The following is a 72,089-nucleotide window of genomic DNA, read 5'->3' as shown; positions in this document are numbered from 1 at the left end:
AAGTATTTCCGAATAATAGACATTTTTGTAGATTTACTAAATGGTTTATTCTTTTGAAAAAGAAGAGTCAACAGTCATACAGCCATCATCAATGTCTGCAGACTAAACTCTCAGTCCCTTCTTCTACCCTCTCTAATACCCCTTTTCCACCAAGGCAGTGCTAGAGCTAGATCGGAGCCAGAGCCGAGTTTCAAATCGGTTCTTTGTGTTTCCACACCCAAAGCACCAGCTCCGAGCCAGGAAAAGTGGTTCTTAAGTTGCTGGGCTAGAACAGGGCTAGAAGTAAGAACCGATTACGTCAGGCGCTGGGGGGCGGGGTCAACAAGACCAACACAGACTTGAGATCCGCCATTGTTGAAATAGCAGCTAATGGAGCTAACAGCTGCTGCTCGTTTGTAATCTCCGTCTATACAAATTACGGCGAACTGCATGAATGCGTTGAATTCGCTGTGTTTTGATGCCGATGTAGGATCGTAAAGCCATGTGAATCAATAGTAACGCAACGTTTGCATTGTTGAAGGCTTGTTGGCAGCGGTGCTGTGCAGAGACCGATCGCCGTATGATAACGAGTCCAGCGAGAGCATATGACTCCTTATGCTTTTGATTCACTCATGCGGTTTTTATATCCTACGTGGATCGGTCTGTGCAGCGCCGATGCATCTCGAACAAGCCTGGGCTGAAAACCATCGTAAGCTTAAGTTGATCGTAGAGACCATTGGTGGCAATTGTTCTACGATCAACTTAAGCTTACAATGGTTTTGGGAAACGCAGCCCTGGTGTGTTTTGTTTTTTCCCGCTGCCCAGGGTTGCCAGGTTTTCACAACAAAACCCGCCCAATTGCTACTCAAAACAAGCCCAATCGCGTTTCAGGGGGGCTTCCCTGGTAAAAATCACATTTGGGGGTAAAATATGTGTTTATTTGGCATGGTTGCCTACTAAAATTTGCATTCCCGGGGCTAAATATCACATCATTGGGGTCGCTTCAACCCACGGACATGAAAAACAGCCCGCGGCAACAGGACTTGGCAACACTGCCGCTGCCTCGCTAGCGTTGCTGAGAAAGATGAGACGTATACAGTGACGTAAGACATGGCTCTGTTGTGGCTCTGAGCATGTGGAAAGGAAACGGTTCTTAGAAGGCTCGTCAGTCGAACCAATTATGAACTGGGACTAGCTCTGGCTCTGAACTAGCTCTAGCACGGCTTTGGTGGAAAAGGGGTATAAGATCAATGTCAGCATTCGGATTCTTCTGTAGTTTTCCACACATGGTCAAAGTTTGAAACACATGCACAATTAACCCCATTGTCGTACTTCTGGACCCTCTAACTTTAGGAGCATGATAACCACTATGGTCAATGGACCCATACAAATATATGTCTTACCCCACATCCACCCCCAAATAGGGACACAACAATAGTCAATTCCTCCAAATAATGGTGGGAAAGCTGTTGAAAGCATAAAGACAGAAACATGCACATATGAAGTAGCCGACAAATACTCTCAGTCTACCAATGAAATGAGCTTTAAGTGTGAATTTGCAGGGTTTGTGAAGACATCATCACAATAAATGAGGTAAAAACAGGAACTATTGAGATGAAATTAAGAGTCTTTTCAGCAGCTCTGTTAATATTGATGAGCCTCAGACTATCAACACTCATTCAACAAGACATTCAGGATCATCAGCAGATCATCTCACTTTATTCTGACTGCTCTAAACTGCTCTACTGAGAGACAATGCAGTTATTTATGGCTAAAACATCAGTAATACAAAAACAAACACCATTGACACTAATCTCTAATCATCAACCACTACTGCTAAATAACTGTGAATCGAGATATGTTTTGCTTTTATGAGAACATTGATTGTTATAAAGAAAGATGGCAGCATCATTATTGTATTTCTACACACAAGATTGGTAGATTGGTAAAATGTAGTTTTAGTAAACTTGAAACTAAAGTTCAGGTAAATGTTTAATTGTCCATCTGATTAGTAAAATAAATGTATGACTCTGCAAATCAATTAAATATAATTAACAACAACTGCAAACAACTAATAAATTGTGATGTTGTTCATTTGAACTAGGGCTGAACGATTAATCGAAATCGAACCGCAATCTTTATTTGGATTATGTGCGATTATGAAAGCGCAAAGGCTGCGATTTTAATGATATAAATATATGCCCAGTGTGTCAGTGAAGAGCGGCTCTGTGATCAGGAGTAAACGCTGCTCCGTCTGAAAGTACTGCGAGTTTGAGTCGCTTATAATGTGCGTTTGAAAAAACAACACGTGTTAAACATCTTCACAAAGTAGTAAATCCCAAATGTCCAACAAAATACAACGTTTAATAACACGTTAACTCACGAGTGTTTGTGAGCTGATGTGGCTTCTCTTCACAGAATGAGACAGATGATGGATTATTTTATAGTATTCTATACAGTAATAAAGTCTATGTCAATCAGCACTGCATACTTTATTATTATGATAATACCTGAGAAGGCTTGAAGAACTCAAATACACCATATCTTGATGCAGTCGTGTTTATTGTCAACATATTTAATCAAAGCGTTTCTATAGTCTTTTTATTCAGCTTCACATTAGGGATTTCCTGCACATTATTACTTCAGTATGAATGAAACTTTTGGGCAAAAAATAAGAAAATAATACTTATTTATAATACATTTATATGATGATCCATATGTTTGTTTTTCTTCAATGTATAGGAGATTTTATCCCCACAGTGGATGCATAAGAGGCTCATATTTTGAAATTGATTTCAAAGATAAAAAGCACAGATTGTTATAATAATAGATCTATAGCCACAGATCTATAAAGCAGTACTTAACTATTATTAATAAAGCATGTTAAAGAAATAGACTACAAACCCGAATATATGAATACAAATGTAGGCGACATATGTGCAAACCGAATTATTAAAGGGGTCATATAACGGTACATGCACCTTTACAAGTTGATTGTATTGAAATGTGTGTTGGCAGTGCCTGTACACAACCATCCTATAATGATAAAAATCCATCCAGTGTTTTTTTTTAATCTCCTTATATATTTTCCCCTGTCTCAAATCGAGCCGTGTGATCGTGTGACGTTACACGGTGTACGCCCCTCCTGCGATTGTTGATTGACAGCAGCGTTTCAACACAGACCCGCCCTGAGCGAGCTGTCATCAGTCCGCCCTTGTTTACATGCTGGAGCAGAATGGCGTCTAAGCGATTGTGGTGTTCTGTTCTTGGGTGTAATAACGAACACAGCAGTCATTTTGATGTTCCTACATCCGACCCGCTGAAGACGCAGTGGCTGAGTTTTGTTTTTGAAGGGAATATTCCCCCCGATCAACCTCGATGGTGTCATGTTTGCGCGAATCATTTCTCAGCAGACTGCTTTATAAACGAGGGTCAGTATAAAGCAGGTTTTGCCAAGAAGCTGCTCCTGAAAAAAGGATCGGTACCAACTATTCGTGTTCCTGCAGGCCCTCCAGAAGAAGTGAGTGTAACGTTTTATTATCCTTCATATTAATCTATGCAAATTACTTGCACGCTTCACGATGAATGCGGCTAAAGTTTACAGGGTAAGTTACATCACGGCATGCTTTCTATGTATAATGACGTTCTCAGTATACTTCATAATCCCACGTTTATAATGAACAACGCGTTATGGTTATTTTGTTATTACAAACTGTGTACGCTGGTGATAAAGTTAACGTGGTAAAACTACACTAAGCTTACTTTGTAGATTGTTTATAACGGTGTCTGTTAATGATTAAGAAGAAATTTTAAAAAATATATTCGTGTTAGTTATTACTGCATGAAGATGAATGGTAACACAATACCTGCAAAATAATGTTACATCCTGCAAATGCATATGATTCAAGACTATAAATACTCTAATAGATGTTTTTAAATATTACACCAGTATAAGTTATAATGTTGTGTTATCTGATCACTTATTTGCTTTTGTATATGCAAGCACATCTGAAGAATTGGCCATGGTGCAACATGTGGCCAGCCAAAAGAAACTGTGCACTGTTGGCACCCAGCTCTCAATAAAAACTTTACGTCCGTACTACAAAAGCACAGGTTTGCTGATCCAGATCCTATATAGTGTAAAGTCATATATTCAGTTTTTGTGGTATTGTCAGCAGGGTTCTAAATTAACTTTTTTGATCACCAGCCATTGTGGCTGTTAACTTTCTAAAGTTACCAGCCAATCAGAATTTCCACTAGCCATTTTTTTTCCGGTGAAAATTTGAGAAATTATGAGTGCCACCGAATGGATTTGATAATTTTATTAACATTGTTGGCATGAAAACACATATAAAGTAAAAAAGAAGCCATTTGTTGAATGGCTTCTTTTATGAATTTATGAAGGCCAGTATCACTGATGTCTCTATGAAATAACACTAAAATGTATTAAGCTTAAAAAAATACAACAACTTTTAATTTCAAGTGATTTTAACAACAATCCTCACATAAACCCATAAAACATTTCATATGAAGGCTACCAGTGCCCTTCCAACCTAGGAAATATAGCCTAGAGAAATTGAAAAGTTAGTTTCCACTGCATAAATTATAAATGATATATAGTAATCCGTGTTTAAGCTATAAAAGTTATTTAGTCAAGAGCAGTGCGTATTTACTGAGTAATTGCTTTGGTTCTTTACATTGTCATCATAAGTGGTTACTGTCACTTTAAGAACTTTCGCTGTCGCACATGAAGCGGGTCTCTCACTTGTCTCATTTTCTCACACCTCTTTAAGTTATTTTAAGACGTTATTTAACTCTTTTAAGGGTGCTCTTGAGGATACTCAACAAAACTGGCATTTTGGCATAATTGTGTGTTATTGTTTGTTCGAGCGCGAAAGAGAACTCGAATCTGGCGCAAACTTTCTGTGCGTTGTGTGTGTGTGTCACTGGCAGATCTTCAATGGTTTAAAAGCATTTGCATGAATAAAAGCGTGATTTATATAATGTAACGCTAGCCAGAGGATGACAGAAAAAACTAATGCTGCATTAATTATTTACCAGCTGAGTCTCCCGTTCTACCAGTGATGCTTGATTCAACTTCTCGCGTCCTGCGCAGAGATCAACAGCGCAACTGGGTTGTGGCAGTAAGGGCTGGCACAAATGGGTTGAAATGTCTAGCATTACGGCACAGTGTAGCTACATGGGAAATGGAGTGCTGCCAGCGGGATAAATGACTGAGAACAGAGCCTTATGTTGGATCATGCGTAATGCCTCATGCATCAACGGCCAAACTGGCTAGTAAGTTTTTATTAACACGCGCCAAAATTAAATTTAACCCGCATTTGGCAGGTTGGCGGGTGTTAATTTAGAACCCTGATTGTCAGTAATAATATTTATTGATTTTTTTTTCTTTTTCTTTTTACTACTCAACGTTATTAAAATGTTAACTATTATATAACAGGCACACAGACAACTATGTTATACCCAGATATTGGTGTTGGCCCATCAATACCACTGCTATCATCAACACCAATAAAGAGGCCAAATAAGAGATCTCGTTTGAAGCTAGAGGAGGAAGAGGAGGACCCTTCTGGAGCCAGCTCAAGTATGAATGTGGAAGAGCCTATGGATTCCACATATGATCCAGCTGACTCTGTCACAACCTTGACTGAGCCAACAGATGTGACGTAAGTGACAATACAATTTTTTTGTTAATGTTGCAATCAGTTTGATTGTATTCATTTTTTAATTATGTTATGTGTAATTTGGAAATTATTTAAGTAACTTTATTATTCTGATAGCTTGGAGTCTTCAACGCCGGTTCACAAGACAGCAACTTACATTGTTTATGAAAACTGCCTGCTGCAGCTCTTTGAGCAGTGCCCTGTGTGTCAACGTGTTGCCAATGTACGGAGAACAGTATTTGGCACGTTCCTCTCTGTGGAACAACGCTGCCCACACTGTGACTTCTTAAGAAAATGGAATAGTCAGCCAATTATACAAAGCACTCCTGCAGGGAACCTCCAGCTTTCTGTTGCAGTGTATGCCAATGGTGCCTCTTTCTTCAAAGTTAAACGGGTATGTTGGTGATGATTTTACTGTCTAGCCTATAATTTACTATTGCAAGTAATATCACAAAGATCAACCCTGAACATTAAGAAATGAACATACTGTTCCTGAAGTCATGCTAAATGAAGGAATCCTCTTTTCTGACCTTAGATATTCCAGGCAATGAAACTGAAAATGATCCACTATACCACCTTTGAAATCATGCCCGGAGGTACATACAGCCTGCAATTGTACATAGCTGGAAGACTGCACAGGATGGCATGTTGCAGCAGCTCAGACAGCAGCAGAACATTGTCCTAGGCGGAGACATGAGGGCAGATTCACCAGGTACTAAATGCTGAACTACTGTCTCAGTCAACATATTACTCCAAAAGCAAAATATACAAATTAATAATAAATACCAAATGTAATACAAATTAAACATTAATTTTCTACGTTAAGGTCATTCAGCCAAGTTTGGAAGTTACTCAGTGATGGACCTAAGGACCAGCACTATTATTGATCTGCAACTAGTTCAGGTGAGTCTAACATTACAGACTTATGCAAGATGTAATGCATATGCAATGTAACAAAGGAAATGTACATAAAAAAAGGCACATGGATTTTTTACTGTGTAGCTATTCGCTAACATAACGCATTGACGACAGTTGTCATTTATGCCCTTTATTTTGTAATCAGAGTAATGAAGTTGGAGGGAGCAACAACATGGAGAAAGAGGGTCTGAGGAGGAGCCTTGATCTCTTGAGGGCACACGGTGTGACTTTTGACAGCATTGTTACAGACCGGCACCCTCAGATACAAAAATACCTGCGGGAGGCCAACATCACACAGTATTACGATGTATGGCACATTGAAAAAGGTATTAGCTCCTGTCTGAGTATGTTGTTTATGTGCCTAATGACTGTCATAGTCTCACAGACTGGTTATTTTTTTAAACAGATCAGAAAAATTGCATTACAAAACATTATGATACAAAACCATACCTTTGACCAGAACTGTTATATAAGCACACTGTATCTTTCTGTATGGCTGAATTAAAGTTTGTTTGTTTGTTTATATTATTAGGAGTATCAAAAAAACTGCTGAAGATTGCTAAGAACAAAGACGGTGAAAAACTGCAGAAGTGGTATCACAGTATAAAAAACCACATATATTGGACAGCGGCTTCTTCTTCATCAGGGCCAGAGCGAGTGGGAAAGTGGACGTCAATTCTTAATCATATCCAAGACATGCACACACATGATGATCCCGTTTTCCCACGGTGTTTGCATCCGCAATGCACTACAACGGACAAGAGCAAGTGGTTGAGAGCAGGTATTTTTACCCTAGTAGCAGTGGAAATATAATTAATGTGTCTATGTGCATAATTTTTTTTATTAAATTGTGTACGTTTTTTTTTAAATGTTTTTTTTTTTATTTACTTTTTTTTAAATATAAAGTATAATAAGTTTCACTTTCCCACCAGGAACAACTGCCTTCTCTAAATTAGAGAAGATCCTCAGAAACAAGAGGATTCTGAAGGATGTTGAAAAACTGAGCCCTCACCATCAGACCTCATCACTGGAGGCATTCCACAGCGTAATTCTTCACTTTGCGCCAAAGAATGTTGTCTTTTCTTTCCTAGGAATGTTATGCAGGTAACTAAATATAATTAGGTAAGGAGTGTACACACATTTTAAAACACGCAAGTGTGACCTAACTAATGTTTAACCATTATTTCTTCTCTATAGACTCTACCTGGCAGCCCTACATTTTAATGAGAATGCTGGGCGTCCCCAAGCCACGACAGCAGCTGGAGAGCCACAATTTAAGGTGGTTTTCCCAAAATATAAGAAAGGACAATGCTCTGCAAAGCCAGTGAAAGTAGAACCAACCTTCCGTGAGTGTAACAACTTTTATTTAAATGCAAAATAGTCATTGTATGTACAGAAAAAATTTCAGAAGCTGAGCATAAATTTATTTATTTATTTTTTTTTACAAATAAGACACCTTATAGACAATTTTATTTACAAAACCATGTAGCCACAACACTGGGCAACACAACTTCAGAGTAAACTGAAAACAACAACAAATAATTTTTTCTGTTTGTACAGAGTACGTGGACAAACTGTTGGAACTTATCTTTGAGAACGTTGTTGTGGACCCAACCCCTTATATGGACGATATTCTTATGATCTCCATACCTGGGGATCTCACGTCTCAGTTTGCCAAACCAGACAAACAGGAAGTGATAGACCGCTACGTGTCTATATTTAATCAAGGGCTGGTCTGAACCCTACATATTGTCCCTGAGCATTAGGGAACTCTGCCCTTATTCGTCGCACCACACAGGAGGGCAGCACAACCAGAAAATTCAACCAATTTTTTTTTAAATCAAAATTATTGTTATTTTATGTTATAATTTTCATTTATTTATTGCTTCTTTTTTTTTGACAATTTTTTTAAATGACTTATTACATTCCTCTGTTGAATTCAGTAAAACAGTATTTCTGTCAATAAATGTTAGTCAAAACAGTTTTGTGTCTATTCATTATTTGGCATTACATGCAGAATGGTATGTTATGTGGTTATTAAAAAATACACTACAGTTGATCAGTTACCCATAGTGAACTTTATGCTTTGCACTGCAGTCGCTTATGTTACAATAGAAAATGTTGACTGAAATGAATCAAAACTTACCCTTCCACTCCCCTTAAACCTAAAGGCCCATTATCTGCTCGGTAGATGTTTAATGCATTCTGAAGTGAGAACACATTTAAACAAACAGGTTTCAGGCCTGGATGATCAACCATACATTGAGGTGGATTTTCCAGCTGCTGTAATCTTCTTAAAACCTACAAATTATGATTATGGTAACTGCCCTGAGATTTTTAAAAGATGATTGCATAATAGCAATACAATTTAGGTACTGTACCTGTGGTATCTCCCTGCAGCATATATTTTCAGCCTCTGTAGGCATTTGCCCACAATTTCCACAAAGACACCTGTAACAGGAATATCAACGTAGTTACATTACTATAGATGTACTTGAATGTTTTCTTAAAAACAACAAAACATTTTCGTACTGCACTGGACATAAATATACATTACAACAAATTCTTAGGTGGCCTTCAACTACTGCTAGAAACATTCCTGTGGTGACCTAATGTCAGTGCTTCATCCCTGACAGTTGTACCTAACACTGCATAGATAACGTAACGCATCACTGACAAGCCTAAATTTACTGAAAAAAAGTTTTTCATGACCATTAAGTTAACTGTAACATCAATATGTCAATGAACTAACGTATACATCAGTAAACACATAGCATTGGTATCTCACTATGCTACCCTGCCGGTACATACAAAGAGATCAAAGGGACATTACATTAACCTACCATTCAGAAACGTCCTGTTCGTGCCTTAATTGTCGAACTTCGTTGGGTTCGTCATCTTGTTCCGGGTCCGACTCCGGTTCAAATTGATATGGTTGTACAGATGTGTCCTCAGAGACTCCCGTTGCCATTCTTTCTCCCACTTATAGCCTAAACTGTTGTCAAGGAAACACTTAACGTGTGTTGTGTCAAAACGCCCCACAGAGCAGAGGGGCGGGGTGAGCAAAGCTCATTAGCATTTAAAGTCACAGGCACTGAAATGGCTTGCTGAAAACAGAGCTGTTTTTGACCAGGTAAAATGAGTGTTTCCTTACAATACTAATGAGAATTTTAATTAAAATATATTACAAACTTTTCATTTAGACACTAAAGAATCATATTAACTTGTACAAAAATGGCATTCTATGACCCCTTTAATGTAAACATTCAGACGGAATGCCGCGGGAGCGCGCCTTAATATCTCTTAGCAATATAGTAATCACTAATGAAGAGAAGATACTTACACACAATCCACAAAGTCTGTCCCTTCTGACTACTTTAACTGTTAATAACTAAACACAAGAACATCTCTGCATCCTCACTCTCTGATCTCTGGTTCTCCGCGGGAAGTTTTGGAGCAGTCCAAATCACCAGCAGAAGTGGGGGAGTTTGGAAGAGTCCATTTGTGAGGGTGGCCTTCTTTACATTACTGATGTATTAACCATAAATACCTGCATTGTCTCTCAGTAGAGCAGTTTAATAGTCTTTTGTCATATATCCTGACTGGAATAATGTGTTTGTAAGAGCAAACAGTCAGAATAAAGTGAGATGATCTGCTGATGATCCTGAATGTCTTGTTGAATGAGTGTTGATAGTCTGAGGCTCATCAATATTAACAGAGCTGCTGAAAAGACTCTTTATTTCATCTCAATAGTTCCTGTTTTCACCTCATTTATTATGATGATGTCTTCACATCTCCTGTAAATTCACACTTAAAGCTAATTTCGTTGGAAGACTGAGGGTATTTGTTTTGTATATATTAGGTTATTTGTGCATGTGCTTCAAACTTTGACCATGTGTGGAAAACTACAGCAGAATCCGAATGCTGACATTGATCTTAGAGAGGGAAGAAGAAGGGACTGAGAGTTTAGTCTGCAGACATTGACGGTGGCTGTGTGACTGTTGACTCTTATTAGGGGCCAAGCACCGAAGGTGCGAAGGCACCTATTGAAACCGTTCCCGTTCTTATTATTATTATTCATCTTCTTCTTCTTCTTCTTCTTCTTCTTCTTCTTCCGCCACGAAGTCTATGGCAGCCCATAGAACCGTATGGTAAAAAGTTGTGAAATTTGGCACACTAATAGAGGACAGTCTGAAATGTCACCGTAGCAAATTTGGAGTCTCAAACTCAATCCCTCTAGCGCCACCATCAGTCCAAAATTTGACTCATGTTTATGCTAATAACTTTTGAACCATAAGGGCTAGAAACAAAATTCTTTTTTCCTCTGATTCCTTGGCTCAAGACGATTCGATTGCACCCTATGACGTCATTTTCCGTCATAAAAATTTTCCCGCCATTTTGATTTTTCCGAAAAACCTACTTTTACGAACTCGTCCTAGACGGTTCATCTGATTTGCACGAAAATTGAACCAGATCATCTTCAGACCATGCTGACAAAAAATCTTGCAAATCAAGTTGATTCGTCAAATCATTTGCGATAAACGCGCAAACAAATTTTACGTAAAGGTTGCAAAAACACTCTTAAGGCAATATCTCCGCAACGCTTTATCGTATTCAAACCAAACTTGGTACATGTCATCACAAGCATGACTTGAGGCAACATGCAGCGTTTCGGCGCAGCGCCACCTACTGGTCCGGAGATACGAAAAATTGCTATTTTTGCTTATAACTTCTGAACTGTTTGTCCAAAAATCATAAAAGTGGTCTCGTTACATTCAGGACGGCATGCCGAGTCGTCTGATATTCAATTTGACCATATCGGCCATTTTGGCTGTCGGCCATTTTGAATTTTGTCAAAAAATGCTATATTTTACAAATGCATTAGTGTATTGTTACTAAACTCGGTATGTGACTTCCATGCTATGCCCTGAAGGTACTCAAAAAGTTTTAGGGCAGTGCCACCTTGTGGTCAAAAGATATAAAAAACTTGACAAAAATGCTAATAACTTTTGATTAAATTAGCCTAGTTTATTGAAACTGGTCATAATAGAGTCATTGGCTCATGCCGATTCAATTGCAACCTATGATGTCATTTTCGGTCATGATAATTTCCCCGCCATTTTTAATTTTCCAAAAAACCTACTTTTGCGAACTCGTCCTAGACGGTTTGTCCGATTTGCACAGAAATTGAACCATATCATCTTCAGACCATGCTGACAAAAAATCTTGCAAATCAAGTTGATTTGTCAAATCGTTTTCGAAAAACGCGCACACAAATTTTGCGTTGCGGTTGCAAAAACACTCATAAGCCTATATCTCCACAACGCTTTATCGTATTCAAACCAATCTTGGTATATGTCATCACAAGCATGACCTGAGGCAAAATGCAGCGTTTCGGCGCAGCGCCACCTACTGGTCCGGAGATACAAAAAATGGCTATTTTTGCTTATAACTTCTGAACTGTTTGTCCAAAAATCATGTCTTCCGCACCATGCTTTGAAGGTACTCAAAAAGTTTTGTGGCAGTGCCACCTTGTGGTCAGAGGTTATAACAAAATTTACAAACATGCTAATAACTTTTGATTAAATTAGCCTAGTTTAATGAAACTGGTCATAATACAGTCATTGGCTCATGCCGAGAACAGAGATACTAATTTTGCCATATTTGGTCAAACATCCTGTCCTCAATGTTCTTATTTGATCAAAACCTACTTTTTCAAACTCATCCTAGACCGTTTGTCCAATTTCCACCAAAATCGAATCGTATCATCTTCAGACTGTGTCAACAAAAAGTTAGGGATTCTGCATCAATAGATGAAACCGTTTTTGTAAACCGCAGCGACGAAGTTGAGCCATTATGCCAAAATTACTATTGAGGCTGTATCTCTGCAATGCTTTGACATATTGGCATCAATCTTTGCATGTGTCATTGTTCCCTTATTCTGACCACACCACATCAATTTCGTATCTGTGCCACCTATTGGTCAAAAGTGATAAACCATTAACTTATATTATCAGTGACTCAATATATGATATTTCAGCCATTTTGCCTAATCTTCTTAAACTGTATAATTGTTAATTGTTGCAGTTGGTCTGACACTCTCAGACTACAACGCATTTTCAGCCTTTTGCTTCAAATCATCTTAAAACGTGATTAATTGCTCATTGCTCCAGTTGATCTGACACTGCCAGCCATTTTGGCATGTCTTGTCTTCTTCTTTGCGCTTGGCCCCGGTATTGCTGCTTGCAGCTATATTTTTTCTTACAGTGCTGGAGGAACTACCAACTTTACCAATCATACAGAGTCTTAATGTTCCACCTTATTTTTCTGAAGTGTATGCTGCAATCAAGGAATTGAAAAACAGCAAGTCTCCTGGGCCTGATCGTATTCCTGCTGAGCTCCTGAAGGAAGGAGGGTACCTCTGCACAAGGGCAATCCATCAGTTCATCACCCTAGTGTGGCAGCAAGAAATCATTCCCCAACAATGGAAGGATGCTAATATTGTCACAATATATAAAAACAAGGGTGACAGGTCCATCTGTGAAAATAGTAGGGGGATCTCTCTTCTTTCAGTTGCAGGTAAAGCTCTGGCAAAGGTCATGCTCCATCGACTTGTCAATACTATCTCTGAAAATCTCCTGCCAGAATCCCAAAGCTGGTTCAGAGCAGGTCGAAGTACAGTAGACATGATATTTACCTCATGCCAACTGCAGGAGAAATGTCGCGAACAACATAAGAACTTGTTCATTGCTTTTGTGGATCTTTCCAAGGCTTTCGATACTGTACACCGTGACCTCTTATGGGAAGTGCTTATGCATTTTGGATGCTCTGTAAAGTTTATCACAATGCTACAACAGTTCCATGATGGGATGACCGCCAAAGTGACATTGGGTGGACTAGAATCTGCACACTTTGCAGTAGGCACTGGAGTAAGGCAGGGCTGTGTTCATGCGCCAGTCTTGTTTGACATCATCTTACTGTGTGTCACAAAGCTTCTGTATAAAGAAATGGAAGAAGAAAGTGAGGTTTCAGTGGCTTATAGACTGGATGGTAACCTCTTTAACATCAGGAGGTTCCAGGCAGTCACTAAGCTTCAGTTTGCTCGTGTGCTGGATGATTGTGCCCTAGTATCACACACTCCAGAAGATTTGCAGTCTACTCTTAACGCTGTTGTTAGAGCATATAGCAGGATGGGCTTAGCTGTGAATATCAAGAAAACAGAAGTCCTTTGTCAACGGTCATCTAATCCTCCACAAAAACCGCCAGTGTTCATTATTCATGATTCCCCACTTAGTGCCACACTTTAAATATCTTGGCAGTTATTTATCTAGTGACTGTAGCATGGACCAAGATATTCAACCCCTCAAGATAGCAGTCATCAAAGCACCCACAAATCATAGAAGAAGTTATCATCGGACAACGATGGACTACCCCTCAAGATAGCGCTTTACTATGTTCTACTGTACACCCTGAGGTCTGTCCTCACCCACCACTGATGACACCAGCCACAGTGATACAGCACCTGTGCTTCACTAGCCATAAGTGAGAGGAGCGAGAGATAGAGCCAGTTTAGTGGACAAGGATTATTAGAAGGCCAGGATTGATGAAGGCCAATGGAGGGGATCTGGCCAGGACAAACGGTCCTGCTCTTTATGAGGAGTGTCATGGGATTTTTATGACCACAGAGAGTCAGGACCTAGGTTAGCTTCTCATTTGAAGGATGGTGCCTGTTGTGTGCCATATGCATCAGACGTTCAGCCAACGGTCCATGGGCTGAGACTAGGGAAAACTGGGCTGCCGCTGGAAGAGGTGTTAGTGAAGCCAGCAGGGGGCGCCGCTCACCCTGTGGTCTGTGTGAGTCCTGATCCACCTTCACCAACACCTCTTCCAGCAGCAGTCATTTTCTTTCCCTGACTAACTGTGCTTAGCACATAAAGATCAACTACTTACCGTGATTTCAGACTGTGCATGAATCCTCATGTGTTTCTTCAGGTGACTTTCAATAGCGAAAGTCATCACATTTTTTATTTACATCAAATGTTAATCTATGTCTGTTACACTTAATAAACATTACATAAAAGAGACCATATACAGTTCTATTTTTTTATTTTTACACTATGTAATGTTTTATTCACTAAAATCAAGTATGGCACCAACAACCATGCCATTGGCCAGATTCCCCGCATGACAGCGATCACGTGCGTTTCGTGTTTATTCTAAAACCTTCAGCTCCACTAATGCGCACAAATCTGTTTTTTATAACAGTAAAACCTCCTTTCATGTAGTCAAAATGTTATATTGTCATGTTTATCAAATTAAACCTGATTAAAAACATAGACCCCACTTCATTGATAGTGTAGCTAGGCTTATATGTTGAACTTTATTCTTGTACGAACACACGCTGTATTAAGCAGTGCATAAACTATTACATGACAATAATGTTTCTGAAACATCTGTGTATTGACAAATATTGCATTTATTTCACTTCAGCTGATAAAGTATGCAAACATAGCGCGAGTGTCACTGTGGGAAGCAGAAAGTGTCTGACTTCACGTCTGCGTTTGCAGCTCCTCCTCGCCTGCACTCGGCTACTCTCGCCGATTGGTTACATCCGGACGCAGCCGATATCGAACACACCTAGTGTCTTACAAAGCATTACCTGTTCAAATAAACACACCTGATCCAGCTAAACAGTTTCTTACAAGGCATTACCTGTTCAAATAAACACACCTGACCCAGCCAAACAGTGTCTTACAAGGCATTACCTGTTCAAATAAACACACCTGACCCAACTAAACAGTGACTTACAAGGCATTACCTGTTCAAATAAACACACCTGACCCAGCTAAACAGTGTCTTACAAGGCATTACCTGTTCAAATAAACACACCTGACCCAGCTAAACAGTGACTTACAAGGTATTACCTGTTCAAATAAACACACCTGACCCAGCTAAACAGTGACTTACAAGGTATTACCTGTTCAAATAAACACACCTGACCCAGCTAAACAGTGACTTACAAGGCATTACCTGTTCAAATAAACACACCTGACCCAGCTAAACAGTGTCTTACAAGGCATCACCTGTTCAGGTGAGTTTAATTGGGTTTGGAGCTAAACCCTTTAAGACAGTGGCCCTCCAGGACCGAGTTTGGTGACCCCTGCCTTAGAGGAATACACATGGAAGAGATGCAATTCTGTAAATCAGGTGAAGTCACGGACGGTTTGACCCCTGTAACCTTAAGGTCAACTAGGAACAGATATGAGTGACATGTTGAGGGACTCAAAATACCCAAATACCATCAGAATGTGCCTGAAAAAAGTTGAAAAAACACTTCACAGCAAACATATGACTAAAAGTATATTTGAGTCACTTATTGAATATAGAAATTATATAAAAATGATTATCACTGATTATATGTTGAAGAGGTTTCTTACCCAACCCTTCGGTATATTATTTGTGAACAAAACAATCACATCCAATCATAACCGATCATATCCACTCATAAATGATCATCTCCAATCATAACTGATCATATCCAATCATAAGCGATGGAGGCATTGCCTCCTCTCACGGGACTTCACACATTAGGGAATCTGCTTTAAGTCAATGCAGAGGGAGGAGGCGCGTCTCCTTCTGTAACTTCACCTACGGGTGTCGCTGCTGGACAGTCTTACTTTATAAAAACCAGCGACTTTTACTCTTGTATTAGTCAATTGTATTAATATTTGCTTTGTTTCATTTTTGTAATATGAATTATTTTGTCATCCAGTTTTTTTGTTTTGAGGAGGCACTGCCTCCCTTGCCTCCTAGCAGGAAACACCCCATATCACACATGTGGCTTCTCTCTGCTGTGGATCCTCTCGTGTTTTTTCAGATTTCCTGACTGACTGAATCTCTTGTCACAGTGTGAACACTTGTAAGGTTTTTCTCCAGTGTGAATCCTCTGGTGCAGTTTTAAACTGTTCGCTGCAGTAAAAGTCTTCTCACACTCAAAGCACATGTACTCTCTCACACCAGTGTGTATTTTCTCATGTATATGTAAATATTGCAGCAGTGAAAAACTCTTTCCACACACAGAACATGAATGTGGCTTCTCCTTTGTATGAACTGTCAGGTGTGTCTTCAGGTTTGATGACCCATAAAACGTTTTTCCACACTGATCACACTTGAAAGGTTTTTCTCCCGTGTGGATCCTCATGTGAACATTAAGGCTTGATGATTGTGTAAATCTCTTCCCACACTGATCACATGAGAACGGCTTCTCTCCAGAGTGGATTTTCATGTGTCCTTTAAGATCTGCTGATCGTAAGAAACTCTTCCCACACTGATCACATGAGAACAGCTTCTCTTCAGAGTGGATTTTCATGTGTCCTTTAAGGTGTGCTAACTGTGTGAATCTCTTCCCACACTGATCACATGAGTATGTCCTCTCTCCGGTGTGGATCCTCATGTGAAACTCAAAAATTGTTTTTTTTGAGAATCTCTTTTCGCACTGATCACACTTTAATGGCTTCTCTCTGATGTGATTCGTCATGTGTTTTTTAAGGTTTGATTTGTATGAGAAACTCTTCCCACACTGATCACATGCATATGGCTTCTCTCCCGTGTGGATCCTCATGTGTGCTTTAAAGCTTGATGATTGTATGAAAGTCTTTCCACACTGATCACATGTGAACGTCTCTCCCGTGTGGATCCTCATGTGAAGGTGAAGACTGTTTTTGTGTGAGAATCTCTTTTCACACTGATCACATGCATACGGCTTCTCTCCAGTGTGGATCCTCATATGAAGTTCAAGACTTGGTTTCTGTAGAAAACTCTTCCCACACTGATCACATGTGAACAGCTCTCCAGTGTGGATCCTCATGTGCTGCTGAAGTCTTTTTTTTGTGCGTAACTCTTCCCACATTGATCACATGCGTACGGCTTCTCTCCAGTGTGAACTCTCATGTGAAGCTCAAGACCACATTTACTTGAAAATCTCTTCCCACACTGATCACATGCGTACGGCTTCTCTCCGGTGTGAATTCTCATGTGCCGCTCTAGATGGCCTTTCCTTGAGAAACTCTTTCCACACTGATCACATTCAAACGGCTTCTCTCCAGTGTGAACTCTTAAATGGACATCAAGATATTTGGTTGAGAAACTCTTTCCACACTGATTGCAGGTTGTAGATTTCTTAGCTTTTGTTTTCTTTATAAATGTCTTTGAGCGACTCAAAGGTTTTTTTCCAGGTTTGGCATGATGTTCCTCCTCCACTTCACTCAGTTCTTCCCTCTCCTCGCTGTCTTCCATCATGTCTGAATTGAGATAAATAATTAAATTGAACTTTTATTAAAGGACATACAGTGAAAGACAATATCATTAACCCCATATGAAAAGTTTCATTATGTTTAATATAGTGCTGTTTAACAGAGCAAAGATTTCTTTCAACACAGCATTTTTAAACAATACTTTTTTTAGGAAATCTGGAGTTTTTGAAATACAAATTGAAACAAAATCATACAGAAGAATAAAAAACTACAGGGTATAATTATTAGCCCTCTGATGCTAATAGGCAATAGTGTTTCCCTTTTGCTTGATAACAGCCTTTAGTCATTTGTTCATCTCCTGAGTCGCAGCCCATTCCTCCTTAGCAATTCTCTCAAGCTCCTCCAGATTTGTTGGTCTCCTGACATGGACTTCAGTTTGCCCCACAGATTTTCTATTGGATTCAAGTCTGGGCTTTGTGGAGGCCAGTTAAGGACTCACTTTGCTTGTTTGGAGGTAGTTCTACAACCCCAAATCAGAAAAAGTTGGGACAGTATGGAAAACGCAAATAAATAAATAAAGGAAGTGATTTCTAAATTTACTTTGACTTGTATTTCATTGCAGACAATATGAACACAAAATATTTCATGTTTTGTCTGGTCAACTTCATGTCATTTGTAAATATGCACCCTTTCCTGTCATTCAGACCTGCAACACATTTAAAAAAAAGTTGGGACAGTAAAGCATTTACCACTTTGTAATGTTGCTATTCCTTTTCACAACACTTAAAAGACGTTTAGGGACTGAAGACACCAAGTGATGAAGTGTTTCAGGTGTAATTTTGTCCCATTCTTCCTGCAAACAAGTCTTTTTTTTAATTTATTTTTTATAACAAACACAAAACAGAACATAAATTACATGACATAACAGAGATAAATACAGAAGAATACATAGAATAACAAGGCATTGTACTAAGACCAAATATGTGCAGCAGGACTGACAGAAGACAGGGGAACAAGGAGAAAAATACATAAAATAAAATAAAAACACCTTACATCATACCGAACCTCAGAACATCACAAAAGGAGGCATTTATACTGTCCAAATATGGTGTCCAGATACGAATAAAAGTGTCAGTTGTAGAGTGGATAAAACATGTTAGAAGTTCCAGAGGAATAATTTCTCTTATGATTGAATGCCATCCCTTTATAGAGGGGGGTTTATCGCTGATCCATGACATCAGTAGATTCTTTCTGGCAGCAAAAGTTAACAGGCTAAAAAGACGTCTTTTATGCTTATTAGAAATAAGCTTACATGGAAGACCCAGAAGGAGCGACAAAGGGTCAGGATCCAAGGCTAAACCTAAAATGTTGTTCAAATAGGCTGTGACTCTGAACCAGTAGGTCTGAATAAAATGACAATCCCATACACAGTGAGTATAATCACCTATGTTAGATTTACATTTGGGGCAGAGTGGTGAATGAGCTGGATTGTATTTGTGTCTTAACTGAGGCGTAATATGAATTCTCTGGAGGATCCTAAGCTGAATGGCTCTTGCTCTATTACAAGCTGAGAGCCTATTGGCTAAAGACCAAACCCTCTCCCATTCTTCCTCCGAGATATCTACCCCAAGCTCTCTTTCCCAAGTTAATCTGAGGTGCGAGGCATTAACTGTGTCATAAGAGCACAGTGCTTTGTAGAAAAAGGAAATCAACTTTTGTGTAGGAGGACTTAAGAGTATCTTCTCAATTACAGAAAATGAATATTTAGATGTAAGTGTAGTTTTTCTGAATATGTAATCTCTAATCTGCAAAAATCTAAAAAAGTGTTGCCTAGGTAGATTATATTTTGAGGCTATAATATCAAAGGACAATAGTGACCCATCATCAAATAGGTCAGCTATTCTGCGTATACCATAAGCAGGCCACAGGTTGAAACCAATGTCCATAGAACTAGGCAAGAACTCTGGATTGTTCAGGATTGGCAAGAGAGGAGAGGTTGTATCGGTCCTATCCTCCAATCTTTGAACAATACGCCATGCCTTGAGAGTATTACGTACTAAAGGACTTTCACACATATCTCTCCTCAGCTTAGAGTTGCGGATAAATAATACGTTTTGTAGAGGGCATTTGGACTGTGAAGATTCAAGATCAAGCCAAACTGATTTAGGGTCTTCATTAAACCATTCAACAATGAATCGAAGCTGGCAAGCCAGCTGATATATTTTAAAATTTGGGAGATCCAAACCACCCTTCGCGCTAGGGAGCTGAAGTTTTGATAATTTCAGCCTGGGTTTTCTTTTGCTCCAGATAAATGAACTTAACCACCCATTCAGCTCTTTGATAACCTTATTAGACAGTAAAATAGGAATCATCTGCATTGGATACAATAAACGAGGTAGGACATTCATCTTTATCAAGGCAACCCGTCCCAGCCAAGACAGAGGGAGAGTCATCCACCTGGTCAAATCATCATGGATTTTTCCAAGCACCGGAGTAAAATTGGCTTTGTACAATTTCCTAAAAGTAGGGGTTATATTAATGCCTAAATAAATAAAACCATCCTCAGAGTACTTAAAAGGGGAGGAGAAAGGTTGATTTGTGGACGTTTTATTTCCTATAAATAGGGCGACTGATCTAGAGAAATTAATTTTGTACCCGGAGAATTACCCAAATTCCTGAATGAGGTCAACAACTGCTGGCACAGAGCTTTTAGGGTCCGAGAGAAAAAGTAACACATCGTCTGCGTATAAGGAGATTTTGTGCCGCCCACCCCCCAGAGACACCCCCAACACAGCTGCGCTCTCTCTTATCCTCTGAGCAAACGGTTCTATTGCTATTGCAAAAAGCAATGGAGAGAGGGGACATCCTTGCCTAGTACCCCGGTATAAAGAGAAATTATCAGATCTGTGACCATTGGTAATGACCGCGGAGAGGGGGATCCGTGTAAAGTATTTGCACCCACTTAATAAAATATTCCCCAAGGCCAAATTTTTCCAGTGTGTAGAATAGATACGGCCACTCGATGGAATCAAAAGCTTTTTCCGCATCTAGGGACAAAATTAAAGATCTAGTACTGAGATTATGGGAAAGCTCAATAATGTTTAAAAGCCTCCTGACATTATGGGTGGAGCTTCTACCTTTAATAAACCCTGTCTGGTCCTCATGAATAATGGACGGTAGAATCTTTTCCAGTCTTAGCGCTACAATTTTAGATAACAGTTTAAAATCTGAATTAAGCAAGGCAATAGGTCTATAGGATCCACAATTTTCTGAATCCTTGCCCTTTTTTAAAATAAGAGAAATATTTGCCTCACGAAGCGAGGGGGGCAACCTGTTAGTCAAAAATGAATGATTAAGCATAGCTAAGAGAGGGTCTAGAAGCACATGCTCGAATTCTTTGTAGAATTCACATGCAAAGCCATCCGGCCCAGGAGACTTACCGGACTTCAAACTATGGAGTGCGACTATAGCTTCCTCTCTAGAAATGGGTGCATTAAGAAGCTCTCTCTGCCCTTCTGAGACAGCAGGGAGAGTTAGGCAATCAAAGAATGACACCATATACTCATGCTTTTGGGAAGAGTAATTAGACTTATAGAGAGAAGAGTAAAATTGTTTAAAAGTACTGTTAATGATAAGAGAATCGAAATGACGCATTCCCTTGGGGTCTACTATGGAAGTAATAAATTGTGAGTCAGAATTAGACTTCGTCAGGTTAGCTAAATATTTACTAGGTTTATTACCCCATTCATACAGCTTTTGCTTTGAGTATAATATATTTGAATGAGACTGATGAGTTAATAACAAATTTAAAGAAGCCCGCACTGCACTTATTGTTCAAATAGCTGCTAGTGGCAATATTTAACTCAGATTCTAAGTGTTTCTACTTCTCCGACTGTTTTCTTTTTTTAGTTGTAGAGTATGAAATGGCAAGGCCTCTAATATACGCTTTAGCCGTCTCCCAGAGAAGTGAGGGATTATTTGTAGACTCTGAGTTAATAGATAAAAATATCTTAAACTCTGAAATAAAGTATGAGAGGAATTTATCATCTTTGAGTAATAAGTTATTGAACCTCCAACTTCTCACAGGTCTAAAAAAAACCCTCACACAAATATCTAGTACCACTGCAGCATGATCAGAGACAACAATGTCTCCTATGTTGCAATGTGAGATTGCATGCATTATAGTCTTAGGAGCAAAAAAGTAGTCGATCCTAGAATGACACTTATGTGGGTGCGAGAAAAAGGTAAATTTCTTCTGATACGGGTTAAAAGTACGCTAAACATCCAAATATTCTAAATCCTCACACAGTGCAGCAAGAGCTTTAGATTGTTTGGTGAAGAGAGAGTCCCTGGGGGGAAAACGGTCCAGTATAGAATTCAATAAACAATTAAAGTCTCCTCCAATAATACACAGACCAGATGCATGCTCCTTAAACTCAAGGAAAGCTTTTATAATAAATTCTGAGGAGTAGTTAGGGGGGCAATATATATTTAAAAGTGAGATTTCCTCCGTGTTCAAAGTCCCCTTAATAATGATATATCTACCATGCTTGTCCTTAATACTGTTCGTGACCATAAAAGGTATACTTTTACTGATCAAAATGGCTACTCCTCTACTGCTTTTCGTAAAGGATGAAAATTGAATCTGACCCACCCATTTATTATGTGTAAGATTCAAGTGTTCACTATCACTCAAATGGGTTTCTTGTAAAAGAGCTATATCTATATTCTCCTTATGGAGTCGTGTGAGCACTTTACGAATTTTTATTCGCCCGTGTAAACCCCTTACATTCCATGTACAAAGTCTTAAGTTACTAGCCATTTCTTAAAATAAGGAAACAAAATAAAATAATGAATTCGAAAATGTCCACAAACATTACCCTGTCAGGTCCAGTAAACAAATACGAATGTGTCGAGGCATTACAATAATCAATAACACCTATTAAAACAAGCCAAACTGGCAACAAGGAAAGAAAAAGAAAAAAGAAAAGAAAAAATGAACACGACAAAAAAATTGAAAAATAGGAAAAAAGGGGCTGTTTCCCAGAGTAAAGGGGAAAGACCATCTCAAAAACAGGTCAGTCTCGATATGTCTCCAATAGCAACTATACAGAAAAGTAGCGCTCAACCAGAACGTAAATGAAAGTTATTAAGACCGCCCCTGTCACTCAGAAAAGGGAAAATAGAAAATAAAGCACGCAAACTAGCATTCACATCGCTGTGTAAATTGCAGTACCTGAAGCCAAATCAGAACAACCCGCCTGTCAGAGAGCTTGATAAACATCAGTTGCTGGAGTTTGAGTTGCTCTTGTCCAGGTACTGCGAGACTGCAGCCGCCGTCTCAAAGACTTTAACGGTATTTCCAATATTGACTCATAGCTTGGCTGGATATAGCATCGCGTAGCGAGCACCCATATCGCGAAGTCGCTGCTTGACCGCGTTGAATTCTTTACGCTTCCGTACCACTGAAGCCAAAAAATCCTGGTAGAATGATACCCATTGTCCTCATACCGCAATTCACCATCTGCCGATTGTCTCCTGCTGGCATCGAGAACCCTCTGCTTGTCACCATAATTATGGAACCGTACAATCAGCGGCCGTGGCCTATCCCTGGCACCCGGTTTTGGTGCCAGCGTACGGTGTGCCCTTTCAATCTTAATGCGACCACCCTTAGTATGCAAACCGAGAAACTCAGGGATCCATGATTCAAGAAAAGTGACTACATTAGCACCCTCTACTTCTTCGCGAAGGCCCAGGATTCGGATGTTCTTACGCCGGCCTCTATTTTCCAAGTCATCAATATGTTCGGTAAGCATGGCGACTTGTTTTTCAAGAGTGAAAGCGCGAGATTGTGCGTCTTCCGAAAGTGCCTCCGCAGCCATGATTCTCCGTTCTGCCTCGTCCAGTCGACCATTAACACTATCCAGCTGCTGGGTATGATTATGCACCGTTTCTGCCAGCGGGCCGAGTTTCTTATCGATTGCGTCAGAAATGTTCTCAGTCATAATTTGGAGTGCTTTTGCGAGCGCTGGGCTAAGTTCAGCCTCGCCGTCCACATCTGCCTGGCTCTGTTTAGGCTCGTCGGACGATGCATCTGCGGTCAAATCTTTTTTCGCCGTTTTCTTTGCAGGTTTAGACATTTTCGGCAGAGATTGCGACCAGAAAGTCTCTAGCGACATACTACACAAGATTTAAAACCTAAAATCAGAGCTTGCGTGCCTTACTTAGGAAGTATAAATGAAAAACGAATAGGCGTGACAGGAGCGATTCAGAACTGCTGCTACTTCCAAGTCGCCATCTTGCGCCCCTCCCTGCAAACAAGTCTTAAGGTGGGCAACAGTACGGGGTCTTCGTTGTCGCATTTTGCGCTTCAAAATGCGCCACACATTCTCTATTGGAGACAGGTCGGGCCAGTCAAGTACCCGTACCCTCTTCTTCCGCAGCCAGGACTTTGTAACGTGTGCAGAATGTGGTTTTGCATTGTCTTGTTTTCAATGCATGGACGTCCCTGGAAAAGATGTCTTCTTGAAGGCAGCATATTATGCTCCAAAATCTCTATGTACTTTTCAGCATTAATGGTGCCTTCACAGAAGTGCAAGTTACCTTTGCCAAGGGCACTGACACAACCCCAAACCATGACAGACCCTGGCTTTTGGACTTGTTACTGGTAACAGTTTGGATGATCCTTTTCTTCTTTGGTCCGGAGCTGTGTGATGGTCCATCCCAGATGCCTCCGAGCCCAGAGAAGTCGACGGCGCTTCTGGACACTGTTAACATAGGGCTTCCTTTTGGCACAGTACAGTTTTAACTGGCATTTGTGGATGTAACTACGTATTGTGGTACTTGAGAAAGGTTTGCCAAAGTAGTCCTGAGCCCATGTGTTGATATCGCTTATAGATGAATGACGATTCTTGATGCAGTGCCGCCTGAGGGATCGGAGATCACGGTTGTTCAGCTTAGGCTTGCACGCTTGTCCTTTACGCACTGAAATTCCTCCAGATTCCTTGAATCTTTTAATTATGTTATGCACTGTTGAATGTGAAATACCCAAATCTCTTCCTATCTTTCTTTGAGGAACATTGTTTTTAAACATTTCAATAATTTTCTCACGTATTTGTTGGCAAACTGGCGATCCTCTACCCATCTTTGCTCCTAAAGGATTAGACCTTTCTTGGATGCTGCTTTTGTACCAAATCATAATTACAATCACCTGTTGACATCACCTGTTTCAAATCACACCATTATTTAACCATTTTACCTCATTACTAGCCCTAAATTGCTCCTGTCCCAATTTTTTTTAATGTGTTGCAGGTCTGAATGACGGGAAAGGATGCATATTTACAAATGACATGAAGTTGACCAGACAAAACATGAAATATTTTGTGTTCATATTGTCTGCAATGAAATACAAGTCAAAGTAAATTTAGAAATCACTTCTTTTGTTTTTTATTTGCGTTTTCCATACTGTCCCAACTTTTTCTGATTTGGGGTTGTACGTGAAAAGTGAGGTTATTATGCTGGAAGACAAAACGTTGACCCAAACCAAGAATACTTGATCGGAATATTTGAAAGAACGGAGTCATTACGCCGGAGACGGTTTTTTGAGGATGCCGTGTCGATGAGGCAATTATTAGATGGGAATATTCAAAAGATCAGAGACGGCTCTAGTGACCGTCTTCTTGACGATTTTCAATCCCAAACTTGGCTAAATGGTAGTGTCTTGGCAATTGTTCTGGGGTCTTTAGAAAGCTCTCACATTAGTTTTCTTTCCAAAGTTTTTGGAATCTTCCTGCCTCTGCCATGATTTGATAAACGAGGATGTACATCCTTCTCCTCCTTTTTGAGCATTAACAATTCTTTTACTGAAGTTTAAACTAATTTATTTTTGTCTTTGCAATGACGACAGTACATATTATTATACTAGTTGTTTTTGCAAGATACTAATCCTCAAATGTACATGTTGGCCATTCCTCTGGTGATTTCCCGGAAACAAGATCTATCCTAAATGATTTATGTGTAAAAAGAAGACAGATAAAACTGAAATGTTTATGGACAATCTTTTAGTTCACCAGGCACCTCCGGAAAGCAGAGAAGAAAGAGAAAAGAAGCAAGAATTACCCTACAAGTGGAGGACTGATCCGGAAGGGAAAACAGATCATTCCAGTCATCAGACAAATGGATGAGTTCAAACAAGAAATGAATGCATGATGTTAGAAATGTTATGTTGGAAACTCCATTTGAAATGTTCAACTTGCAAGAGAAATATAGTATAATTCAAACTTTAAATCAAGTCTCAGACTCAGAGTGATTTTTCCTAGTGATATCTTTATTTTGTTGTAGTTTAGAGACTTAAAACTACTTAAACCTTTCTGCTAGGCTTTGGTCCTGACAAACTATTATCTAGTTAGCTTTTGTAATGCTCATTTATGTTTTATAAAATAACACAAATGCACAGAGTGCGACATCAATTGACATTATAATTCTAGCATTAACTGTGTCCTACAAAAAAAAAAAGTTACATAAAAAAATAAATAGTTTCACAAAATAAGCATTTAGGCCTATATAAAAGGCATAAATATGTGAATTTTTTTTTACTTAAATAATTAAAATATTAACAAAAAGAAAGATAAAACTGTGCAACTGTGCTGCTGAGTTTGGTTCATTTTTGTGAGGTGCGGCGCTCAAATAAGTTCACGGAAACCAAGGAAACCTATCCCATAATATAATAGGTCTAGCTATCAAATTAGTGCAGAATCAACTTTGCATTGCGAATGCATTAATAATCAAAAGCGGTTGTGTGGAAAAGTGCTGAACTAAATTGTTGTGCCATCTAGTGGTTTAATGGAGAATAGAGTCAAATGGCCAATTATATATAAGAATTCTTTTGCTGGGCTTGACTTGTTTGAATGGTTGTAGGCCTGGTATATGGGTCGTGACAAAAAAAAAGAAGAGGGGTTGCAACAAAAAAAAGTTTGAAAACCACTGTCCTACATGTTCCACTCAACCCTGTGACTTCTGACATGAGTTTCCTCCTTTAAAAAAAGAGCATTTCTTAAAACTGTGACACACAGGAAGTGACATCATCTGGACCCTTTCTACAGCATGAGACCCTTTCTCCATTTTCTCAGTTTTGACACAAACTGTACAGTGTTCGCATAATCAACCCTGTTACCAAAGTTACTGTGAGAAGAATAATCTCTATAACTATGAGTAACTTCTATAAGAGAAACTTTATCATGAATGAATGAAGAATAAACACCAACCTCTTTGTTCTTCAGGATCTTCAGTGTGTTTCATTCTGCAGGTTCTGGATCACTCGTGTTCTCACTGTCCTCTTTAATAAACTCAGTCTTTGCAGATTTCAGCTCTTCCTGATGCGCTGATGCTCGTCTTCACTCGTAGCCTGATGGGAATATTCCAGCATTTATTGATCAACTGATGTAGGAGGAGCTTCACTTGTGATGTCACTGCAGTGGGAGGAGCTTCACTGATGATGTGACTGTTGTGGGAGGAGCTTCACTGAAGGAAAAATATATCAGTTACTGAGTTTGTCAAAACCTAATTGAAACATCTAGGAATGTATGTCCTTTTTGTTTTGCAATTTGTTTTTATATACTTCTGTTATTGTTCTAGCCATGGCAAATTTTCCGAATAAGAGACATTTTTGTAGATTTACTAAATGGTTTATTCTTTTGCAAAAGAAGAGTCAACAGTCACACAGCCATCATCAATGTCTGCAGACTAAACTCTCAGTCCCTTCTTCTTCCCTCTCTAAGATCAATGTCAGCATTCAGATTCTGCTGTAGTTTTCCACACATGGTCAAAGTTTGAAACACATGCACAAATAACCCCATTGTCCTACTTCTGGACACCTGGACCCTCTAACTTTAGGAGCATGATAACCTCTAGGGACAATGGACCCATACAAATATATGTCTTACCCCACCTCCACCCCCAAATAGGGACACAACAATAGTCAATTCCTCTAAATAATGGTGGGAAAGCTGTTGAAAGCATAAAGACAGAAACATGCTCATATGAAGTAGCCAACAAATACTCTCAGTCCTCCAACGAAATGAAACAGGAACTATTGAGATGAAATAAAGAGTCTTTTCAGCAGCTCTGTTAATATTGATGAGCCTCAGACTATCAACACTCATTCAACAAGACATTCAGGATCATCAGCAGATCATCTCACTTTATTCTGACTGTTTGCTCTTACAAACACATTATTCCAGTCAGGATATATGACAAAAGACTGTTAAACTGCTCTACTGAGAGACAATGCTGTTATGTAGGGGACAAGATAATGTGCAAACCGAATTATTAATGTAAACATTCAGACGCTCCTTAATGTCTCTTAGCAATATAGTAATCACTAATGAAGAGAAGATACTTACACACAATCCACAAAGTCTGTCCCTTCTGACTACTTCAACTGTTAATAACTAAACACAAGCACATCTCTGCATCCTCACTCTCTGATCTCTGGTTCTCTGAGGGAAGTTTTGGAGCAGTCCAAATTACCAGCAGAAGTGGGGGAGTTTGGAAGAGTCCATTTGTGAGGGTGGTCTTTTTTACATTACTGATGTATTACCAATAAATAACAGCATTGTCTCTCAGTAGAGCAGTTTAATAGTCTTTTAATGTACATTTATAAGACTAAGACTTTGTATTATATTACTTTTGCATCAAATTACAAAAAAGTTACCGCTGCTGTGAGGGTGTGTAGTAATGACTAAACACCCTCACAGGGTCTAAAATAAAAAGTCTAAAAGTCTAAAATGACTTTAGACTCCGTCTATGGGAGTAATGGTAAAAATTAACATATCTCTCTCTTTTGACTGCCGTTATCAATCTCACTCTATTTTTTCCCTCTTTTTGAAAGTTGTGAAATCACTACTGTGGCTTTTTTCTTTTGCTATGTGAGCAATTGGGCACACAAAAAAATATTTAATGTATTCTCTCTTTCACAGCTATAATATTTAACCCAACTATGACGACTTCCGCTCTGTGAAACCCGGAAATGTGAAAAGGGACTTTCTCTAGAAATAGCATCCATGTCTGACATAATTAATTCTGAACGGAGCCCAGCTGGAGCCTTCTTAGTTTAGCCATCTACTGCCCATGTGGCCCAACTGGATGTGTTTGCAGAGGTGTGTGTTTAGAAATGTGACGAGTAGTCTTAGTTCTGTTCTGTTTTGTAAGTTATTTCAGTTCTGTGTCTTTGTTTTCAGTGACTGTCCCGTGTTCATCAGTTAGCTTGGTTTGTTAATTTCATTGAATATCGTGGTCAGATGTGTCTCATTTTTTTAATGAGTCTGTTCAGTGTATAAAGCTCTGTATTTCAGTTCTTTCTTATCGTGTTGTGCCACTTGTTCTTGTTGCAGTGTTTTGAGGGTTTCAGTTTAATAAATCTGATACTGCTGTAAATTATTCAATCTTTTCACTTTATTGCAGCCAACACATGACAATAATAAAGCATATTCACATCATGTATATGATAAAAATAAATGACATGTAAGAATAAGACCTATACACTGTTGTTTGTGCAGGAACTCATCTTTGAGTGGCTCTGAATCTCACACTGCTGGTCCTGAAGATGAGCTTTCTTGCGTCTCTCGCTGCAGCTGGTCAGGACAGATTTATATGAGAGAGATTGCTTGTCATTTATCATGTTAATCGCATAGTGCTGTGTCTTCCTTTACATGTGAATCATTTCATTTTTTTACACTAAGGGCAGGTGAGCGTTTCTTTATACTTTCTTGTTCATGTCCATCAGGTCTAAAAGAAACATTAAATCATGAGAGATTTCAAATGAGAGACATGTGAAGCTCAAAGTCAAGATCACTAAAAGGACTGTTGAACTCATTAATCCCATCAAATTTGCTCAATTATGATCTACTGTGTAAGAGTATACATGCAAAGCATGGATTTCACAGAGACCTCACCTCCCCGTGACTCCTTGGCCTAATCTCATCAGCGAGTCATGAAACTCTCGTCTACACATTCCAAAGACTCTCTGTAACCCAACACAAAGACTTCTCTGTAACACACACAAGGACTAAAACTACACTCTGAATCAAGGCGGGGCGGGGTGAAATGCTGTTTCGTGCATACTGAGTTTTTTACACTGTTAAATACTTATATTCCCATGCTAAACATGGACAAAGTTTCAAAAGAGAAAGTTGGACATTTTAAGGAGTATTTTTGTGCCAAAAATACTCCTTCCGGTTTCTCAGAAGTTTCGGAAAGTTTTTTTTTCGACACATTTTTCATGACATCAACAAGGGCGGAATGTCGTTGTACGGGCCGTGGGCCGTATGGGCACTTCTCCCGGAAGGGCATGTGCGAGACCAGAGCGAGAGAGCAATGCATGCCCATTAACGCGCTTTTAGTGATTCAAACCCATCATCGTGGTGGACGGCGCGTCTGAGGTGTCTCAGCTGAAGGAAATAATACATTATCTTTCGACTTGAATATATCGGTCAAATTTCCTTAATCGGACCGATAACGATAACATCAAAAATGATCATTTATCGGCCGATAATTATATTTTGCCGATATATTGTGCATCCGTAGTCAATTTTATTAACATTTGCTTTGTTTTCTTTTTTGTTATATAATTTTGTAAACATTTTGTCATCAATTTTTTTTTTACTTTTTTACACCCTGGATCACACGTGAGGCTTCTCTCTGCTGTGGATCCGCTCATGTGTTTTCAGACTTCCTGACTGACTGAATCTCTTGTCACAGTATGAACACTTGTAAGGTTTCTCTCCAGTGTGAATCCTCTAATGTAGTTTTAAACTATCTGGTGTAGTAAAAATATTCTCACACTTAAAGCACATGTACTCTCTCACACCAGTGTGTATTTTCTCATGTACTTTTAAACTATACAGCAGTGAAAAACTCTTCCCACACACAGAACATGAATGTGGCTTCTCCTTTGTATGAATTATCAGGTGTTTCTTCAGGGTTGATGACAAAAGAAATGTTTTTGCACACTGATCACACTTGAACGGCTTCTCTCCCCGTGTGTGTCCTCATGCGAACTTTAAGATTTGCTGATTTTGAGAAACTCTTCCCACACTGATCACATGAGAATGGCTTCTCTCCCCGTGTGGATCTTTGTTTGTTCTTTAAGTTGTGCTGATCCTGAGAAACTCTTCCCACACTGACCACATGAGAACGGCTTCTCTCCAGTGTGAATGCTTATATGGACATCAAGATGTTGTTTGGTTGTAAAACGTCTCGGTCACGTATGGTAACCCTTGTTCCCTCAAGGAGGGAACGGAGATGGACGTCCCAATTCGTCGGTGATGTCCGACGTACGTCGAACGTGACCAACTGAAAGGGAACGTCTCGGTTACGTATGGTAACCCTCGTTCCCTTAAGGAGGAAACGGAGACGTACATCGGACGTCACCGACGAATTGGGACGTACGTCGAACGTGACTGACTGAAAGGGAACTCTTTCCACACTGAGTGCAGGTTGTAGATTTCTTGGCTCTTGTTTTCTTTATAAATGTCTTTTTAGTCTTTGAGCGACTCAAAGGTTTTTCTCCAGGTTTGACATGATGTTCCTCCTCCACTTCAGTCAATTCTTCATTCTCCTCGCGTCTGAAATGACAGAAATAATTAATTTAACTTTTAGTATCAAAATTCTAATTTTTGTGTAAGGACATACAGTGAAAGACAACATTTTTAGCCCCCTATGAAATGTTTCCTTATGTTTCATATAGTGCTGTTTAACGGAGCAAAGATATATTAGCATCCTGCCCAGTGATGAGTCCTCCCGCCCAAATTCTCCAGCGCAGACAGCCATCAAGAACAAGCAAATACGATTCCAGACACCATACCCGGCGAAGCTGAAGGTATTCCTAGACAGCGGAACCAAAGTCTATAACAGCACGACAGAGGCATGCAGAGACCTGAGGAAAGAAGGAATCACACTCGACTCAGCCGAGCAATCCACACCACCAAAGTAAACGGAAGCAGAATCTTCAAACACAAATACGTGAAAAATTTATCACGAATTAATCACGTAAATTAATCTCCCAACACATTCCCGGACAGAAGAGCAACAGCTAGTCTTCATGAATACAGGACTTCTAGATAAGAAACGTCAGAACTAAAACTAAAATGTCAAGTCTGAGTCTCAAAACGGGCTGAACATAGATATGGTAATTTGAGCATTTAAAATATATACTTCTATATTTTACAAATAAATATAAAATATGAGCACTTTTTTTTTTTTGTTGGGTGTTAATTTTCTGATCACTGCCCATAGATCATCATAATGTGTGATTCCCCTACCTCTAATACAAGGACATGCATAGATCGATGACGGGACCAAATCATTTGACATTTTTAGGTATTCACTAAGATCATATTGGGATTGTAAGTTTACTCTCTAGTGAAGAAACATCCTCTATTGAGATGGTAATAAGAATAACCCTTAAAGTGGAAATCCTTGAACAGTTTTATTTCTCTTTTGTGATGAATAGTTTAGCAATTGTTCTGATTCTAGATTTTGTTCAAGCTTGCATGGGTACCTTCTGTCAATATATAAATGCATGTTCAAGGCATACCAGGAATACAAGGTAATTACTCTAATGTCAACGGGTTACACAATGCTGTGAAAAGAAGTAAGGCAATAGCAAAGATAAAGAGGGAAAGAACATATCTTATTTTGGCAAGAAACACATTTTTCAGATTTGGAGCATGAAAATTTGAGAAACAATTGGTAACAAGGCATGATGGCTCCATGTTCTCATTCTGTTTACGCCAAATTCTGACTCTACCATCTGAATGTCTCAACAGAAATCCAGACTCATCAGACCAGGCAACATTTTTCCAGTCTTCAACTGTCCAATTTTGGTGAGCTTGTGCAAATTGTAGCCTCTTTTTCCTATTTGTAGTGGAGATGAGTGGTACCCGGTGGGGTCTTCTGCTGTTGTAGCCCATCCGCCTCAAGGTTGTGCGTGTTGTGGCTTCACAAATGCTTTGCTGCATACCTCGGTTGTAACGAGTGGTTATTTCAGTCAAAGTTGCTCTTCTATCAGCTTGAATCAGTCGGCCCATTCTCCTCTGACCTCTAGCATCAACAAGGCATTTTGGCCCACAGGACTGCCGCATACTGGATGTTTTCCCCTTTTCACACCATTCTTTGTAAACCCTAGAAATGGTTGTGCGTGAAAATCCCAGTAACTGAGCAGATTGTGAAATACTCAGACCGGCCCGTCTGGCACCAACAACCATGCCACGCTCAAAATTGCTTAAATCCCCTTTCTTTCCCATTCTGACATTCAGTTTGGAGTTCAGGAGATTGTCTTGACCAGGACCACACCCCTAAATGCATTGAAGCAACTGCCATGTGATTGGTTGATTAGATAATTGCATTAATGAGAAATTGAACAGGTGTTCCTAATAATCCTTTAGGTGAGTGTATATTGTAAATACTGATTATTTAGGAAAGTAGGGTAGGGAGTCTAACGCCATTTTTGTTTATTGTAAACTGCTTTTGATCTCTGTTTTTGTTTAGGGAGTTAGGTTCGTAGATTGTATTTTCCTCTTCTTTTCTTTTTGGCTTAGGGTTTAAGAAAGAGGTTTTAAAACAAGGAAGTTTTGTTTGTTATTTTGGCCCAGTCAACTCCTGAATCTAAGGTCCCAAATTAAATCAATAAATTATTTTTGTTCATATTACAATGCTTTTCAGAATTTTCATGTTGTTTTACACAGCTGTAATTTTTAAAGAAATATTATTTTAAGGTGAGCTTAAAGGGTGCTCTTCTATGAAAACCACACAGCTTCAGTGTGACATCAATAAGATTTCAAAGATAATTAAAAAAATAGCTATTCATATTAAAATATGTATGAACTTAATACATGAGCTAGATTATTTATTTAGCAAAATTGTCCTTTTAAATTAAATTAAATAATATTTATCAATTAAAAAAGGTTGCTGTTCCAATTAAAACTCAGTGTGCTCCCTTTAAGCTCATCCTCATTGAACTTCTATATAAATACTTCATAAACAGACTTTAAAGGGGTCAGGAACTGTGTTTATTATAGTTTTATGTTTCCTGGGGTGCACTTATGTTAGAATGCTTTTTACATTTTAAAATTCCTTCATAATTCATAAATAAAATGCATTTTTTCTATACCCTGATTTTAGCCGCTCCGTTTTAAGGGGCCATGCTCAAGCGATTGTAAAGGGAGCTTTCTTCGATCACTTTCTTTATAGAATTTAATCACGGTTAAATAACAGATTATTTTCATCCTACTAAGAGAAACAACGCAAGTTGCTGTTTAGTCACTGGTCTGATTGACTTACTGACACACAGACAAAGAACATCTAACTACATGAATCATTACATTTCAGATCAGGCATTACTATTAACACATTTAAATACAAGTTGCATTACTGTCGAGTCCAGGCCCTGCACACTAAAATGTCTCAATGTAGATTTTGGTGAGCTTAATAGGTACGTTTACCCTACATATTACTCGCCTCCCCATTCAGTTTATTCCAGGATAGATTATTTCTCATTTAAATCAGATGTGTTAAAGATTGTAATACTGGAAAACATTGTAAAACATAATGACTAATATATGGGATGCCTTTAAGGCATTTATACTGATTCTCCTGATTTTCTTGCGAAAAAAAGAAATTGCAGGAATTACAAGAAAAAATTAAAGAGTTAGAAGAACAGCACAGGCAGAAAGGTAACTCGCAAATGAGGAATCAAATAAAAACAGTGGGAGAAGAAATCGAACAAATATATGAAGACGATGTAGAAAAACAGGTCAAATTCACAAGACTGTGACGAGGCGGGAGACTCAGTGGGATCCATCAGCAGCTTTATTAAGAAGTAACCGTAATAATACAGGCAAGGGTCAGACACCAGCAACGACAGTATCAAGGGCAAGGCAGATCGTGAACAGGAACAGGCAATGGGTCAGGACAGGCAGCAGACAAGGCAGAGTAATCCAAGAAACAGGCAAGAGTTCAGGGCAGGCAGAAAACACTCACAATAGTCGAAAACAGTCCAAGGTCCAGAACACGATAGTAACAATAAACAGGGAGAATGCTCAGAGATGTCAGCCGTGGCAAAACAAGACTTCGCGATGAGCGTTTGTGAGCACTGGCCTAAATAGTCCGGGTAATGGGAAACAGGTGTGTGTGTGTGTGATGAGCTCGAGTGAAGGCTGATGGGAAGTGTAGTCAAGCAAGATCAGTATTCAGGTGAGGGAGCCCTCTGGTGGCGATCGGAGGGAGCCACAGGGGCCGAGTTTGTGACAGAGCCCCCTCCCTGCGAGCGGCTCCTGAAGCGAGGAGGCGGGCGACGCCGGGGTCTTCCACGAGGCCGAGGGGCAGGTTTCTCCGGGTGGTTCCTATGGAACTCGTTGATGAGCGAGGGGTCCAGTATGTCATCTGCATTGACCCAGGAACGTTCTTCCAGACCATACCCTTCCCAGTCGACGAGGTATTGTAGGAATCTGCCCCGGCGTCTGGAATCCACAAGTGTGTGTACCTGGTAAGCCTCCTCGCCCTCCACGATTAAGGGAGGAGGTCTCTGGTCAGGGGCCCCATCTAGGTTCTCCACTCCTCTCGGACCACCTGCGGGCTTGAGCAAAGAGACATGGAAAGTGGGTGAGATACGGTATTCCTGGGGTAACGCTAATCGATAAGAAACTGGGGTTATCTGCCTAATGATTCTGAATGGACCCACGTACCTTGGACTGAGCTTTTTACAGGGCAATCGGAGACGAAGGTCCCGGGTTGATAACCAGACCCATTGGCCCGGGTGGTAATCCGGATGTGGGCGACGATGACGGTCAGCCTGTTCCTTCTGGCGCCTTACTGCCCTCTGTGGGCCCTGTTCCAGACTGCCTCACTCCGCTGGAGCCAATGATCCACAGCTGGAAGATCCGTGGGTTCTCCTGACCATGGAAACAGCGGGGGCTGGTATCCGAGTATGCATTGGAAGGGTGTGAGCCCCGTTGATGGTTTTTGGAGTGAGTTTTGCGCGTACTCTGCCCAGAACAGATACCGGCTCCAGTCAGTCTGATTGTGGTGACAATAGGAACGAAGATAGCGGGTGAGCTCCTGGTTGAGGCGCTCGACCTGACCATTGGCCTGAGGGTGATAACCAGAAGTCAGACTGATATTAAAGGGGCTATATGCAACTTTTTCCCCAAAATAAACGTAACAATAGCCTTTTTATTTTACCATTTATGACTCAAACATCTCCTGATGAGCATACTGACACCTTGTCCGCTCACAGTGGGTGCACCTATAAGCCTGTATCCTATTTTTCCTATTTTCTGGCGGGTCGTCTTTTCCCGCGCTGTCTGCGGATGTGACGTCACCACCGCTGCGAGAGCGAGCAGAAAATGAGAGCAGTTCTGTTTTTTGGCCACAGGTGTCAGTCGCGAGTTTAAATTTCAGAAAAACGCATATAGCCCCTTTAACATTGAGTCTTTGAAAGAAGGATGACCAAAGTCGTGACGTGAATTGAGGACCACGATCGGAGACAATCTCTTCGGGAAGTCCGTAGAACCGGAATACATAATTGCAGAGCTGTTCAGCGGTCTCCAGGGCGGTGGGTATTTTAGGCAAGGGAATGAAGCGGCAAGCCTTGGAGAAGCGATCCACGACCGTGAGAATCGTGGTCTGGCCCTGCGACTTGGGGAGATCAGTGACAAAGTCTATGGCGATATGAGACCAGGGGCGTTGAGGGATGGGTAGTGGATTCAATAGACCTGCAGGAACTTGACGTGATGACTTGGATGTCTGACAAACGGCACAGTTACGGATGAAGGTGATGACATCGGACCGTAATGAAGACCACCAAAAGCGGTTACTGATGAGGTGAATGGTAGCTGCAATGCCAGGATGACCCGAACTGGGTGCTGTGTGGATGTGTTGAATAACCCTCGAGCGAAGGAATGTGGGAACATAGGTGCGATCGTTGGGACAGTCTGGGGGAGACGGCTCGGCCTGTTGGGCGTCGGTAATCTCTGTCATAATGTCCCATTGAACTGGAGCGAGTATGATGGTGGGAGACAGTATGGGTTCGTGAGTGGGCGGAGCCAACGAAGATTCAAACTGACGGGACAGGGCATCGGCTTTAGTGTTCTTGGACCCGGGTCTGTAGGTAACGGTGAATTGGAATCTGGTGAAAAACAGGGCCCATCTGGCCTGTCGGGGGTTGAGACGTTTGGCAGAGCGAAGGTACTCAAGATTCCGGTGGTCAGTTAGGATTACAAATGGGTGTCTGCTTCCCTCCAACCAGTGTCGCCACTGCTCCAAGGCAGCCTTCATGGCCAGTAGTTCACGATCTCCCACATCATAGTTCTGTTCGGTGGGTGTGAGCTTACGTGAATAGTAAGCACAGGGAAACAGCTTGGGTGGATTGCCGTGGCGTTGGGAGAGAATAGCCCCAATACCTGTGCTGGAAGCGTCCACCTCGACCAGAAATTGTTGTTCGGGGTCTGGATGATGCAGTATGGGAGCCGTTGTGAACATCTCCTTCAGCTTACGAAAGGCGTCCTGGGATGTGGCTGACCAGACCAATTTGGGGTTCCCCCTCCTGAGCATAGAGGTAAGAGGTGATGCAGTTATGCTAAAGTTTCTGATGAAACGTCTATAGAAATTCGCGAAGCCTAAGAAGCGTTGCAGCTCCTTTAGAGTGGTGGGTAATGGCCAGTTTAGTACTGCTTGGACCTTACTGTCGTCCATAGCGACCCCCTCAGAACTGATTATATACCCCAGGAAGGATATGACGGTCTGATGAAACTCACACTTTTCAATCTTGGCGTAGAGCTGGTTATCAATGAGTCTTTGGAGGACTGAGCGGACATGACGGACGTGATCGGGGTAGGTGTCTGAATAAATGAGAATGTCATCAATGTATACGATGACCCACTTATTGAGCATATCCCGGAAGACGTCGTTGATGAAAGCCTGGAAGACGGAAGGACTATTGACCAGTCCGAACGGCATGACCCGGTATTCATAGTGCCCCGTTGTGGTAGAGAAAGCGGTCTTCCATTCGTCTCCCTCTCGAATGCGGATCAGGTTGTAAGCACTTCGAAGGTCTAGCTTGGTGAAATATTTGGCTGTGCGAAGTTGTTCTAAGGCAGCAGGGACCAATGGTAGTGGGTAGCGAAACTTCACTGTGATTTCGTTGAGGGCGCGGTAGTCAATGCAGGGCCTTAGACCTCCATCTTTTTTCTTTACAAAGAAGAAACCAGCAGATGCGGGAGACGTGGAGGGCTGAATGAATCCTTTGGCCAGTTCCTCTTCTATGTAATTTCTCATAGCTTCAGACTCAGGCTGTGACAAGGGGAAAATTCGGCCCCTAGGGGGCGTACTACCTGGAATGAGGTCAATGGCACAGTCACTGGAGCGATGTGGAGGAAGCTGAGCTGCCCTGGATTTACTGAAAGCTTCAGCGAGATCATGATATTCGACTGGCAGTTGGCTGGTAGTAGGTATGTGGTTGGATGAGCTTGATGGGCCGGGAGTCTGGAGACAGTTACGATGACAATGGTCGGACCAGTGAGTGATCTGGTTGTCTGCCCAAGAAATTTGGGGGTTATGGAGCCGTAGCCAGGGTAATCCGAGAATAATGGGGTTCTGAGGTGATCTGATAATGAAGAAGCGAATGATTTCAGTGTGCAGAGCTCCAATTTGAAGTGATACATCACCCGTGGTGTAGTGAACCTGTCCAGTCCCCAGGGGGCGTCCGTCTAGCGCTGCCACTGACAAAACAGAATCACAAGGAATTAGCGTGATGTTCAGAGTCTTAGCAAAATCACCATCCATGAAGTTACCGGCTGCCCCAGAGTCTATCATGGCTTGAACATTCACAGGCTTATCCTTTACTGCAAGTCTGGCTGGAATTGCAATATTGAGAGAAGTAGATGGAGAACTCACCGCAGCGCCGTCTCTGCTTGTGGGTCGTGTGGGGCACGAAGCTCTCAGATGGCCGGGTTGGCCACAATAAAGGCACAGATGGTGCTGAATACGTCTGCCCCTCTCCTCGGCAGACAGGTGAGTGATGCCAACTTGCATGGGTTCGGGGTCGGTCAGAGGTGGACTGGGAACAGAAGATAACGGGGTGTTTCTCGGGTAACGTCGTGAGCGAATTAAATTGTCGAGGTGGATTGCCAGATCAATGAAACCATTCAGAGTTTTCCCCTCATCACGACAGGCAAGTTCAGATTGAAGGTCCACGTTCAAACCCTTGCGAAACAGCAATTTAAGCGTGTCCTCCACCCATGTCGTTTGCGCGGCCAGAGTGCGAAACGTGAGCGCGTATTCCGCCGCCGTTTGTCTCCCCTGGCGGAGCGCCAACAGCAATTCACCAGCCTCCTTACCTCCCTCGGCGTGTTGGAAAATCTCGCGGAAACGCTGCAAGAACTGATTTAGTGAAGCAAAGGTGGTCTGACCGTTATTCCATACCGTTGTCGCCCACTCTAGTGCCTTTCCTGTCAGCAGGGAGCATATAAAAGCGATGCGACTCTCATCTGTGGTGTAGAGGGCAGGTTGCTGCGATAAAAATAGAGAACATTGCAAAAGAAACCCCTTGCATCTTGCCAGTGAGCCATCGTATTTCTCTGGGAAGGCTAGACGCGGGTTTGTTGCGGGTGGTAAGGAAATTGGCGGACTTACATCAGTGTTGGTGAGTCGCATGCTCTGTAGCGTTTCCACTAATTCCTCGGTTAAGGCGGTGAGACGGGCCAGTTGATGTTGGTGGGTGGCTAGTACACTGGCTTGGGCGGAGACCTCCGTTGACAGCTGATAGATGGCTGCTGGATCTTGGTCTGGCGAAGTCTTCTGTGACGAGGCGGGAGACTCAGTGGGATCCATCAGCAGCTTTATTAAAAAGTAACCGTAATAATACAGGCAAGGGTCAGACACCAGCAACGACAGTATCAAGGGCAAGGCAGATCGTGAACAGGAACAGGCAATGGGTCAGGACAGGCAGCAGACAAGGCAGAGTAATCCAAGAAACAGGCAAGAGTTCAGGGCAGGCAGAAAACACTCACAATAGTCGAAAACAGTCCAAGGTCCAGAACACGATAGTAACAATAAACAGGGAGAATGCTCAGAGATGTCAGCCATGGCAAAACAAGACTTCGCGATGAGCGTTTGTGAGCACTGGCCTAAATAGTCCGGGTAATGGGAAACAGGTGTGTGTGTGTGTGATGAGCTCGAGTGAAGGCTGATGGGAAGTGTAGTCAAGCAAGATCAGTATTCAGGTGAGGGAGCCCTCTGGTGGCGATCGGAGGGAGCCACAGGGGCCGAGTTTGTGACACAAGACAGAGATTCTATGAAACTGTTCCCAGAGCCATGAAACTTTTAGCTTGGCGCCTTTGCAAACAAAACATATAAAAAAAATCCACTAAAAGGAAAAATAAGTAATAATATAAAAGCTATTCAAAATTCCTTTGAACATTTTTACAGCACCCTTTATTCTCAAGTAAACACACAATCGATTTTGCATTTTCTAGATTCACTAGACTTACCATCAATTATTGTCTGTCATTATGTATTACAATTTGTTATTTCTCAACCTGTGAAGATTTATAATTTAAATTATGTTGGCCTGTTATGTTATTGTTCATATGCAAATAAAACATATATAAAAGAGGGAGTGCTTCTTCAATCTTGGAGAGAGGCATGTGATTGGAATGTGATTCATATGGACCCATCTCAGTACTCAATATAGGGCTGCTCGATTATGGAAAAATCATAATCACGATTATTTTGGTCAATATTGAAATCACGATTATGTAACACGATTATTTCACATGACTTTGGGAATGTGTTGTATTTATTAAAAATACACCTTTCAACAATTCAATTGAAATTGTAACATTTGTTGTACTTTTTGAACTATTAAAATAAATAATATAACATATATTCAAATCAAAGTATAAAAGTATTCACGTAAAAATGATAATCACAAATAAATAAGATCAACAATATGGTTCGGCTAGATATGCTTTTCAGATACGTCTAACATAAGTTTTCAGGTACAGAAATGTATCAAATGTAAGGTAGCATTGCATATTTGAGTGCATAAATTAAAGATGAATCCTATTAAACTTACAAAAGCTATTCAATCCGGATCGGATATGCGTCGTCTTTCTCGACTGTATAAAGTTCACTTAAGGCATATACAGACTATGTCTGCTAGGATACTCATCAAGATGGACATGTTGACATACGTTTTGTGTGAGTTTGTCCGTTCCAGAGCAAGACTTGAAAGAGAACTCAATATTTGCGCGCTGTGAGACGTGTGCGCGCTCTCGGATGAGCGCACAGAGACACATTTCCTCACAGCGCGCGCGGCTTCTCATTCGCGTCTTCTGGCACTAAACCCAGGTGATGGCGGTGAAAACGACTGGTCATATTCAAACATACGGCAGCACTCGCATGCATTGAACAAAGTTTACAAAGAGAGAATTATTTGAAAAATATGAGGGGAAAAAAGGACGTTTACATGGCACCCCTGCTCTCGTCAGTTTTTGTTTCTTTATTAGATTGTCATAGGTCACTCTGTGTTTAATTTTCAAGTGGTAAAACAAATTCGTGATGTTCCCTTGCGTTGCAGCCACTACCATGTAGCAAATCTTGCACGTAGCATGTTTCTGCTCGTCGTCTGATTCCTCGAAGCCAAACTGTTCCCAGACAACGGAGTTGGTTTTGCCTTTTTTGCTCACCAAACGCTGCTGTAACTGCCCTCCTTCTGCCATCTTTACTCGCGCCGAGTTTTTAAATTCTGCACACGAGACTCCCGATCTGAGAAAGTTTGTGGCTTCGGGAGGGGCGGATGAGCGCGTGCGCGTTTCATTCAGAACGCAAGGCAAAATAATCGTTTTTTCTCGATTGTACTATTTTGGTGATCGTTGGGAGGCAAAATCGAAATCGAAATCGAAATTCGATTAATTGCACAGCCCTAACTCAATATAGACGATAAATGATATACCTCAATCCTGGCAAAAAGATTAGAAACAATTCAACCGGACCTAATAGAATTAGATCCGACAGGGTTCTCTGCTGTTCTCTCTTGTGATTTCTGTGTAAGATTTGTGGCGAAGACACATAGACGGACAATTCTTCCAAATGATTTGATCAAATGAACATCCCCTTACAAAGCCCAATTCAACTCCAACCATCTATCACCAGAGAGACGGAGTCTCCTTTCTGCCTGGAGATACTACTTAATTAATTTATTGCCTATGAACTTTGACCAAAACGTAGACAAAGAGAACAAAAGATTCGGTGTGATCACAAGACAAAGAAACAAACCAGATCTGTCTACTCAATGACCGGTAAATGAACTCTGCGTGACACAGCTAAAACCCTACAAGAAACTCACAGAAACTGTGCTGCATATGAATCACTGATTATTGGACTTTCATTCAAATAGCCTTCGACATAGCTTGTTAGTGTATCTACAACTGATACACGTGACCATTATGCATGTATATCACTCCCAATTCATGAGAGCTGTTCGCAGTGCAGTTCCAGGAGCCGCCCAAGGACACAATCAGACAAATGGGTTAAACAACGATTTCATTCGGGCCATCTGAATACTATCCTCTCACTTTCCTTTCTCTTACTTAAAGTTTATTTTCTTTCCGTTAAGTCTGGCGTTCTGTTAAGTTTCGCCACAAAGTTTCTCAACGAAGCTACAACAGCACGCTTCAACTTCAAACAACGCCCACGATAGTAATGTGTCTCTCATGAACGATTCGTTCATTTTGAACAAATCTTTAACATGACTCGAGAACAACGGGTTGTCTCAGAGTGCGATCCGTTCATTTTGTGTTGACTGTGCATGCGCAACATCCCATATGCTCTGTACAGGAAACAGAATTGATTAGTTCACCAGTCTCGAGTCATTCGTTAATCAAGTCTCAGCCCATAGGCAAGGTTTTGCAGTCACCGGAAACAGAAAAGATTAGTTCATCTCTTGAGTCTTCTCATTCAAATCGTTCGTTCAAGTCCCCATAGGCTGAATGCAGAAACAGTTCATCTCTCGAGTCTCGTTCTTTTGTCAGGTGACAGCCGTGTTGGATACAGAAATTAGTTCATTCCTTTACAGTCTATTGATAATTCACAATTCCTTACAAACAAGTGAGTTTTTTTTTATGTTTGTTTAGTTCAGTTTTTTTAGCTAGTTTAATTGATTTTCCTATGAAGCCTGGACACATTGGGTTGTTCAGAACGGATAGGCATAACAAATGTTTATTGCACATATCTTCTGATGATTTTATAATAATAAATATATTACAACATGCAGTCAATAATACGACTGTAATATTGTATATGTTGCAAGACACTGAACAGGAAAGCGGTCACGTGAAAAAAGAAAGAACGACTTGAACGAGAAGACTTGAGACTGGTGAACTAATCAATTCTGTTTCCGGACGCATGTATTACATGAGGCTGTCACGGCCCAGATCAGACATGATGACTGAACTAACGGCTCATACCCGAGAGGTGAACTAAACTTTCACAGACGTGTTTAAATGTGAAGTGACAAAGGAAAGGTGAACTAACAGACTGCATACATAGACTGAAGCAATTTAAGCAATTAATTAATCATTTATTTCTCAAAGTTTGGCCATGGCTGCATTAGCTTATAGTTTATTTTTTATTCCAAAAGTACTGAAATGAACGAAATGACTTGAAAAAAGATTTGTTCATTTTGCTGAACGAGATTCAAAGATCCGAGTCAGTAAAATGATCCGAACTTCCCATCACTAGCCCACGAGGCTTCCATCCAGACACGTGATTGGCTTCCCAAGACGTCAATCAAAAGACACAATAAGACCTTAAGTGAATCAAAGAACCGGGAAAACCCCTCTCCAACCAGGAAAAGGGAATCCCTATTTAAAGACAACACGAGACACAAACGCAAGTAATACCCCCAGATTCTAACTGAACTGGTGCATTGAGATCAAATTTAATAACCCCGCCTAAGAAACGATAGGAGGGTAAATTAATGATCAATTGTTTCTTCAGGTCATGTGTCATAAATGCATATATTGCTTGGGATTCCATCATTTCATAACTCATTCTTTCCTCACTTTCTTCCTCTCTGCAACGCGTGTGAATGTGCGAGAGTGTGTTTTATGTGATAGTCAAGTCAAGTCAAGTCAACTTTATTTATATAGCGCTTTTAACAATGTAGATTGTTTCAAAGCAGCTTTACAGTGTTAAACAGGAAAATAATGCAGCCTAATTTTATTCAGCTGTATAGCCATTTGATGTCATCAGTTCATTTCAATTTCCATACGGTGACAGTGTGGGCTTTAGATCAATAATTAGATCAGTAATTTAGTTTATATGGTTAATTTAGTTTATTAATTAGATTTATTTCGATGTTTAGTTGAAAAATATTGTGTCCCCAACTGAGCACGCCAAGCCAGAGGCAACAGTGGCAAGGAAACCAAAACCCCATTAGGTGACCTAATGGAGAAAAATAAACCTTGGGAGAAACCAGGCTCAGTCGGGGTGCCAGTTCTCCTCTGGCCAATTAACAAACCACGTATTATTATTATTATTATTCTGGCTGCTTTTGTCACAGGGTGTTTTGGTGATGGTTCATGTTCATCGTTCTTGGTTATGTTTTTAGTTTATCACGTTATGTTTGAGTGTGTCATGTTCACTGTCTTGGTTCCTGGTTTTGTCATGTTCCAGTGTCATGTGACTCCCATGCCCTCATGTGATCTTGTGTCTTGTCCTGTCATTGGTTCATTGTTTAATCACTGTTCACAGGTGTCACTTGTCTTGTCATTAGTCTGTGTGTATTTAAGCCCTCATGTTTGCCATGTGTCTTGGTCTGATATTGATTGTTGTAACCTGCTGTTGGTGAGTTTTGTTTAGCCATGCCATGACTTTGTTTTATGTTTTGCCAAGTTAAGCCAAGTCTTTGTTTTAAGTTTTGTTTATTATAAATAAAGAACTGCACATGGGTTCAGCAACTTGCCTCCAGTGGATACCGCGTTACAGAATATCAGACCAACAAAATGGACCCAGCAGTTGCCCTGCTTTGTCTACGCCAGGGGGATCGATCCATAGAGAACTATGTGGAGGAATTTTGTGGGCTCTGTCACGTAGTGGATTTTAATGATGCTGCCCTTAAGGGGATGTTTCTTAATGGACTCAACGGCTTTGTAAGCTGCTTGATGCCCGAAAGCAACTCCCCGGGGACTCTAGCAGAATATATTGACTTTGCTCTTCTGCTGGCTGGGTCTTCTTTTACGTTGGGGACTGTGGAGGAGGGGCCCCACAACCCCACAGTACCCACCACAACCCAGCCAGAGTCATCTGCTCCAGCCCACGTCCATGCTCCAGCCCACGTCCAGGCTCCAGCCCACGGCCCCGTCCAGGCTCCAGCCCACGGCCCCGCTGTCCCGCCCAAGAAAATTTTGGGGGGGGGCAAGGGGTACATGGAGGCCATGAAGGCCACGCCTCTGTGGCCCCCTGAACCGCCATTACCGCCATGGCCTGTTGAACTGCCGTTGCCGCCATGGCCTGGTGAACTGCCGTTACCGCCATGGCCTGGTGAACTGCCGTTGCCGCCATGGCCTAGTGAACTGCCATTGCCGCCATGGCCTGGTGAACTGCCGTTGCCGCCATGGCCTGTTGAACTGCCGTTGCCGCCATGGCCTGTTGAACTGCCGTTACCGCCATGGCCTGTTGAACTGCCGTTGCCGCCATGGCCTGGTGAACTGCCGTTGCCGCCAGGTCCTCCCACGCCTGAGGGTCCAGGTCCAGGTCCTCCCACGCCTGAGGGTCCAGGTCCTCCCACGCCTGAGGGTCCAGGTCCTCCCACGCCACAGGGTCCAGGTCCTCCCACGCCTGAGGGTCCAGGTCCTCCCACGCCACAGGGTCCAGGTCCGCCCACGCCACAGGGTCCAGGTCCGCCCACGCCACAGGGTCCAGGTCCGCCCACGCCACAGGGTCCAGGTCCGCCCACGCCACAGGGTCCAGGTCCGCCCACGCTCCCAGGCCCGTCCAGGTCATGTCTGGGTCCGGTGCCCCTGCACGGGCCTGGCCCACCATCCCTCCTCCAAGACCGCCCCCCAAGACTTTTTGTTAAGACTCTCTGTTAGGCCAGTGGTGTTTTGGTATTGTTTGGGCGTCAGGGGCCGCCCATAGAGGGGGGGATCTGTCACAGGGTGTTTTGGTGATGGTTCATGTTCATCGTTCTTGGTTATGTTTTTAGTTTATCACGTTATGTTTGAGTGTGTCATGTTCACTGTCTTGGTTCCTGGTTTTGTCATGTTCCAGTGTCATGTGACTCCCATGCCCTCATGTGATCTCGTGTCTTGTCCTGTCATTGGTTCATTGTTTAATCACTGTTCACAGGTGTCACTTGTCTTGTCATTAGTCTGTGTGTATTTAAGCCCTCATGTTTGCCATGTGTCTTGGTCTGATATTGATTGTTGTAACCTGCTGTTGGTGAGTTTTGTTTAGCCATGCCATGACTTGGTTTTATGTTTTGCCAAGTTAAGCAAAGTCTTTGTTTTAAGTTTTGTTTATTATAAATAAAGAACTGCACATGGGTTCAGCAACTTGCCTCCAGTGGATATCGCTTTACAGGTCAGAGGTCATAATAGATCGAAATATTCAAAGGACCGGAGGCAACACGCTGGAGATGGGTTTATTGAGGATGATGTTGATTAAATAATTATTAAAGTGCAATATTCGAATGATCGGAGGCAACACGCTGGAGACGGGTTTATTGCGGATGACATATCAATTTAAGTATTATTTAATTGTAATATTCCAACAATCGGAGTCATCACACTGGTGACGGGTTTATTAAGATGCCGTGTCGATGAGGCAGTTGCAGGGGGAGGCTAATTGACATGGTCTCTGCAGACACTTCGGGGTCCTGTGTTGGTCTTCTCTGGGCGCAGGTCCATCATCTGATCTGGATACGGCCCGGATCTGGCTGACTGCAGTAAACCTCGGGATAAAACAGAGAGACTATCATTAGCGTAGATGCCATTCTTCTGATGATGTAACGAGTACATCAGGTGTTATGGGAAGTGTTCCCGGTTCCGGCTGACCTAGTTAATGCAGCCTAACAATCAATTAATTGAAAAAGTGTTTTATGTGTATGCCACAGTAAAGAGATGTGTTTTTAGTCTAGATTTAAACTGACAGAGTGTGTCTGCTTCCCGAACAATGCTAGGAAGACTGTTCCAGAGTTTAGGAGCTAAATAGGAAAAGGATCGACCGCCTGCAGTTGATTTGGATATTCTCGGTATGATCAACTGGCCAGAGTTCAGAGAGCGCAGTAGACGTGATGGAGTATAATATGTTAAGAGCTCGCTCAAGTATTGGGGAGCTAAACCATTTAGTGCTTTGTAAGTAATAAGCAAGATTTTAAAATGTATGCGATGTTTAATAGGGAGCCAGTGCAATGTTGACAGAACTGGGCTAATATGGTCATACTTCCTGGTTTTAGTAAGAACTCGAGCTGCTGCGTTTTGGACCAGCTGGAGTTTATTTATTAAGCAAGCAGGGCCACCACCCAGTAGAGCATTACAATAATCTAGCCTTGAGGTCATGAACGCATGAACTAACTGTTCAGCATTTTGCATTGAGAGCATGTGGCGTAATTTAGATATATTTTTAAGATGGTAGAATGCAGTTTTACAGATGCTCGAAACGTGGCTTTCAAACGAAAGATTGGTATCAAAGAGCACACCCAGGTTCCTCACTGACAACGAGGACTTGACAGAGCAGCCATCAAGTGTTAGACAGTATTCTAGGTTACTACTTGTGGAGCTTTTTTGTCCAATAATTCAAAATTCATTTTTTTCTGAATTGAGTTGCAGGAAATTACCGGTCATCCAATATTTTATATCAGCTATGCATTCCGTTAATCTTGTGAATTGGTAAGTTTCTTCAGGGCGTGAAGAAATATAGAGCTGAGTATCGTCAGCATAACAATGAAAACTAACGCCGTGCTTCCTAATAATATCTCCCAGTGGTAGCATGTACAGGGTGAAGAGTAGCGGTCCTAGCACTGAGCCTTGTGGTACTCCATACTGAACTTGCGATCGGTGTGACATCTCTTCATTTACTGCTACAAACTGATAACCGTCGCATAGGTATGATTTAAACCATGACAAGGCAATTCCACTAATACCTACATAATTTTCGAGTCTATTCAAAAGAATGTTGTGGTCGATGGTATCGAATGCAGCGCTAAGATCAAGTAACACTAATAGAGAGATACAGCCACGATCGGATGATAAGAGTAAATCATTTGTAACTCTGATGAGAGCAGTCTCGGTACTATGATACGGTCTAAATCCTGACTGGAAATCCTCACAGATGCCATTTCTTTCTAAAAAAGGAACATAATTGTGAGGACACTACCTTTTCAAGTATTTTTGACAGAAAGGGTAGATTTGAGATTGGTCTATAATTGACTAATTCTGTAGGATCAAGTTGCGGTTTTTTAATAAGTGGTTTAATAATAGCCAACTTAAAAGTTTTCGGTACATATCCTAATGACAAAGATGAATTAATGATATTAAGAAGAGGATCTATGACCTCTGGTAGCATCTCTTTTAATAGCCTAGTCGGTACAGGGTCAAGCATACATGTTGTTGATTTTGATGATTTAACGAGTTTAGCCAATTCTTCTTCTCCTATAGCAGTGAATGATTGTAATTTTTCCTCAGTGACACTACAATGCTCTGTCTGATGTGATACTGTAGTAGACGGCTGCATGGTTAAAATTTTCTTTGTAATATTATCAATGTTACATGTGAAGAAGTTCATAAAGTCATTACGGCTGTGCTGTTTACAATCATCAGAAGTTGAAGCTTTATTTTTGGTTAATTTAGCCACTGTATCGAATAAATACCTTGGGTTGTGTTTGTTTTCTTCCAAGAGAGTTGAGAAATAAGCTGATCTAGCAGTTCTTACCGCCTTTCTGTATGTGATCATGTGCTCTTTCCACGAATTACGAAAGACCTCTAGTTTTGTTTTCTTCCAGCTGCGCTCCATATAATGCATCATCCGGGGCATGAATCAAATTGCTGAAAATCATCCAACATCCTTTTTATGTTTTAGAGTAAGTGTATCAAAATATCCATAAAAACTTAATTGTATTGTATTTAACATAATTGTATGCATTTGAAATGTAGATATGGGTTCTGTTTTAATGTAGGCCTACCCAAGTGTACCTAAAATAAAAAGAGTTTAATATACAGGTTTGTGGCTCTTAATTTCTTTTTAATTACCCACTTGTAAACTCATGTTCACTGTTCTTTTTTATAAATATAGTAGGCTATTTGAATTAAATCTATGCGCATGCGCATATGGGACAGCCCAGGATTGCAGATTCGCATGTTTACTGGTAGCCTATTTTCATTTTGTAGAACTTAACTCCTGTTACTAAAGTGATTCTAAGTTAAGTCCAAAGTAGACAATAGAATATAATGGTAAATTATACCATAATTTGTAAAATTATGAAATTATAAGAACATTTCTGAAGTGGCTACTTGGAAACTAAGTTTCTTGGATATTAAAATGTATTTTCTGGCATCAAAACCCCAAGACTTCAAGAGTGAATTTTAAAGCAGTGACAGACTCCACAACAATATTTTCCTATATATGAATGATGAGAATAATGTTCGGGTTATGAGTTGAGTGAGCTTCAGTTACTTTAGGATAGTCAGACAGACATTCGGGTCATTCCTGTTATACAGTGACTTTTCTGCCCCTATGATTTACTTACTCATATATTTTATAAAATGAGTCACATATTTATAAGAAATGGCTTCAATTATAAATGTAGGTCTTCTTTATCACTTAAACAGATATAATAGACATTAAAAATACTATTTTGTATTTTACACACCTTTTTATTGATATATGCATTCAATTTTATCATGTCCTCAGAGCAAAGTAATCAACTTCCACAACAGCTATAAACCATGAAATGATCATCTCAAAACATTTTTAGATTATGTTATAGAATAGGCTAAACTGCCTCTAATCATAAACATAAATCATGTTAAACTTTAGTTATTTTTTGTACAATTTTCTTAATTAACCGTGTCCCTGAAGTCATCTTCCACCCTGTTAGGATGTATTAGTCCACTTCCAAAAAAGACCACAATTCCATTTAGACCATTTTCAGGAAATGACATCATTTATTTGTCCTGCTGGAATTCAACCGTACAAAATTAAGTAAGCTTCAACTCGCACCTCTACCCTTTTTTATTTTTTATTTTGTATGTTATCCTGCTTGTCCCGCTCTTAAAGTTCCCCCCTGTTATGCTCTGTTATGAAGAATGTTTGTCCGGTCAAAAAAAATTAAAAACATATCTGACATGGTTATAAAAGTTCTGATTATCTGTAGAAGGTTAGCTAGCTAAACGTTGATCAGTCTAAGAGCTATGGCTAACTTAGCTTAAAATTTTAAATAGAATAAATTGAATTTAGTGTATATTGCAAATTCTATATACATATATGTGTATATATAAATACAAGACATTCTATTCATCAATAATAGTTGTGTTTTTGTTTCAAGAATAAAAAACAATACCATGATGGCATAAGGGACATATTCTATCCAAGAAAAGCTCATTATTGTTTAACATTTACATTATTAATATTTTGTGATAACTATCTGTATGTCCCTAACAGGGTGGAACACCTTCACGGCCAGTGTCTGAACAATGAATCTACCCATCATTATTATTTTATGAGTCCCTGAGCTTGACCAATGTGTATTCCTGATAGTTAAATGTGTCACTATTTTGGTAGAATGCTAAAAACATGAAAATCATGTACTTTTTTCCCAACATTTATGAAGCCAAAATGTTACTGCATACCAGGAATGACCCGTTTACATTTAGTCATTTAGCAGACACTTTTATCCAAAGCGACTTACTAATGAGGGCAATAGAAGTAACTAGAACAATCAAGGGCAACAGTATGCAAGTGCTGTAACAAGTCTCAGTTAATCTAGCACAGAACACACAGGACAGAACTTTTTATTTTTATAAATAGACAAACAGAAGATGAATAGAATGATAAGTGCTATTCTTGATTGGTCGGGTGCTGCTGGAAGAGATGTGTCTTTAGATGTTTTTTGAAAATGGCTACAGACTCGGCTGCTCGAATTGAGATAGGCAGGTCATTCCACCAGGTGGGGGCGGTCCAGTGATTTCATGCCTCCCTGGGATGGCACCACAAGGCGTCGTTCACTGGCAGAACGTAAGCTCCTGGAGGGTGTGTAAGTCTGAACAAGCGAGTTTAGGTATATTGGTGCAGAGCCAGTGGTTGCTTTGAAGGCGAGCACCAGTGTCTTGAATTTGATGCGAGTGGCTATTGGCAGCCAGTGCAGGCTGATGAAGAGAGACGTGTGCTCTCTTCGGCTCGTTAAAGACCACCCTCGCCGCTGCATTCTGGATCAGTTGCAAGGGTTTGATAGTGCATGCCGGAAGGCCCACTAGAAGAGCATTACAGTAGTCCAGTCTGGAGAGAACAAGAGCTTGGACCAGGAGTTGTATGCTTCTGAGAGAAGCATCAAACATCAGGGAGAACAGCTAGTGTGTGAGTACTGTTTACATTTTCCTCATTTGATCTGTAGTTCAGCTGTTATTTAGAACGTTGTCTGTTTGGTGTAGTTGGCTGTTTGTTGTAGTCTCGTTTGTTATCGTTTGACCTCGTGCAAGCTAACGCGTTTCACTGGGCATGGCCAGCTGTATTCAATAACAACATTTAATGTGAGTATAAATTGAGTAGTACTCTGCGGCAGCGGAAGCGGCAGCCCTCGTGTGTAGCCCTCCTCGTGTGAAGACCGAAGAGTGTAAAGACCATTCGACTCTACTCTGCGCGACTACACTCGAGCAAGGACACCGACAAGGCACTTACTACTTTGTCCACTTTTGTGTTTTTGCTGGTTTTCATCTGTTAATTTCTCTGACCCGTATTCACAATGTGCTTCCAAATCTCTACTATTATCACACACACCCGTAAATCACGCTCAGTACATTCTAGACGCCGTAATCCTAATAATCTGCGTAGTGTACCTATTTCCTCTGCTACATTAATGTCCATTCCAATTGGTCTCTGGAATTGCCAGTCTGCTGTAAACAAGGCAGACTTTATTTCATCTATTTCCACTCATTCACATCTCAGTCTCATGGCTCTAACTGAAACCTGGATCAAACCAGAAGACACTGCCACTCCTGCGGCCCTCTCAAATAATTTCTCTTTTTCACACACCTCTCGCCCGATTGGGAGGGGCGGAGCTACTGGTCTGCTCATCTCAAAGGATTGGAAATTTGAGCCCGTTCCTTCTCTATCTGGCAACTGCTCATTTGAATCGCACTCAATCACTATCACTCACCCTGCTAAAATCCATGTTGTAGTTATTTATCGTCCTCCAGGTCAACTGGGTAACTTCTTAGAGGAATTGGATATGTTACTCTCTCACTTCCCCGAGGATGGCACTCCTCTGGTACTGCTTGATGACTTCAACATTCACCTTGATAAACCCCAGGCTGCAGACTTCACCACTCTTCTGACCTCATTTGACCTTAAGCGAGTACTCACAAATCAGGTAACCATCTGGATCTTATCTACACACGCTATTGCTCCACAGACAACACTTTAGTTGCTCCTTTGCACACCTCAGATCACTTTCTCATCACTCTTAACCTCCTACTAACTCCTAACACAACACACACTCCTCCCCAGATCACCTTTCGGCGTAATCTACGCTCACTCTCTCCCTCTCGTCTATCCACTATGGTTTCCTCATCACTCCCTCCACCTGCTCAGTTCTCAGCACTGGACACTAACAGTGCTACGGACACTCTTTGCTCCACTCTAACATCTTGCTTAGACAACTTCTGTCCCGTTTCATCCAGGCCAGCCCGCACCACTCCCTCTGCCTCCTGGCTGTCTGATGTTCTCCGCGAACATCGCTCTGGGCTCCGGGCGGCAGAGAGGAAGTGGCGCAAAACTAAAAACACTACTGACCTAACCCTGTATCAGTCTCTCCTCGCGTCTTTCTCTACTAATGTCTCTACTGCTAAAACTACATACTGCCACAACAAAATCCACAACTGCTCTGACTCTCGTGCACTTTTCAGAACGTTCTCTTCGCTCCTCTGCCCCCCCCCTCCTTCATCAACTCTTACAGCTGACGACTTTGCATCATTTTTCACACAAAAAACCTCCTCCATCAGCAGCCAATTCTCCACACCACAAACCGACACGCACATCTCAACAACCATAACACATACGCTCCCCTCTTTTTCTCTGCTCTCTGAAGCTGAAGTCTCCAAACTCATCCTTTCCAATCATCCCACTACCTGTCCGCTTGATCCTATCCCCACTCACCTCCTTCAGGCCATTTCTTCATCTATTACTCCTGCACTCACTCACATTGTCAACACCTCTCTTCACACCGGGACCTTCCCCACAGCATTTAAGCAGGCTCGGGTAACCCCACTGCTTAAGAAACCCTCAATGAACCCAGCGCTTTTAGAAAACTACAGACCGGTATCCCTTCTGCCTTTCATTGCAAAGATACTCGAGCTAGTTGTTTTTAACCAGCTCTCTACGTTTCTTGAACAGAACAACCTCCTGGATATCAACCAATCCGGCTTCAAAAGCGGCCACTCAACTGAGACTGCCCTGCTCTCGGTTACAGAGGCACTGAGACAGGCAAGAGCGGCTTCCAGATGCACAGTACTTATCTTACTGGATCTGTCTGCTGCTTTTGACACAGTTAACCACCAGATCCTCCTGTCAACTCTCATGAAGATGGGCATCTCAGGAACTGCTCTCCAGTGGCTCAAGTCTTACCTCTCAGGTAGGTCCTTCAGGGTGTCATGGAGAGGTGAAGTGTCTAAGTCACATCATCTAGCCACTGGAGTTCCACAGGGCTCAGTGCTTGGACCACTTATCTTCTCCATCTAGATGTCATCACTGGGATCGGTCATTCAGAAACAGGGCTTTTCCTATCACTGCTATGCCGACGACACTCAACTCTACTTCTCATTTCAACCAGATGATCCCACGGGTGTTCGTATCGCTGCCTGCCTAACAGACATTTCTGCCTGGATGAAGGAGCATCACCTGCAACTCAACCTTGTTAAGACAGAACTACTTGTGGTCTCAGCCAACCCAGCACTTCATCACAATCTCTACCAATAGCCGCTACCAATAGCCGCTCGCATCAAATTCAAGACACTGGTACTCGCCTTCAAAGCAACCACTGGCTTTGCACCAATATACCTAAACTCGCTTGTTCAGACATATACACCCTCCAGGAGCTTGCGTTCTGCCAGTGAACGACGCCTTGTGGTGCCATACCAGAGAGGCATGAAATCACTGTCACGGACCTTTTCTTGGACCGCCCCCACCTGGTGGAATGACCTGCCTACCTCAATTCGAGCAGCAGAGTCTGTAGCCATTTTCAAAAAACAGCTAAAGACACATCTGTTCCAGCAGCACCTGACCAATCAAGAATAGCACTGAACATTCTATTCATTTTCTGTCTGTCAATTGATAAAAAAAGGAAAAAAAAGCCTGTGTCATCTGTGTTAGATTAACTGAGACTTGTTACAGCACTTGCATACTGTAGCCTTTGACTGTTCTAGTTGCCTCTATTGCTCTCATTTGTAAGTCGCTTTGGATAAAAGCGTCTGCTAAAATAAATAACGCAAAAAATAACAAGTAAATAACGCAAATCTGCAGGACCAGGTTGTTGCAGTGATGTGGTCAGTGAATTTTAGCTGATCATCAATCACAACTCCAAGGTTCCTGGCGGTCCTGGACGGAGTTATGGTTGATGCACCACCTAGACATGCTTACATGTGTCATTTAGTATAAAAAACAAACTTTTGGCACTTTTAGATTTTTGGCAGATTAGCTTTTCCCATGGCAATCACATCATCAGTGAAGCTCCTCCCACATCAATCACATCATCAGTGAAGCTCCTCCCACATCAATCACATCATCAGTAAAGCTCCTCCTACAGCAATCACATCATCAGTGAAGCTCCTCCCTCAACAATCACATCATCAGTGAAGCTCCTCCTACAGCAATCACATCATCAGTGAAGCTCCTCCCTCAACAATCACATCATCAGTGAAGCTCCTCCCACAGCAATCACGTCATTAGTGAAGCTCCTCCCAAATCCATCAAATCATCAGTGAAGCTCCTCCCACATCAGTTGCAGTTCTGTGATTTTGCTCATCTCAAACGAGCCTAATAAATGCTGGAATATTCCCATCAGGCAACAAGTGAAGACGAGGCATCAGGAAGAGCTGAAATCTGCAAAGCCTGAGGCTCCATTTGAAACCGCATACTTCCCTACTATATAGTACGTAAAAAGCAGTAGGTGAGCGAATAGTTTTTCCAATCCATAGTATTCATAAAAGAGTAGGCGAGATCTACCGGGGTTTTGGACTATTTCTCGAATACTAATGTTGCGCTCAAATATGCCTACTTACCTACTATATAGTAGGAGAAAACAGTACGTGAAAGGAGTAGTATGTTCGAAACCTCAGTAATCATAAAAGAGTATGCGAGAAGTTCCCGGATGGCCTACTGATTCCGCCCAGATTGTGAAGCACTCACCGTCGGATACTTTTCTATCCCTGCCTTCCCATGAGGCCACAGGAACGGATACGTCAGGCGGTGTTTTCAAATGTGAGTATTACAAACCAAAATCACGATTCCTTGTGTTAAAATGGCATTTGGTGAGCTACTGTAGAGTAAACTGTTGAATTGTTGAAGGTGTTAAGACGACAGACAGTATAGTATAGTTGTGATTGTGCAGTAAAAACACGTTTTATTATGTATAGCAAACAGGGGAGCTCCAGTAACACGCACGTCTCCAAATATTTACAAAAACCATACATCTTGACGCTTACTGAATGTTTATTTAACATCTGACAGGAACATTTTCGATAAGTATGGAGGATGAGCACATCACAGCGTGAAATAGACATCTGATCAGAGTGATGTATGTGTGCTATAATGTAGAGGTCACTGTTCAACACTGCTTGCTTTACATGAACGCCAGTAATGTAAATAAATCTACATAAAGTAACTAAACATAAGTTGTCTTTTTTATTTGTTCATTAGTACTGTTGATAAATTGAGGAACATTAACACATCAGCAACTACCTCACCATTTAAATGTAGTAGGCTATTGAGCACATAAACTTTTATGCTTTTATCAAGGTGTTGTTTAAGATACAGGTAACGTGAAAGTTGTCTGATGTTACAGGGGCAGAAGAGCATGTGTGTGTTTATCTGGTGGAGAGAGGGTGATGAAGGAATGCGGTCATCAAAGGCTTTGAGCGTCACAACGGCAGATCAGGAATACGTGCTGTTGTGAATTTCCTTTTCCTCGTTTGAAGAAGAGACCAGGAGACGTTGGGATATCTTTAAAGCAGACGTTACTCGTTTATTGAGAGCCATGCTGTTCTTCGGCTGAGGTCATCAAGTCTAACTAAAACATTATACATTGTAGTTATATACATTCCAAGGGGGAGGGATTACATCTGTACATCTGTAAAACTGCATTCTATCATCTTAAAAATATATCTAAATCACGGCACATGCTCTCAATGCAAAATGCTGAACAGTTAGTTCATGCGTTCATGACCTCAAGGCTAGATTATTGTAATGCTCTACTGGGTGGTTGCCCTGCTCGCTTAATAAACAAACTCCAGCTGGACCAAAACGCAGTTCTAGAAAAAAAATATTCAATTCACTTGGGACTTTATGTGCTTTTCTCGACCTGAAACAATGTAAATGTGGTGAACATCAGCATGTTGTTCAGTCTCATGATGTTTCATTCTGCATGTTCTGGATCTTTGCCCTCTCCATCCAGATGCTTTCTGATAGTTCTGCCAAAAACAAACAAGTTACATTTCCAACAGACATGATGGGAGATCAACCAACAAAATATCCTATCGCTCACTGTGACTGATAAGAAACTAACTTACACAGAAGAGACTGTGTTTCTCAACACATAATGATGAACTACTCGCTGTGATTTCAGACTGTGATTGTTCTTTGTACGAGTGAATAAAGACTGAGCGAAACTCTCCTCGCGTGGATTGTAGTGATGTGGTTTCTCCACTGCATGGATCTTCATGTGTCTCTTCAGACAACATTTAGTAGAGAAACTCTTCCCGCACTGATCACACGTGTATGGCTTCTCTCCAGTGTGGATCCTCTCATGTCTTTTCAGATTTAATGACACACTGAATCTCTTGTCACAGTGTGAACACTTGTAAGGTTTTTCTCCAGTGTGGATCCTCTGGTGCTGTTTTAAACAGCTCACTGTGATAAAAGTCTTCTCACACTCAAAGCACATGTACTCTCTCACACCAGTGTGCATTTTCTTATGTAGTTGTAAACTATGCAGCAGTGAAAAACTCTTTCCACACACAGAACATGTATGCGGCTTCTCCTTCATGTGAACTGTCAGGTGTGCCTTCAGGTTTGATGCCCTAAGAAATGTTTTGCTGCATTGATCACATGTGAACGTCCTCTCTCCTGTGTGGATCCTCATGTGAACTTTAAGGTGTGATGATTGTGCAAAGCACTTCCCACATTGATCACATGTGTGTTTTTTCTCTCCAGTATGGATCCTCATGTGTCGCCAAAGATTTGGTTTCTGTGTGAAGCTCTTTCCACACTGATCACATGTAAACATCTCTCCGGTGTGGATTCTCATGTGAGCATTAAGGTTTGATGAATGTGTGAAGCTCTTCCCGCACTTATCACATGAGAACGGCTTCTCTCCAGTATGAACCATCATGTGAATCTCGAGATTACGTTGTTTTGTGAAACTCTTCCCACACTGATCACATGGGAACGGCTTCTTTCCAGTGTGGATCCACGAATGACTCTCTAGACTATCTTTCCTTGTGAAACTCTTTCCACACTGATCACATGTGAACGGCTTCTCTCCAGTATGAATTCTCAAGTGGAGCTCAAGATTACGTGTGTTAGTGAAACTCTTTCCACATTGAGTGCAGGTTGTAGATTTCTTGGCTCTTGTTTTCTTTATAAATGTCTTTTTAGTCTTTGAGCGACTCAAAGGTTTTTCTCCAGGTTTGACATGATGTTCCTCCTCCACTTCACTCAGTTCTTCACTCTCCTCATTCTCTTCCATCATGTCTGAAATAAACATTAAAAAACATTTATTATAGTAATAAAATCATTTAGTTCAGTTAGAGAACAGACACTACAATTAAAAACTTAACCTGTCCGCTCAATGGTCACATGGACACGTGAGTGAGGAGCTGACTGACAAGACGACGGCGAAAGATTCGGCTTCAAAGCGAAATGTAAACGCATATTTAAGTGAGTTTGTTAGTGTACTGGTTTGTTGTTGTTGTGTTTTTCATTAAAGTCCCTGTAAAGAAATATTAAAATGTGTTCTGAGTTTGTCACACCACAGAAACTGCCAAGTAAATTAAACAAGATATCAAAATCTTAATAAAGTCAGCAGTATTCTCTGCTCTCAAACGCTGGGGGAGTGTGTGATATCTGCTCTGAAACCACATTCACTCATGAGAAAGGTGAAGTCTCTCTCAAATTACTTCTCTAATGAGTCATACTGATGCACAAACAAAATAAATCACCTCGTCGTCGAGACAGGAGATAGTCGGTCCGGTCAATAGAGGATTATTAGTGAATCCCAGTTGTCTCAGATGAAAGTTTGTAAAACGATTAGGTGTTTCACGAGTTCATACTTACATCAAATTAAATAGAGTAAAGATTATATTTTAGGAAATTTAACTAAGGAGGCTGAGCTGTTTTGTATATTATCCCAACCAGGTAATATGCATTTACGTGATGAAGGCATAGCTAGATACCAAACTGTAGGGTGTAGTGATCAGAGTATGTGAGCGGAGTGGAGTCGGCGTGATTTTGAATGGAGCGAGGAGCGGATTTTTTAAATGTCAAGATTAAATGTTTTTGAATCAGATGAAAGCTCATTTTAAACAGGTAGCACTTATTCACACATGCAACTGTGTGATCTTACAGTGCTTATCTGTTTACAGTTATCTATTGTCAAGAGAAATTGAGTTTCTCTTCTAAACAATTAGACAATCTAAATAAGAAAATATATATTAAAAAGCAGACTGATATGTAGACTGTCAGGGAGTGTCTAGAAAGGTAGAAAACTAATAAAATATACAAAAAAAATTGTGTAAATATATGTAATAAATAATGCAATTGACCTAAATAGGAAATGTGTTGACATAGCCAATTGACGCAAGTAATGTAACAATTAAAGCACACAGGGATATGCTTACGCAAGTAGAAACCACATGTAAGTAAAAGTAGAGATAGTTTGCGTCAGTATGATTATAAAAATGGGGCCTCGGGGTGGAAGATCATTAGGAGAGAGAGAAACCACAACACCAGAAGAGCAAAGAAGACACCTGACATTCTTAGAGAACAACACATATGCTGAACCGAGACCGGGGAAGCCTTGAAATGTAATTGTGTATCTGGCCCATGGAATCTCCAGCTTAGCTGGCACAGAGTGGTGTATTCAGTTTTTGCCTCTGCAAGAAATTATACAATGAGAATGAGGACTGCCCTCAAACGCTGATATTATTGTCCAGTTCATTGCTGTGGAGCAGGGGTCTCCAAACTCGGTCCTGGAGGGCCACTGTCCTGCAGAGTTTAGTTCCAACCCCAAACAAACACACCTGAACCAGCTAATCAGTGTCTAACTAGGGCATGTAAGACACTGATTAGCCTGTTCAGGTGTGTTTGATTGGGGTTGGAACTAAACTCTGCAGGACAGTGGCCCTCCTGGACCGAGTTTGGAGACCCCTGCTGAGGAGTAAGAATCCTTTTTGGGGTATCATGAGATGACTGTCTGAAAAAGATAGAATTCTATAGCGATATCCCACCGTGGGAGTGCATAAGCAGGCATAGCTGTCCTCTGAGGACAAAGAGCCAGGTGTGGTGCACTGAACGGAAGGCTAACCTAGCGGAAGGCTTGGTTGTTATCTGAATCGTAGACCTAAGGGGTACGATAGTGATCAGTGTAGACCCTGAGATAATATAATCAAGAAAAGAGAACAGTATAAGCCTACCTGACTCCTCCTGAATCTATAAAGGTAGACCTTTTACAGGAGTTGAGTAATATAAATAGAGGAAGTGGCTTGTGAGCAAGAGTTATGTGGTCACAGTAGAAACCATCCAGAAAGTGACGTGGCACACTGTATCTGATTTTGAATAAGCAGAAATCTGTAATGTAGTGACTGAAGTGGCACACTAGTGTTCCAATAAGCCATGTTGAAACTATCTCCTATTGTTTATTTTTTCATTTAATGTATGTTATAAACTGAACTTTTGTTATATTTCTGATTTTACTTAAATACTTTAGCCGCAAATGTCCTCGGAGCGATGACAGAGCAGAGTTTCTGATATCAGTGAGTGATGAGTGGAGCAGGGAGTGGGAAATGGTGAACCCGGAGCGGAGCTGGAGCGGTGTTTCTGATATCAGTGAGTGATGAGTGGAGCAGGGAGTGGGAAATGGTGAACCCAGAGTGGAGCTGAAGCGGTGTTTCTGATATCAGTGAGCGAGGAGTGGAGCAGGGAGTGGGAAATGGTGAACCCGGAGCGGAGCTGGGAGTGGTGTTTCTGATATCAGTGAGTGAGGAGTGAAGCAAGGAGTGGGAAATGGTGAACCTGGAGCAGAGCTGGAGCTGTGTTTTTGATATCAGTGAGTGATGAGTGGAGCAAGGAGTGGGAAATGGTGAACCCGGAGCGGAGCGGTGTTCCTGATATCAGTGAGTGAGGAGTGAAGCAGGGTGTGGTAAATGGTGAACCTGAAGCAGAGATGGAGCGGTGTTTTTGATATCAGAGAGTGATGAGTGGAGCAAGGAGTGGGAAATGGTGAACCCGGAGCGAAGCTGGAGTGGTGTTTCTGATATCAGTGAGTGAGGAGTGAAGCAGGGAGTGGGAAATGGTGAACCTGAAGCAGAGATGGAGCGGTGTTTTTGATATCAGTGAGTGATGAGTGGAGCAGGGAGTGGGAAATGGTGAACCTGGAGCAGAGCTGGAGCGGTGTTTCTGATATCAGTGAGCGAGGAGTGGAGCGGGGAGTGGGAAATGGTGAATCCGGAGCGGAGCTGGAGTGGTGTTTCTGATATCAGTGAGTGAGGAGTGGAGCGGGGAGTTGGAAATGGTGAACCCAGAGCAGAGCTGGAGCGGTGTTTCTGATATCAGTGAGCGAGGAGTGGAGCGGGGAGTGGGAAATGGTGAATCCGGAGCGGAGCTGGAGCGGTGTTTCTGATATCAGTGAGTGAGGAGTGGAGCAGGGAGTGGGAAATGGAGAACCCGGAGCGGAGCTGGAGTGTTTTTTCTGATATCAGTGAGCGAGGAGTGGAGCAGGGAGTGGGAAATGGTGAACCCAGAGCAGAGCTGGAGCGGTGTTTCTGATATCAGTGAGCGAGGAGTGGAGCGGGGAGTGGGAAATGGTGAATCCGGAGCGGAGTTGGAGTGGTGTTTCTGATATCAGTGTGCGAGGAGTGGAGCAGGGAGTGGGAAATGGTGAACCTGAAGCAGAGCTGGAGCGGTGTTTCTGATATCAGTGAGCGAGGAGTGGAGCGGGGAGTGGGAAATGGTGAATCCGGAGCGGAGTTGGAGTGGTGTTTCTGATATCAGTGTGCGAGGAGTGGAGCAGGGAGTGGGAAATGGTGAACCTGAAGCAGAGCTGGAGCGGTGTTTCTGATATCAGTGAGTGAGGAGTGGAGCAGAGAGTGGGAAATGGTGAACCTGAAGCAGAGCTGGAGCGGTGTTTCTGATATCAGTGAGTGAGGAGTGGAGCAGAGAGTGGAAAATGGTGAACCCGGAGCGGAGCTGGAGTGGTGTTTCTGATATCAGTGAGTGAGGAGTGAACCAGGGAGTGGGAAATGGTGAACCTGAAGCAGAGCTGGAGCGGTGTTTCTGATATCAGTGAGTGAGGAGTGGAGCAGAGAGTGGAAAATGGTGAACCCGGAGCGGAGCTGGAGTGGTGTTTCTGATATCAGTGAGTGAGGAGTGAACCAGGGAGTGGGAAATGGTGAACCTGAAGCAGAGCTGGAGCGGTGTTTCTGATATCAGTGAGTGAGGAGTGGAGCAGAGAGTGGGAAATGGAGAACCCGGAGCGGAGCTGGAGTGGTGTTTCTGATATCAGTGAGTGAGGAGTGAACCAGGGAGTGGGAAATGGTGAACCTGAAGCAGAGCTGGAGCGGTGTTTCTGATATCAGTGAGTGAGGAGTGGAGCAGAGAGTGGGAAATGGAGAACCCGGAGCGGAGCTGGAGTGGTGTTTCTGATATCAGTGAGTGAGGAGTGAAGCAGGGAGTGGGAAATGGAGAACCCGGAGCGGAGCTGAAGTGGTGTTTCTGATATCAGTGAGCGAGGATTGGAGCAGGGAGTGGAAAATGGTGAACCCGGAGCGGAGCTGGAGTGGTGTTTCTGATATCAGTGAGTGATGAGTGAAGCAGGGAGTGGGAAATGGGGAACCTGAAGCAGAGCTGGAGCGGTGTTTCTGATATCAGTAAGTGAGGAGTGGAGCAGGGAGTGGGAAATGGTGAACCTGGAGCAGAGCTGGAGCGGTGTTTCTGATATCAGTAGGCGAGGAGTGGAGCAGGGAGTGGGAAATAGTGAACCTGGAGTGGAGCTGGAGTGGTGTTTCTGATATCAGTGAGTGAGGAGTGAAGCAGGGAGTGGGAAATAGTGAACCTGGAGTGGAGCTGGAGTGGTGTTTCTGATATCAGTGAGTGAGGAGTGAAGCAGGGAGTGGGAAATAGTGAACCTGGAGCAGAGCAGTGTTTTTGATATCAGTGAGTGAGGAGTGGAGCAGGGAGTGGGAAATGGTGAACCCGGAGCGGAGCTGGAGTGGTGTTTCTGATATCAGTGAGTGAGGAGTGAAGCAGGGAGTGGGAAATAGTGAACCTGGAGTGGAGCTGGAGTGGTGTTTCTGATATCAGTGAGTGAGGAGTGAAGCAGGGAGTGGGAAATAGTGAACCTGGAGTGGAGCTGGAGTGGTGTTTCTGATATCAGTGAGCGAGGAGTGGAGCAGGGAGTGGGAAATGGTGAACCCGGAGCGGAGCTGGAGTGGTGTTTCTGATATCAGTGAGTGAGGAGTGAAGCAGGGAGTGGGAAATAGTGAACATGGAGTGGAGCTGGAGTGGTGTTTCTGATATCAGTGAGTGAGGAGTGAAGCAGGGAGTGGGAAATAGTGAACCCGGAGCGGAGCTGGAGTGGTGTTTTTGATATCAGTGAGTGAGGAGTGGAGCAGGGAGTGGAAATGGTGAACCCGGAGCGGAGCTGGAGCGGTGTTTCTGATATCAGTGAGCGAGGAGTGGAGCAGGGAGTGGGAAATGGTGAACCCGGAGCGGAGCTGGAGTGGTGTTTCTGATATCAGTGAGTGAGGAGTGGAGCAGAGAGTGGGAAATAGTGAACCTGGAGCAGAGCAGTGTTTTTGATATCAGTGAGTGAGGAGTGGAGCAGGGAGTGGGAAATGGTGAACCCGGAGCGTAGCTGGAGCGGTGTTTCTGATATCAGTGAGCGAGGAGTGGAGCAGGGAGTGGGAAATGGTGAACCTGAAGCAGAGCTGGAGCGGTGTTTCTGATATCAGTGAGTGAGGAGTGGAGCAGAGAGTGGGAAATGGTGAACCTGAAGCAGAGCTGGAGCGGTGTTTCTGATATCAGTGAGTGAGGAGTGGAGCAGAGAGTGGAAAATGGTGAACCCGGAGCGGAGCTGGAGTGGTGTTTCTGATATCAGTGAGTGAGGAGTGAACCAGGGAGTGGGAAATGGTGAACCTGAAGCAGAGCTGGAGCGGTGTTTCTGATATCAGTGAGTGAGGAGTGGAGCAGAGAGTGGAAAATGGTGAACCCGGAGCGGAGCTGGAGTGGTGTTTCTGATATCAGTGAGTGAGGAGTGAACCAGGGAGTGGGAAATGGTGAACCTGAAGCAGAGCTGGAGCGGTGTTTCTGATATCAGTGAGTGAGGAGTGGAGCAGAGAGTGGAAAATGGTGAACCCGGAGCGGAGCTGGAGTGGCGTTTCTGATATCAGTGAGTGAGGAGTGAACCAGGGAGTGGGAAATGGTGAACCTGAAGCAGAGCTGGAGCGGTGTTTCTGATATCAGTGAGTGAGGAGTGGAGCAGAGAGTGGGAAATGGAGAACCCGGAGCGGAGCTGGAGTGGTGTTTCTGATATCAGTGAGTGAGGAGTGAAGCAGGGAGTGGGAAATGGAGAACCCGGAGCGGAGCTGAAGTGGTGTTTCTGATATCAGTGAGCGAGGATTGGAGCAGGGAGTGGAAAATGGTGAACCCGGAGCGGAGCTGGAGTGGTGTTTCTGATATCAGTGAGTGATGAGTGAAGCAGGGAGTGGGAAATGGGGAACCTGAAGCAGAGCTGGAGCGGTGTTTCTGATATCAGTAAGTGAGGAGTGGAGCAGGGAGTGGGAAATGGTGAACCTGGAGCAGAGCTGGAGCGGTGTTTCTGATATCAGTAGGCGAGGAGTGGAGCAGGGAGTGGGAAATAGTGAACCTGGAGTGGAGCTGGAGTGGTGTTTCTGATATCAGTGAGTGAGGAGTGAAGCAGGGAGTGGGAAATAGTGAACCTGGAGTGGAGCTGGAGTGGTGTTTCTGATATCAGTGAGTGAGGAGTGAAGCAGGGAGTGGGAAATAGTGAACCTGGAGCAGAGCAGTGTTTTTGATATCAGTGAGTGAGGAGTGGAGCAGGGAGTGGGAAATGGTGAACCCGGAGCGGAGCTGGAGTGGTGTTTCTGATATCAGTGAGTGAGGAGTGAAGCAGGGAGTGGGAAATAGTGAACCTGGAGTGGAGCTGGAGTGGTGTTTCTGATATCAGTGAGTGAGGAGTGAAGCAGGGAGTGGGAAATAGTGAACCTGGAGTGGAGCTGGAGTGGTGTTTCTGATATCAGTGAGCGAGGAGTGGAGCAGGGAGTGGGAAATGGTGAACCCGGAGCGGAGCTGGAGTGGTGTTTCTGATATCAGTGAGTGAGGAGTGAAGCAGGGAGTGGGAAATAGTGAACCTGGAGTGGAGCTGGAGTGGTGTTTCTGATATCAGTGAGTGAGGAGTGAAGCAGGGAGTGGGAAATAGTGAACCCGGAGCGGAGCTGGAGTGGTGTTTTTGATATCAGTGAGTGAGGAGTGGAGCAGGGAGTGGAAATGGTGAACCCGGAGCGGAGCTGGAGCGGTGTTTCTGATATCAGTGAGCGAGGAGTGGAGCAGGGAGTGGGAAATGGTGAACCCGGAGCGGAGCTGGAGTGGTGTTTCTGATATCAGTGAGTGAGGAGTGGAGCAGAGAGTGGGAAATAGTGAACCTGGAGCAGAGCAGTGTTTTTGATATCAGTGAGTGAGGAGTGGAGCAGGGAGTGAGAAATGGTGAACCCGGAGCGTAGCTGGAGCGGTGTTTCTGATATCAGTGAGCGAGGAGTGGAGCAGGGAGTGGGAAATGGTGAACCCGGAGCGGAGCTGGAGTGGTGTTTCTGATATCAGTGAGTGAGGAGTGAAGCAGGGAGTGGGAAATAGTGAACCTGGAGTGGAGCTGGAGTGGTGTTTCTGATATCAGTGAGTGAGGAGTGAAGCAGAGAGTGGGAAATAGTGAACCTGGAGTGGAGCTGGAGTGGTGTTTCTGATATCAGTGAGTGAGGAGTGGAGCAGGGAGTGGGAAATGGTGAACCTGGAGCAGAGCGGTGTTTTTGATATCAGTGAGTGAGGAGTGGAGCAGGGAGTGGGAAATGGTGAACCCGAAGCGGAGCTGGAGCGGTGTTTCTGATATCAGTGAGCGAGGAGTGGAGCAGGGAGTGGGAAATGGTGAACCCGGAGCGGAGCTGGAGTGGTGTTTCTGATATCAGTGAGTGAGGAGTGGAGTAGGGAGTGGGAAATGGTGAACCCGGAGTGGAGCTGGAGTGGTGTTTCTGATATCAGTGAGTGAGGAGGGAAGCAGGGAGTGGGAAATGGTGAACCTGGAGCAGAGCTGGAGTGGTGTTTCTGATATCAGTGAGTGAGGAGTGGAGCAGGGAGTGGGAAATGGTGAACCTGAAGCAGAGCAGGAGCAGTGTTTCTGATATCAGTGAGTGAGGAGTGGAGCAGGGAGTGGGAAATGGTGAGCCTGGAGCAGAGCAGTGTTTCTGATATCAGTGAGCGAGGAGTGGAGCAGGGAGTGGAAAATGGTGAACCCGGAGCAGAGCTGGAGTGGTGTTTCTGATATCAGTGAGTGAGGAGTGGAGCAGGGAGTGGGAAATGGTGAACCCGGAGCGGAGCTGGAGCGGTGTTTCTGATATCAGTTAGTGAGGAGTGGAGCAGGGAGTGGGAAATGGTGAACCCGGAGCGGAGCTGGAGTGGTGTTTCTGATATCAGTGAGTGAGGAGTGGAGTAGGGAGTGGGAAATGGTGAACCCGGAGTGGAGCTGGAGTGGTGTTTCTGATATCAGTGAGTGAGGAGGGAAGCAGGGAGTGGGAAATGGTGAACCTGGAGCAGAGCTGGAGTGGTGTTTCTGATATCAGTGAGTGAGGAGTGGAGCAGGGAGTGGGAAATGGTGAACCTGAAGCAGAGCAGGAGCAGTGTTTCTGATATCAGTGAGTGAGGAGTGGAGCAGGGAGTGGGAAATGGTGAACCTGGAGCAGAGCAGTGTTTCTGATATCAGTGAGCGAGGAGTGGAGCAGGGAGTGGAAAATGGTGAACCCGGAGCAGAGCTGGAGTGGTGTTTCTGATATCAGTGAGTGAGGAGTGGAGCAGGGAGTGGGAAATGGTGAACCCGGAGCGGAGCTGGAGCGGTGTTTCTGATATCAGTTAGTGAGGAGTGGAGCAGGGAGTGGAAAATGGTGAACCCGGAGCGGAGCTGGAGTGGTGTTTCTGATATCAGTGAGCGAGGAGTGGAGCAGGGAGTGGGAAATGGTGAACCCGGAGCGGAGCTGGAGCGGAGTGATTATTGAATGCTTAGAGATGCCACTCCACTCCACTCACATACTCTGGTAGTAACTAATGGTAATAACAGTAACTCATGATTGAGCGGGAGAAACACTAATGCTAATACAGCGGCTGTAGTTATTATAGTGTTGGGGCGGGGCCAGTGCGTCATCTTTTACAACTGGAGTTTAAAACGAATGCTTACATTTATGCAAAACTGATGGACTCTCGTCATTTATTTATGTTCTCCATTACACTTTGAAAATGTATTTTGCTTATAGTTTATATAAATGCTGTTGTTATAAATAAAAGATGCAGCTGGGATTAATAAACTACACTGAATGAGCAATGTTTTTATTCAGGTGGTTTAGAGTTTATGCTTTTAAATGTGTGTGAATTATTTTTTACATGTTTTATTTGTCACTTGTTATTTAAGAGAAAGGCACTTTAGTATTTTATGCACTCTTTTTAACTCTTATGTATTGGATTTTTTTGTATGCAAGGGAAATGACAGAAAATTCAGCATTGAAAACAATTGATAACCAGTTTTATTGTTCAGTGTTATTGGTGTAATAGTCCAAAACAGAAATGAAAGAGAATCTGGATTCTGTATATTGTTATCATCAGGGACATTAACATGAAAATAATCTGTATTGATTATGAAAACAAAATCAGTATCGGTCGATCATTAATAATCTGAGCTCTTTCTGAAGCATGATGGGATGACAAGAAAATAATCTCAATCCATTGATTGCATTCATCAACCCTCTTACCAAAATTACTGTGAGAAGAATAATCTCTATAACTATGAATAACTTCTATAATTAATGAGGAATACAACTTTATCAGTAACTATAAATCAGATTTTGCTTAAATTATGATTACAATCCTGTCAGTCATTCTGGCAAGATAATTTACTTGATACAGTTTAGTGTTTATTGCTAAAAGACAATGTTGTAAACTATATTGAGAAATGTCAAAAATGTTGATAACAAGAATACAAAAAATGTGAACCAGATATAAATGTAAAATTAAAAGAGCTAAAATAATATTTAGTTTGACCTGATGTTGACAATCAATATCAAAGTTTCTCAAACCTCCATTTACTGACCATTTGTTGAAAACCAAAAATGAAACTTTTGTATTATTTCATGGTTTAACTGCATATCTAAATGTGCTGAAGTGTTGAGTCTTCCTAACATGAATGTGCTCCAGCATCATGAATGAATGAAGAATAAACACCAACCTCTTTGTTCTTCAGGATCTTCAGTGTGTTTCATTCTGCAGGTTCTGGATCACTCGTGTTCTCACTGTCCTCTTTAATAAACTCAGTCTTTGCAGATTTCAGCTCTTCCTGATGCGCTGATGCTCGTCTTCACTTGTAGCCTGATGGGATTATTCCAGCATTTATTGATCAACTGATGTGGGAGGAGCTTCACTGATGATGTGACTGCTGTGGGAGGAGCTTCACTGATGATGTGCCTGATGTGGGAGGAGCTTCGTCTGAGGATGTGACAGATGTGGGAGGAGTTTCACTAATGATGAATTCCAGTTTGGGAGGAGCTGTTCTGGCAAAATCAAAAATATTTCCGTTATTGGATTGTTTTTGTGCTAAATGCTAACAGAATATAAATAATGAAATTAAATTTATCTAAATATAAATCATGTTAAGAAAAACAGTTGAAAGCATAAACAGAAATAAATGCTCATATTTCTAGTCAACAAATCTCCTCAGTCTGTTGACACTAGGGTTGCAAAATTCCAGGAATATTCAAGGCTGGAAACTTTTTGTGGGAATTAACGGGAATATATGGGAATAAGTTGTGAATTTCCAAATTGCAGGTTAGCCTATAACAGGGAACTTAAATGTATTTGAAAAAAAAAAAAACTTTCAGCATAATCTTGGTTAAAACAAGCAGATTTAATGCACTTTCAGTTGAATATCTACCCGGCACACTCAATCTCACACACACTGTTGGGGGAACAACAGTTCGGAGCCAGAGACCAGATATGTTGAAAGAAGACCAGGAGTCAGTAGAGTCAATCAGAAGAAGAATTTTTAGAGAATAGTTTGCCGTTTAATCGGTAGAGCCAGCGTCCGAGTCTCTTGCAAGCCAGAATCTCCCTTACATTACAATTTTCACCCCAGTTAAACCAGTTTCAAGGGCATTGATTACATCAGAACTAACAGATGGGCTATTCCTGATTGGTTGAAGTCACATAAAGTCAAGAATAGATAGAAGTGTGTGTCGTCGTTTAATCATGATGGTTGTCACAAAGCCCCTAAATTAAGATGGGTGTCGACCTCGGAGGTCGTAGAAAGGCGTCTGGAGGACTGGGGTGGTACGCAGAATGGTTTAATAGCTCCAACAGACTAGCACAGAGAATTAACACACACACAATTCAATTCAATTCAATTCAAATTTATTTGTATAGCGCTTTTCACAATACACATTGTTTCAAAGCAGCTTTACAAAAAGTGCATTTCATAGATGAACAGTAAAAATGTTAGAAAGACAATGTTAAAGAATAAGAACACACACACTGGGAAATAATGTCTACTTCAGGGTCGAAGAGGCCTGAGCTAACTATCAACAGGACACTCTACCAAAACACACGGATAAGACACTCTCTCCTCAAAATGAAGTACAGATAGTATTCACTTTATTCTCCAGAGAAATATCGATGAAAAGAAGTACAATTCTGTGTACTGGATGAAGTCACTAGGGATGCTCAAAACGGTTAATTTTCCCGACCGACAACCGCCGCTCATTATCCCATCTGAGGTGTGCAATTATTTTCTGGGAGATGCACAGCGAACGTAGTTCCAGGCAGCTCTTGACCGCATTACAGTTCCATATCACTTCGCATAGTTAACTGTAATAACGGAAATTAAAGGACTAAAAAACAACATGACAGACGATTTTCCTAAAGTAAATCTTAATATTTACGGTGAATATAAAACGTTCAACAACTGGGCGGCAGCAGTATTAGACAGTCCAGATGAAAACCAACAAACGGAAGCGGACATCAAAGGCAAGCTTTTCTGTCTCATTACTGAAATTTGCACACATGCTCGCACACGCACTACAGTTTGCACTAAAGGTGTCAGCCCTGCCCTGACCATTTGATCAGTTAGCCTATATAGTGGAGCAACTTAAAGGCTATATGTGACATTTTTTCACTAGCGAGGTAATAACAGCGCTGTTTAGAGACGCACAGAGGCAGCCTAATTTACACAAGCGCTCGCTCGCTCTCTCTCTCTCTCTCTCTCTCTCTCTCTCTTTCTAATAACTTTATTAATAACTGCAGTAGAATGCTATCAACGGCTCAAGCCTTCGTTAACAGCTTTAAAATGACGTTTCGGAACTAGCAAAAGAGCCGTTGGATGAGACGCGGAAGAAATAGTCCTACTCACAATAGCGATTTAAGTACAAAAACCGGACAAATCCATTTAAATATATCTTTGCGTCGTGACCGCATCACCACCTCGGGTGTGCATTATTATTCTAATAATTGAACGGCCCGTCGTCAATTATTCCTTACATACATTTGAAGAGTGTCTGTGACCCGTTAAAAAGACACTTTTTCCACGGGTTTATTTTACTGTGCAAACCGCAGCATATGGATCAACAAAAACATCAGAACCTGGATTCACATGATCAAATGTTCACGCACCTGCAGTGTTTCTGACAACAGAGAAAAACAGAATAAAATATTTAATGTAGGCCAACACTAAATATTTTTCACTTAAATAATTAACAAATTAAGATGACAAAACGAAAACACTGAATCCATTTGAAGCTTTGAAGAACCGGAATAGTTTTTTTTCCCATTAAACTACGTTTTTTTCATCATATAAAAATAGCAGGCCTACCTCAATCCACGGGAAGTGGGGGTGCTGCAAAGGATTGCACATTTTTGTTCATTTTGTTCATTGTATTACGATTGCAAGAAGACTCAATATTGGGAAAATTGTGATATGCAGTCAAATGCAGTCCCAGTGTATATAGGCTGTTAAAACGAGTGTTCTCACTGATATATTTGTTGTTCTTTCGTGTTTTATAGACTCGATATTGTTTCTTATAAAAAATGTGGTGACCATGCAGCAAAAAAAAAAAGTTTTTAAACCGTTTAACTGATAGTATTAATCGGTCAAAATCCATACTATCGGTTAACGGTTAAACGGTCAATATGAGCATCCCTAGAAGTCACAAATGGTTCCCCCCACTCACAACAGATGGATGACACCTGTTGGAATACTTCTGTTGAGCTCTAGATGAACTATACTTTCCCAAGGGTCCTTTTGGTCCGCAGGACCCAGGAGAACAGAATTCAGACTGTACCTGAAAAGCTGATTAAACACTACACCGCACCCACAGAATGTGAAAACCATGTTCAAATCACTTAATAGAATATGGAAATTATTATATAAAAAATGTTGTAATTGACTTATTTCGATAAAGGTAGTAAAATCATTCAGAAGGATATATATGTACAGTGAGGAAAAAAAGAATTTGAACACCCTGCTATTTTGCAGGAAATCATGGAGGGGTCTGAAATTGTCATCGTAGGTGCATGTCCACTGTGAGAGACATAATCTAAAAAAAAATCCAGAAATCACAATATATTATTTTTTAACTATTTATTTGTATGATACAGCTGCAAATAAGTATTTGAACACCTGTCTATCAGCTAGAATTCTGACCCTCAAAGACCTGTTATGGTGCGTTCACACCGGACGCGATTCGAGTGATTTACATGTTCTGGCATTCTGCGTTTTGAGCGTTTTGAACGCGCAAATCGCTCAAGTTTAAAAATTTGAACTTTGCCGGATATTTCGCACCGCGTTAACCAATCACGAGCTTGCTCTAGTAGTGACGTATTTACAAGCGGAGGCAGAAATCCCAACAACAATGGAGGACAAGATAATCGTGGCCGTATGTGGATACCCGGAGCTGTATGATACATCATCCAATCACTACAGGAATAAAAGGAATAAAGGAATAAAAAGGATCTTACTTGGAAGAAAGTGAGTTATTGTGAGCCAAGTGAGCCATTTCACAACGAGACAGGAGCAGAAAAAAAGAGCCAGAGCCAGCGGCAAATGTGAGAAGGACTAGCCGAGGAAAGGCGGGTCTCGCCGGGTAAACGAGCGCTGAGCGCCGCTGATCCCCTGGATTTCACAACTCCGAAAACACCAGATAAACTGCTCAAATAGGCACTCTTTTTATAAATTAACCACAGA

The 72,089-nt window shown here is 41.9% G+C and overlaps 1 protein-coding gene and 1 long non-coding RNA gene across 2 annotated transcripts; both read right to left on the bottom strand.

Annotated features, from left to right (window-relative positions):
* Window positions 1–14,693: 14,693 nt before the first annotated feature.
* LOC307128832 lies at window positions 14,694–28,331 on the bottom strand. The gene is made up of 3 exons (XR_013816815.1): window positions 28,234–28,331; window positions 27,097–27,352; window positions 14,694–17,881 (listed from the first exon to the last, which is right to left on the bottom strand). It is a non-coding gene; the product is annotated as an uncharacterized lncRNA (long non-coding RNA).
* Window positions 28,332–56,324: 27,993 nt separating this feature from the next.
* On the bottom strand, window positions 56,325–68,409 carry LOC307126507 (uncharacterized protein). The gene is made up of 2 exons (XM_079817038.1): window positions 68,088–68,409; window positions 56,325–58,069 (listed from the first exon to the last, which is right to left on the bottom strand). The coding sequence occupies exons 1-2, from the start codon at window positions 68,119–68,121 to the stop codon at window positions 56,883–56,885; spliced, it is 1,221 nt and encodes a 406-aa protein (XP_079673164.1). The 5' UTR covers window positions 68,122–68,409; the 3' UTR covers window positions 56,325–56,882.
* Window positions 68,410–72,089: the final 3,680 nt, after the last annotated feature.

Source organism: Gobio gobio (assembly GCF_949357685.1).
Source record: "Gobio gobio genome assembly, chromosome: 1".
Lineage (NCBI taxonomy): Eukaryota > Metazoa > Chordata > Actinopteri > Cypriniformes > Gobionidae > Gobio > Gobio gobio.
This window is presented reverse-complemented; position numbering and strand designations above follow the sequence as displayed.

Excerpts from the sequence above, each read along its gene's own strand:
- LOC307126507 (XM_079817038.1), bottom strand. The coding sequence starts at position 68,121 with ATGAAACACACTGAAGATCCTGAAGAACAAAGAG. Across the intron at positions 58,070-68,087 it reads AGATCCTGAAGAACAAAGAG|ACATGATGGAAGAGAATGAG; the intron begins GTTGGTGTTTAT and ends TGTTTATTTCAG.